Source organism: Lynx canadensis, chromosome D4, assembly GCF_007474595.2.
Source record: "Lynx canadensis isolate LIC74 chromosome D4, mLynCan4.pri.v2, whole genome shotgun sequence".
In the NCBI taxonomy this organism is placed as follows: Eukaryota; Metazoa; Chordata; class Mammalia; order Carnivora; family Felidae; genus Lynx; species Lynx canadensis.
In genome coordinates this window covers 4,395,109-4,466,819 of record NC_044315.2, presented here as the reverse complement: position 1 = coordinate 4,466,819, position 71,711 = coordinate 4,395,109, and the positions used below count along the sequence as shown (strand labels likewise).

General features: G+C 48.6%; 2 long non-coding RNA genes across 2 annotated transcripts in view; one reads left to right on the top strand and one right to left on the bottom strand.

Annotated features, from left to right (window-relative positions):
* The first annotated feature begins 38,782 nt into the window (after positions 1-38,782).
* Positions 38,783-47,147, top strand: LOC115500024. Its single transcript, XR_003964349.1, has 4 exons — positions 38,783-38,856; positions 43,003-44,220; positions 44,441-44,632; positions 46,814-47,147. It is a non-coding gene; the product is annotated as an uncharacterized LOC115500024 (long non-coding RNA).
* A 24,278-nt stretch (positions 47,148-71,425) lies between these two features.
* Positions 71,426-71,711, bottom strand: part of LOC115499739 — an 8,278-nt gene continuing 7,992 nt past the window's right edge. The window contains exon 4 of the long non-coding RNA XR_003964278.1: positions 71,426-71,711. This exon is cut by the window's right edge and continues 1,074 nt beyond it. This is a non-coding gene — a long non-coding RNA (uncharacterized LOC115499739).

Here is a 71,711-nt window from a genome sequence, read left to right as displayed (position 1 = left end):
CTCTGGGTCATTCAATCCATGTATATGAAATGTTTCTAATATATAGTACGCATTCATAGTTTACAGCATCCAGTGTATAAGGAAGTGTGATATGTGACACGAAATGCATCCGAGATTGGCAAACCACGATCATGGGCTAGCCACCTATTGTGTCAAACAGATTTGTTTTTGTTTGGACGTGGCCACATGCATTCATTTACAGATTGCCTATGGCTCCTTTTGCTACAACGGCAGAAGTGAGTAGTGACAACACCGTCCCTGTGTCCCACAAGCCTAAACTTTTTATGATCTCTCCCCTTAAGGTAAAATTTGCCCAATCCAGTAACATACAATATAGTATGTAATATATAACATACTACATAATATATAATGTGACGTACCAACATAGAATATGTCATACACACTATATGTAAATATAATATATAATATATGACAACATACATGATCATAATTTGTAAGCATTCATTATATTTGTCCAAAGTGTGGGGATAAGGTATTTGATGGTTTGTACAATTAAACCATTAAAGCATTTCACTAATTTAGAGCGTTTGTTCTGTTGGAAAATCTGCAAAATTGTCCCTTGGGGCTGGTTAGCCTACACAGAAACCGTTCTGCAAAAATAATGATTGATACAGCAATTAACAAACATGGCTTTAGTTGAGGTTTTCCTGTTTTCCAAATAAATTGCTAACAGATGTAGTAACTTCTAAGGCTGGTCCACATCAAGGACAGCGGTTCCAGTTGGGGTTGAGCGATTGATTCTCTGGGCCCTGCAGGGACTACACCCGCTGGCACAAAGTCGGTAGACTTGAGTATCGTGGCCAAGATGGAGATACAGCTTTGGGGTCTAGAGCATTCAAGAGCTAATTTCGAGGGGTTCGCCATAACCGTCTAAATGTGCGGAACAGATGTATGGAGACTTGCGTATGTGTCTCGGACCCATTCGGTCTTGCCCAGTTTGCTCTTCGGCCGCCGTTAGCGCAAAGCGGCAGGGTGAGGTCGATTGGGTGCAGGCTTTATCCCCCAAGGTGGCATAAGACGGCAGGTCACCTAGTTTGCACGGGGCCCTGCGTGCGCCACGCCTCGTTTTCTGCCCTCTGAGTACAGCAGACAGGTGTGCCCGGGCTGACATTAGGGTCACCACGTGGCCGGTTTGCTCTGCTCCGCGCGGTCGAGGCAGGGGCCCCGGTTAACACGCACTGACCCAGGTATATAAACTCGGCCGACGTGCACGCCTGTCTCTGTTGACAAAGAGGTATAGCGTAGGCTTCCTAGAGCCCAACAGTTCTCATCTGCTCCGCATGAATATTCACTGGATTCGCAGGAATTAAATTATAGAGGCACCTGTGACACCGAGGGACCTAACCGCTACGTCGGGCCCTTCTTGTCTATTTGGAACATCCACGGAGAACCTTTTGTCCGAGTAAGACAATAAACCTCTCACTGTACGTCTGCTAAACTCAGACCGTCAGGTTCCACTGGCGTGACAGTGGGCATCGCGGGCCACCTGTGAGTCCCCTCGGGACAGAGGCCCCACATCAGACGTTGGTGGTGTTTCCTTATGGTTCCTGCTCACCTGCTTATGTTCCTTGCCTCCCTCTTCCCTTATGACCTTGATTCTTTTAAGGCATTTGTTTGTATCACAGAGGGTTGGAGACTGGCTTCGGCGGACCCGGGAATCTGCCTGTGACCAGAGGGGCAGTGTTAGAAAGCTTTTGCCAACAGGGCACCCGGGTGGCTCAGTCCGTTAAGTATCTGACTTCAACCCAGGTCATGATCTCGTGGTTCATGAGTGCGAGCCCCTGTGGGGCCCTGTGCTGACAGCTCAGAGCCTGGAGGCTGCTTCGGATTCTGTGTCTCTTCCTCTCTCTGCCCCTGCCCCGCTCACACTCTGTCTCTCTCTCTCTCTGTCAAAAATAAACATTAAACACAAATCTTTAAAGAAGGCTTTCACCAGGAAGGGCTTCTCTGGGCTCCTCTGCTTTTCCACAGCACGTGCAGAAACGTCTGTGTCCGCACTACCTCGTGTCCCTTAGACAGTGGCTTCTAAAACACCTCTCCTAGGACCCTTGCCGCTGGCCCGCCACCCTCGTGGTTCCACAAGGTGGGTTGCCCGTCAGCCTCATCCCTGGTAATGCCCTCCGGGAATCTGTAAGCATGAACAGCTACTGATCTACTGATCGGACGCCCTCACTCCCTACCCGTGGCACCGTGGGCACCGGGACCCCCACGGGTCTATCTGAGGAGGGGAAGGGGGCCAGGAGAGGAAATTCCAGAGGCGGCCTGACCGCGTGGATGCTGCGGCCGCCGCCTCGTTAGTCGGGGGACAGGCCGCAACGGACGGGGGGAGAAGGATTCTCTCATTACCTGCGGACTTTTCTCTCCATTCCTAATTAATTGTGCTCCCGAGGGGGCAGCACCCGGCTCTCGCTGAGAGAAGAGATAACGATCTGCCCTCCCCGAGCCGTGTGCCCTCGCACCGTTGGCTCCGGCATCAGAGAGGTGGCGCAGGCCCGGGCACCAGCCCCACAGCGTGGTTCTGGCCCAGCCTGTCTACCTCGTGAAGCTTATAAAGCCACCGACGTTTCGAAAGCCTCCTGAGCTTTGTTGTTCTGCTGTTATCCCCTCATCCCTTGGGGGCAGTGTGTGTCATCCGCTAATTATTCTCGAACGCTTATTATGCTCATCCCGCTGTGATGTAAGGAGGAAGGGGGGGGGTGCCTCTCTGCCTGGGCGTGGCCCAGGACGCCAGCTACACGGAGTCCTGAGTGATCCAACCTGTTGGCCACTTTGTTTTCATACCCGGTGGGCTGTTTGTTTATCGACTCAGAAGATTTGGAAACTGTTCTTCCTTCTACGGGTGCTGACGGTCCCGGCTGTGTAGACGTGAGCGTCTCGTGCGTGGAGAATTCATCTCTGGTCTCCCAAAGCTGGAGCACGAACTGAGCTTTTCCAAGACGAGAGGGAGGCTGGGGTTGACAGGCAGCCTTTGTTAGGATGGTTCCTACAAGTTGGAGCCGAGTCTGTCTGGGTTCATCCGGACGGTCGTGGTTCGTGCCCGTCGTCCTACGTGCTGACTGACGATACTTCTCCCACTCTCAAGGGGGCCCCGGTTTGAATGCCACATCCTATGGTTATCCTGGCTTGCGGTCTTCAGTGGTTCCAGTAGGTGAGCGTCTACACGGTGAGACACAAGGAGAACCAAACACTGTATGTACCCATTCCAGCACTAACTGCCAGCACTAAGTTCCAGCACTAAGCTCCAGCACTAACCTTCCAGCACTAAGTTCCAGCACTAACTTCCAGCACTAAATTCCCTCCTGTGTGGAGATACTTTAGATCTTAAAGTTTCTGTGTTCAAAGGGGCAGGAGAAGGAGCTAGACCAGTGAGCCACTGGCTTCCAGCTGTCTACACAGTACAATTCAGGGCTCGAACTCATGACCCTGAGATCAAGACCTGAGCTGAGATCAAGAATTAGACACTTTGCTGACTGAGGCACGCAGGCGCCCCAGATATACTAAAAAATACCTCTATTAAAAAGAAAAAAAAGCAAGTTAGAAAATTTGCAATCTAAGCTTCTGCTAACACAGGTAGTATTGCCACCCCCAATGTACCTTTGGGAAAAGAGGTTAAGAGGTTCTCCCAAAGGTGCAAAGTGAGTGGTAAGACAGGGGTTTGAGCTCAGGTGCGTCTGCTGTGAAGCAGGGCTGTGTCCACGCGCTGGGAAGACGGGTTGCACATGTAAGCCAGCATCAGTTGAACCTTTGAGGGTCGTCACAGGAAAGCGAGCAAAGCACTCCTTCTAGTATCCAAGCATTGTGGGAAGAGACAGGGATGGAGGAGGGCCAGGGACAAGGGACCAAAAGTTGAGAGGACGGTCGGGGATAGAGGTTCAGAGGTACAGCAGATACTACCTGCTCAGGGTGTTCTCGGGCCCACGCTGCTAGGTGGGACGTGGAAGTCACTGTGGGGACCTTGGCGAGGGACCACAGGGACAGGGGAGGAGTGACCCTACACACAAAGAGTGGTGCAGGTTCCCGGCTGCAGGACCAAAGGCGCGGGTAGAGGACGAGACCACGCTCCCTGCCGAGCGTGAATGTGGCAAAGTTATGCTCTTGCGTGGAATGGAGACGGGGAAGGGGGAAGGAAAAACTGATGTCGGGAAAGTGGACACTGATGTCAAGAAGGGGAAACTGAGGAAGGGGCTACCGAGGTCAGAGAAGGGGAAACTGATGTTGAAATGGGGAAATTAATGATAGGAAGCCCTACGGCATTCACCGTATGCTTCGAAACAGGGCGCCTCAAGAGTTCTTAGCTCCGGGGGCCTCGGTCAGCCCCTCAGCGTGGGCCCCTCCAGCCAAGCGGGTCATGCCGTCTCGGGGTCCTACAAGGCTTTGCACTAATGGTCACGCCCATGGTCAGGCAGGGGCGGTAGGTCAAGGGCATTCTCTCTACATGCCTGAGCACTGCGCTAAGTAGATAACAAAGTACTGCTGAAACTCCCCGGTTAGTCTTTGGTTCATGGAGTCATGAAAGTCCCGAGATTCCCTGCAATTGGAAGAAAGCAAGGCCTTGTGCGGAAGGCAGTGGTAGCCCTAAGTGTCCTAGCTTGTGACTTCCTGTTCAGGAGCCCCACGCTCTGCTGGCAGGCAGTGTTGCCTCCAGTGAGTTGGCTTCCTCAGACTCCAAGAGCCTTTGCTTTTAGATTTAAAAAACCAAAAAACAATTGCGTTGAAATGATACTCTCGACCACATTGCAGACCTTATTTGGATTCCTCAGGAGATTGTTACACGTGGCAGGTGCCTCGAACACACCAGCGCGATGCACCCACCCTTTTCCCACACATTCCAGCCTTTCCACTGACTTTGTAAGCACAGGGGACACCAGATGAGGCAGAGAGTGGGAAAGAACCAGAACCGTGAGCCAAGAGAGCTGCTCAAGTCACCTGCTGGAGTCTGGCAGGCCCTCCACGTCCCTCCTGGGAACCAGCACTCAACAAGTGCCATGCAGCGCCATCCGCCAGCCTATGTCCCCGGAAGGCGTGGTTTTTCTACGCTACTGGAAAGGGAAGGGGGTCAGGCCTAGCAGGGGTATTGGCCTCAGGTCACTGATGAGACATTTGGGGCAGACGCTTATAATTCAGGAAAATAAAACTGGGGAAGGGAGGAGAATCAATACACCTGGTTAATCAATTTCATCAAGAATAGCAAGAAAGGGGCCCTTCGTCCTTGAGAGGTGACGTTAATCCGGAAAGCTTTCAAGGAGACTGAGGACCTGGGGGTCGGTAGCACGGGGGTTCTCGTCTAAGGACAATAGCCTCAAGTCGTCGACGAGAAAAATCAAAGGGGTGTGTTTGCAGAATGGGGGGGGGGGCAGGCAGAGTGGGGGTGCAGTGACTCACGGGTTAAACCCCAGGCATAACATGGTAGGTGGGCCGACGCCGGTTGACGGAGTGGAGGCAGCGCCCTCTGCTGATGTCGCGGGATGTTGCTGGCGGTGCAACTTTCTCCGCTAGGTCTCAAGGACACGCTTGTATTTAGGCTTTGCCTTGACCTGTGTGGGAGGTGAGGCGAGAGCAAACTCAGCCCCCCTTCACCCGGGAGGTGCACGTGGCTTTGCAGAGACTGAGCGGGTCCTGAAAGCTGGGGTTTGGGTCTCCGGAATGGTTCGTTGCCAGTTCTCACAATTCAGTGTCTTGATCCCGGAGAGAAAAACACTGCCTTCCCTGGGAATCCCCACAGCCCCACCTCTGACGCACACACACACACACACACGCCCATGCACACACAAACGCACAAGCACACGCCACAGGAAACGTGAAGCAGTGGTTCCCGGGGCTGTTACGACTGTCACGTTTTAGAGTCAGCTCACATGTGTGTGTGAGAGCTGACGGAGAGCAGACGCCGTGCGTTTTAACATCGCTGCGCAAGCGTGCAAGGCGTGTGGCTTATTGATGACCGCCGGGGGGGGGGGGCTCCCGATTTGCTCTTTGCAGGCATCTATGATTCTGGTAGCAAGGCTGATGGGATGCAATTTTCTCTGCTTAATTTCCCCAGTGTGCTTGTAATTATTGATTTGCCAAATGAGAGAATTCTCATTTCAGCACGCGGTCATGACTGCAGCGAATCCCCTCTTGGCTCTGAACCCAACGTGCACCTTCAAAGGCCCGTCAAGATTTTCGGGGTCGCGTTCCTTCGTCCCGGGGCCCCTCCCCCAGGGAGCGGCGATGTTTATTTACCCGCTTAGGGGCCTATTTCTGCGCGCGGAGCACGGGATCTATCTGAGCGCTTTCTGCAGAATTGTAATTAATCTCCACCGACGCCGCGGAGGTACCACACCGTGCACCGCGATGTTTGACCTCAGATGGTGTGATCCCCGGACACGGGATGCGTGGCTTTGCGGCCACACCACACTGCGGGCAGCGTCTGTCCCTCAGCGGTTCTCGAAGTGGGGTCCCTGGCCCGAGGGCTTTAACCTCATCTGGGGAGTTTTCGACATGCAAGTTCCCCAGCCCGCCCCACGTAGGAGTTAGAACCGCAGAGATCTAGGGGCGCCTGGGTGGCTCAGTCGGTTGAGCGTCCGACTTCGGCTCGGGTCGTGATCTCGTGGTCCGCGAGTTTGAGCCCCGCATCGGGCTCTGGGCCGACGGCTCGGAGCCTGGAGCCTGCTACGGATTCTGTGTCTCCCTCGCTCTCTGCCCCTCCCCCGTTCATGCTCTGTCTCTCTCTGTCTCAAAAATAAATAATCTCATGGGCGCCTGGGTGGCGCAGTCGGTTAAGCGTCCGACATCAGCCAGGTCACGATCTCGCGGTCCGTGAGTTCGAGCCCCGCGTCAGGCTCTGGGCTGATGGCTCAGAGCCTGGAGCCTGTTTCCGATTCTGTGTCTCCCTCTCTCTCTGCCCCTCCCCCGTTCATGCTCTGTCTCTCTCTGTCCCAAAAATAAATAAACGTTGAAAAAAAAAATTAAAAAAAAAATAAATAAATAATCTCTGCTTGTCCACGGCAGAGATCTGTGTTTGACCAGGTGGCCAGGGTTTACTTCTCGAGCTTCTCTGAACCTGGTGGTGAGGCCAGGCGCTCATGTGCTCCCTCAAAGGCCCCCTCAGCTCTCGGAGCCTCATCCCCTCCTCCCAGGCAGGCTTCCTGAGAAGCACCGGCCTGGCCGACACCTCCCTGTCAACTAATATCGCTTCCTCTCTAGTTCCTTCTTCTTGCCAGAGAGCCTCTTGGCTCTTTTTCTCAGAAAGGCGTCTGTCTAGCCGGTCAGCTCTTCAGAGCCACCCGTGTCCACTCGCCACATGGCCCGCACGTGGAAGTCCCTGAGGCTGTGGCCAGCCCCTGTGACGAGCATGCACAGCCCGACTTTTGCTTGCTGCTGTCTTCCGGCGAGGATGTCATGGGGACAGGCTTGCCCTGCTCCCTGGGAAGCATGGGCAGGTCCCGGGACTCCTCCAGCCACTCTTGCGTCCGCTTGGAGATCGGAATGTCCTCCTGAGACGAGGATAAACCCCTGCCACACCTTCCACTGACAGAAGGGAGTGAACCGTGACCGGTGGGGCCCTGTTCTGGCTCCCGCCGTCCAGGCCTGGCAGGTGCTGCCGCTAAATGAGCGGGTTACTTAACACACGAGCTGTTTCTCTTGCGGGGCCCTGTGGAGGTGACAGGGGGTGGCGGTGGGGGCTCGGGGCCCCTGCCTGGCACCTCTGACCCTCTCTCCCTGCCCCGAGCCCCCCCCCCCCCCGCCCCGCCACGGTGGCCTTGGTTCGCCCGGCCCTGCTTCTTCTGCTGCGTACCTGCCTGGCCTGATCTTGGGCTGCCGTGGCCCCTTCTCGTGGGTCCTTTTATGTAGGATGAGGAATCGCCAATATTCTAGCTTCTTCTCTGGCTGAGGGTAGGGAATTTCCCCTCACCCCACAGCTGCTACAGAGCCATCTGTCCTGACCTCCCGGGGGCTGTCAGTTGTGAGAGCTGAGGAGTGCGTGTGTGCATTTACGTGTCTGGACTTTTCTCTCTCCGGCCACCTGTCACCTGTCTGTCATCTCCCTACCATCTACCTTCTGTTACCTATCTAATCAGCTATTTATCTATCATGTGTCTCTATCTGTCTATCTATCTTATCATCTATCTATTTATTTATCTATCCATCTATCAACTATCGATCGTCTGTCTATCTCGCTATCGTCTACTTACCTATGTACTGAAAACCATGGATTTGTCCCATAGACTAGTTCCAAGTCCAGTGGAAAACCAGAGGGTTTGTTCTGGTTTTCTCCCTTTTAACTCCTTTTCTGACAAGTGGGAAACTTGGCTGCCATTATCCTTCATACATTTATGTGGCCAATTCCCCGGTATAGAACTAATCTCTCTCTGCCACATCTGCCCCCCGTGATCAGTCTCCTCACCCCACGAAAGTCACCCACGTATTAGCCGGCAAAAACACTAGCTTCAAATACAGTCCCACTCGGAGGTACAACTAGCACTTGGACATTTCAGTGGGGGAGGGGACACATCTCAGCCCGCGGCACCCACCCTCCTTCCCAACACTCTTCTTTGTCTATGCACCAGCCCCCTCCTCCAGACTCCCCCCCCCCCGATATCAGCCCCCGTGGGCAGCGTCCTCACCCTCCTGGGGTTCCGACACCCACTCCGGACCGGTCCCTGTTGGGTGCCATCCCACTCTGCATGGGGGTCTGGTTCCTGCCCGAGACCCTTCTAACCCCTAGAGCACCCGTACTTGCTCTGAGCCCCTGTGTTCCTCTCCTCCCCTCCCGCCCCCCCCCCCCCAGTGTGGCCCATACCCTGCTGACTCCACCCATTGACTTCAGGCTGGATTGTTCCAGAAGGAAAGTGAAGGCAAGGAGCAAGAAGAGGAGGGGCAAGGATTTGCGTCACAAGTTGGGGAGTCCAGAAGCAGATGCTGAAACGAGTTTGGGGTGCACGATGTTTTCCTGGAATCAGTGTCTGTGGAAGGAAGGAAGGAAGGAAGGAAGAGACAGATCGGACAGGGGGAGCTGTGGGACTGCGGTGTGGCTCCTACAGGTCCTTGGTCAGTGCGAAGGGAGCTGCGGACAGGGGCTGCCCATCTGCGCCCTGCGTCTGTCTTCACTTCCCTGCCCCGTCCGGTCACGGGATCTGCACTCCCCAGGAAGGGAGTGACCTCAGGGGACAGACCCTGAAGGACCCGCCAGCCTCCCTCCCCGCAGGGTAGCAGCAGGCCCTTCCCTGAGGGGGGTTAAGGTGGGGCACCTCCCAGTCTACAACATTTTGTGTTCATGGGTGCTTTCTATCAATTTCCCAGTCTACAACATTTTGTGTTCATGGGTGCTTTCTATCAATTTCCCGCGGCACCTTCCTGGAGACTTGAAAATGCAGCGCTTCCTTTCAGCGGGTGAAAATAACCCAAAGAAAATTCCATTTCCAGTAATGGTAGTTAACCCTCTGGCTGATTGCAGTCGTAAACCCTAGAAACAACATAAAAAGTAACTATTTGAAGGGAGGAAAAAAACCTGCAGTGGATGCAACCCTGAGACAGGACCCTATATGGCCTTTTCCCCGAGGGCACTCTCCAGTCTGCCTGGCCCAGGGTTGCAAGAACTCAACAGGCACCTGACGTCTTATCACCTTCAGGTGTCAGAGGACTGGGTGACGGGCCCTCGGAGCAGCTGGAATTGAGCGGTCGCAGAGCGACAACCCCCCAGATCTGCACACAACCCCCTCAAACCCCCTACTTATCCCAGAAATGCTGATGTGTGGGGAGGGGAGTAGGGGGGATCATCACTGAGATCGGCAGAAAGTAACATCTGGAAGCCTAAAGGAGCAATTATGTGTTTTCTCTGCTAAAGCTGAGACAGAGCTTGGGGTCTGAGTCTTACTTAGGTTGAGGGGCTTAGTGAACACCTTATGTTTTTTATTGAAACCTCAGAAAAGCCTAAAATTAGGGGCAGAATCAGAAGAGATCTGCCCTAACGAAGCATCGAACCAAATTACGCAGGGAACAAACTGGTGTAGCCACACGGCGGAACACTACTTAAGCAATTAAATAAAATAATAAACTACCAGGAGGCACAACAATATGGATACATTTCCGAAACACAAAAGAAGCCAGACACAAAAGGGGACTCACTGTGTGTTTCCCTTAACATGAAGATGGAGAACAAGCAATGTTTACGGATGAGCATAGACATCAGGACGTTGTTGCCCGAATAGGGTGAGGTGTGGGGGAGGAGGGAAAGGTGTACGTCTTCAACAGGGTGGTGGTTATGGAACTCTTTTTTAAAAACCACCCAATTTTGGAGCAATGGTAAAAGTGATTGTTAAGAATTGATTCCGAGAGAATTCCTCTTTTCCATCTACAGATCTTCGTCGATTTATAATGGGTTCGTGTCCCAATATACCCACTGTAGGTTGAAAATATCTTCAGTCAAAAATGCATTAATACACCTGACCTCCTGAACATCACGGTTTAGCCCAGCCTACTTTACATGTGCTCAGAGCACTTACGTTAGCCTACAGTTGGGCAAAATCATCGAACACAGAGCCTCTTTAAAATGAACTGGTGACTGTCTCGTGTAATTTATTGACTAGGGTACTGAGAGTGCAGAACGGAATGGTTGCAGGTGGATGGGCTGTTCACCCTGGTGACGGTGAGGCTGCCTGGGGGGTTTGGCTCGCTCCCACTGCCCAGCACCAGGAGAGGGGACCATACTGTGTATCACCAGCCTGGGAAAAAAAGATCAAAATTCGGAATATGAAACGCAGTTTCTTTTTTTAAGTTTATTTATTTTGAGAGAGAGAGAGAGTGTGGACGAGGGGCAGAGAGAGAGGGAGAGAGAGAGAGAGAGAGAGAGAGAATCCCAAGTAGGCTCCACACTGTCAGCACAGAGGCTGATACGGGGCTCGAACTCACTAACTGTGAGACCATGACTTGGGCTGAAATCAAGGGTCAGACGCTTAACCGACTGAGCCACCCAGGCACCCTTTATCTTCTGGTCTTCAGATGGAATACTTTTCATTAATTAATCTTCAAGCTCACTTTGTTCAGTCATCTTCAACCCATTATCAATCTGTTCTTTGTATTATAACATTTACGTCGTAATTGTTATCTCTAGAATTACCATTCGGTTCTTTCCGCTTTTTCCGTTTCACTCTGAAAAATATTTCCATTCATTGAATGCATTCATGTTCTTGAGCATAGTCATAAGAAGTGCTTTATAGTCCTCGTTTGTTACTTTCGACATCCGGGTCAATACGAGTGTATCTTCTTTGATTGTCTTTTTCTTTGAAACGAGGGCTGTCATGTTTTTCTGTTTCTCCTATGCCAGGTAATTTTGGATTTTATGGACATTAGGAATAATATGTTGTTGAGGCTCTGGATTCTGTGTTACCCCAAAGACTATTGATTTGTGTTCGTTTTAGTAGGAGGAGCCTGGATGAACTCAAACGCCATGCTCTGAAGTCTCGGCTCAGTTCACCAGCCTTAGCCAAGCTGCTTGCGTTCTGCCCCACACGCACGACGTTCAGGAATCTGGGGTGCTCTCTGCAGCCTCCTCTTTTCTTTCATTTCTGTGTGCCATGGTTGCTCTAAGCTCTTTTTCTTGTCTTTCAGGTCTGTAGAATTGCAGAGTTTTTGTTTTTGTTTCTGTTTCTGTTTTTCAGACTTTCATCCATTCTGTGGTGTCTGTTGGGGACCGCACTCAGGCTAGGAACTAAACCAAATGGGAACAAGCCCAGCTCTGTTCCCTTCCTCCATGTGTCCCTCTTCTTTCAGTATCTGACTGCTCAGAACATTCGTCAGTACCTTCAGGTAGCTCTTTTCATTCAGCTGGTGACTGGTCTGGCTGTTCTATAAGGAAATTACCCAACGCAATACCAAGAGAACAAATACCATGAGTAAAAAGTGGGCAGAGGACCTCATTAGACATTTTTCCAAAGAAGACATGCAGATGGCCAACAGACACATGCTCAATGTCACCGATCATGAATGAAATGTAAATCAAAACCACAGTGAGATACCACCTTATACCTGTCAGAGCGACTCAAAAAGACAAGAAATAACAAGCATTGGTGAGGTTTCGCATGAAGGGGAACCCTCATGCGCTGTAGGTGGGAATGTAAATTGGTGCAGTCACTATGGAACACAGTATGAAGGTTCTTCAATAAATTAAAAATAGAATTGGGGCACCTGGGTGGCTCGGTCGGTTAAGCGTCCGACTTCGGCTCAGGTCACGATCTCGCGGTCCGTGAGTTCCAGCCCCGCATCGGGCTCTGGGCTGATGGCTCAGAGCCTGGAGCCTGCTTCCGATTCTGTGTCTCTCTCTCTCTCTCTGCCCCTCCCCCGTTCATGCTCTGTCTCTCTCTGTCTCAAAAATAATAAAATAAACATTAAAAAAAATTTAAAAAATAAAAATAAAAATAGAATTACCATTCGATCCAGTAATTCCGCTACTGAATACTTACCCAAAGAAAAGGAAACCACTGATTTGAAAAGATTCATACACCCCTGTGTTTACTGCAGCATTATTTACACTAGTCAAGATATGGAAGCAACCTAAACGTCCACGAGCCGATGAATGGATAGAGAAGATGGGGTACATACGCACGATGGAATGTTGCTCAGCCATGATGGCGAATGAGATCTTGTCATTTGTGACATGGATGGACCTAGAGGGTGTGATGCTAAGCGGAATAAGTCAGACAGAGAAAGACAAGTGCCAAGTGAATTCACTTATGTGTGGAATCTGAAAACCAAAACAAAGAAACCAGAAACAGACTCATAAATACAGAGAACAAACTGGGGGTTGCCAGAGGGGAGGTGGGTGAAGGGTGGGCAAAATGGGGGAAGGGGAGAGGGAGACAGAGGCTCTCAGTTATGGAATGACTAAGTCACAGGGTGAAAGCTACTGCATAGGGGTAGAGTCAGTGGTATTGTAATAACGTTGTATGGTGACAGATGGTGACATGGCATATAGACTTGTCACATCACTATCTTGTACACCTGAAGCTAATGTGTAACATTATGTGTCAGCTACAGTCCAACAAAAAATAAATTGAATTGAAAAAAAAAAACGTGAAGGAAATTTTCAAGGCTGAAGGACGTGAATGGACATGTTGTCTCCTAAGAGTAGTGAATGAGAAAAGACCCCATTTGGGACACATCCTCAAGAAATCTCAGAACACCAAAGAAAAAAAACAGGAGAAGTTCCTAGAAACTCCCAGAAAGAAGAACACAAAAAGTTCCTTTTTAAAGGATGACATTTAGGTTGGCATTGGTCTTCTGACAGTGAAGCAATGCCTTCAGTGTTTTTAAGATCAACTCATTCTAAATTTAGAATTCTATTTCCAATCAAAATTGAGCCAATAGCAAGGATTCAGGAACTGTTCTCTCCAACCAAACTATCAATAAAGTATGAAACAAAAAAAAAAAAAAAAGAAAAATCACTTTAGCAAAATGAAAGAGTTGCTACGAAATAGGAAAATTAAAGATCTAACGTGGCTTCTGATGAGAACAGTGAAGGGACACCCCGGGATAACATCACATCTGGGTGATCCAGGACCAGTGCCATCACCCATTTGGGTACCATATTCCTCATCAATAAGATGGGGAGAAGTTGAAAAGACCTCTCACAGTGAGTATTCCAGAAGCCTCTGTTTTGGCTATCTATACCGTGCAATAAAAGGCCACAAAATTAGAAGCTTACAACAACATACATGTATTATCTCAAAGTGTCTGTGGGTCAGGAGTCTGGGAACAGCTTAGCTGGGTCTTCTGCTCACTGTGTCACAAGGCTGCAGTCAAGGTGCCATCCAGGGCTGCAGTCTCATCAGGGGCTCAGCTGGGGAAGGAAAATCATGAAAATGTCACATTCTTCTTTCTGGAGCGTGTCTTATAGGCAGAATCTTGTTCAGACAAAGTCTTCTCCGTTTAAAGGGGTCATAACTCTTAAGTATTGTCATGCAAATGTTTTCTTATGCCTTTATTAGAATGAGAATGCAAGCTGATGCAGCCACTCTGGAAAACAGTATGGAGGTTCCTCAAAAAACTGAAAACAGAACTACCCTACGACCCAGCAATTGCACTACTAGGCATTTATCCACGGGATACAGGTGTGCTGTTTCGAAGGGACACATGCACCCCCATGTTTATAGCAGCACTATCGACAATAGCCAAAGTATGGAAAGAGCCCAAATGTCCATCGACGGACGAACGGATAAAGAAGTGGTATATATACACAATGGAGTATCACTCGGCGATCAAAAAGAATGAAAGCTTGCCATTTGCAACTACGTGGATGGACCTGGAGGGTATTATGCTAAGTGAAATTAGTCAGTCAGAGAAAGACAAAAATCATATGGCTTCATTCATATGAGGAATTTTTTTTTTCAACGCTTTTTATTTATTTTTGGGACAGAGAGAGACAGAGCATGAACGGGGGAGGGGCAGAGAGAGAGGGAGACACAGAATCAGAAACAGGCTCCAGGCTCCGAGCCATCAGCCCAGAGCCTGACGCGGGGCTCAAACTCACGGACCGCGAGATCGTGACCTGGCTGAAGTCGGACGCTTAACCAACTGCGCCACCCAGGCGCCCCCATATGAGGAATTTAAGAGACAAAAAGATGAACATAAGGGAAGGAAACCAAAAATAATATAAAAACAGGGAGGGGGACAAAACAGAAGAGACTCATAAATATGGAGAACAAACTGAGGGTTACGGGAGGGGATGTGGGAGGGGGGATGGGCTAAATGGGTCAGGGGCATTAAGGAATCTACTCCTGAAATCATTGTTGCACTATATGCTGACTAATCTGGATGTAAACTTTAAAAAATAAAAAAAAAAGAATGGTTTATAAAGAGAAAGCCTATTGTTTACTTTTATGGCCTTTTCCCCACATGCTATACAATTTCTTTTCCTTCGCCTTTTTCCTTTCTTTTTTTGTGCCATCAATTATTTCCCTGCATTTCCCACTCAAGCGGCTTTTACAAAGCACCTTTTGTTGCTCAAACCCAGCCTTTTATCTCACTCAACAGACTAGCTGGAGAACATTTGACCAAATGCTCTCTGGAATTAGTCACCAAACGATGAAGTTACATAAAAGAGAATTGCTTTACTGCGACCTCAGGTTTTGTGATTCTGTCGTCCAGAGTTTCCATCTGGGTAAATTTTTTTTTTCAATGAATCTGCCTTTTTCTAGGTCAGTAGCCTATTGAGAACTCTGTCTTTAACACGTTGATGGGATGAAATATACATACAGACTTCAAGTTATAAAATAAACAGGTCTTGGAGATGAAAAGGACAGCATAGGAAACATAGTCAACGATACTGTATTAATGTTCTATGTGACAGATGGTGACAACACTTATCATGATGACCACTGAGCAATGCATAGAATCGTCAGATCTCTGAAACTAATATAACATGGCATGTCAACTGTACCTCAATAAAAAGAGAAATATATGTGAATATTTCAGAATTACAAAACCAGAAAGAGAGCCCTAGAGGATACACCTAGAGCCACCAGGAAAGAAACGTGTATCTATGCTTGATAGACCCGATCTGCGCCTTCTCTGTGAAAAATACGGTGTAGTTTGGAAATATATGGTTCCCCTCTAATGCTTATTGGCAAGTGCTCACCTTGTACGAGTCACAACTTACTCTCTGCCTTGTCACCTCTTGAAATAGCATTTTGAAGGACAAAACCTTAAAACGTATTCTTGTAAAAAAAATTTTTTTTAACGTTTATTTATTTTTGAGAGAGAGGGAGACAACACGAGCGGGGGGAGGGCAGAGAGAGAGAGGGAGACACAGAAGCCCTTTGGCTCCAACTCCGAGGCTCCAGGCTCCGAGCTGTCAGCACAGAGCCCGACGCGGGGCCCGAACTCACAAACCGCGAGATCATGACCTGAACCAAAGTCGGACGCTTAACCGACTGAGCCACCCAGGCGCTCCAAAACACATTCTTCATATTCTTCAAGAGACTGCCTTATGAATTCACATGGTAAAGCCACCGTTGCCACTCTTGGTGGTGTGTGAGAGGGACTGGGGAAATCCTTGAGGATGCGTTAGATGAACACAGCCCTGAGATGGTGTTCTAGTTGAGTCTAAACCATCAAAACGGGTAGCTGGGAAGGGCTGCACGGGCCCACGATCATCAGGAATGTGAGATCGGCCTGCACCCCTCTGATCGTGGGTAATGGAAGTGGACCAGGAAGGAACTAGAGAGAGACCCCCCCTTCTCCCTTTACCTCTATTTTTATTTGCAACTCTTTGTGGGAGTAAGTAAGCCTGCAAGGATTATTTCATTTTTAGTCCCTGAGAACTCATGAGTCCTCTGTGATACGGTCTAATCCTTCCAGCCGGGTAAACGCATGAGTCAACCTTAATGAAAATCTTTGTAGCCGTCTCTACTTGTTACAGATAACCCGTTCTGTGTATGCAAAACAGATCATAATTAGCGTGTATCAGGCTGGGAAAGGTAGCACAGCCCTGAGATGGGAAGGGTGTGCAGGTGTAATGATGAGTGTGGGGGAGTCTCGGTCGACAGCAGGCTCTCCATTCCATCACTCATCTGTTGAAAAAGAAGCGAGTTTCCGGCTAATCTCATCAGGAAACCCAGAGGCTCCTTGACAAGAGCCTTTTGACTGCCCCTCGAATGGACGTGCCAGCTCCCACGACCCAGCATGGCATCTCCCCTCCACCCACTTTCCCTGAAGGTCAGGCCGGCTGCGCTGGTGTGCCGTGGACGCTGGGCACGGAGCACCCGGAGGGGCCCGCCGGATGCCCTGCATTCCAGACCTCCGCCCAACCCACCTCGCAGCAGTGACCCCATCTTCTCGTGGCAGCTGAGGTCAGCACGTCCTTTCGTCACTTGCTGGCGCACGGGCAAGAGCGACCCGTAGCGTCCAGGTGTTTGCACGTGAACCAGGTATCCGTGGCCACAAGCACAGCAGAATGCTTACTCGGTTCCTCCCGTGGAAACACTGCCCGATGGAGCCAGGATTTCTCCCATAGCGGAGCCTCAGTTTATAGGACACGGGGCGTTTTTCTTCTCTTTTCATTTCTTTTTCTGCCTCCCTGTACTTATTTTGTGGTGCGATGTATCTGCGATAAAATGCACAGACCTTAAGGGGAGCCCGGGTGGCTCAGTCCGTTAAGTGGCCGACTCTGGATTCCAGCTCTGGTCACGATCTCACGGTTTATGGGATCGAGTCCCACATTGGGCTCCAGCGCTGGGCGGGAGCCTGCTTGAGATTCTTTCTCTTCCTCTCCCTCTGCCTTTCTCTGTTCCTCTCTCTCAAAATAATTTTTTTTTTAATTTTTTTTTCAACGTTTATTTATTTTTGGGACAGAGAGAGACAGAGCATGAACGGGGGAGGGGCAGACAGAGAGGGAGACACAGAATCGGAAACAGGCTCCAGGCTCCGAGCCATCAGCCCAGAGCCTGACGCGGGGCTCGAACTCACGCACCGCGAGATCGTGACCTGGCTGAAGTCGGACGCTTAACGGACTGCGCCACCCAGGCGCCCCTCAAAATAATTTTTTTTAAGTGGACAAAAGAATCAGAAAGTCCATGGCTGGGCGAGGTAAGGAAATCGGTTGGTGCCTCCCACTCCTGTCCTGCAAAGATGGATTCTGTCCCTGGGAGCGCTGATGTCATTTCTGGACGATGAAGAATCTTCTACTTGACCCTCACCTTTCTTGTATTCCTTATCTACTCTCAAAAGTGAGATTGCCCTGCAAAATTTTGAAAGGAGGAGGGAAAGGAATCGGGGTTTCTTTTTCTTTAAGCTTTTTCTTAACGTTTATGCACTTATTTTGAGAGAAAGAGAGAGATCGGGGGAGGGGCGCAGAGAGAGAGAGAGAGAGAGAATTCCAAACAGGCTCCGATGCTGTCAGCACAGATCCTGATGTGGGGCTTGAACTCACAAACCATGAGATTATGAGCTGAGCCAAAGTGAAGAGTTGGACACTTAACCGACTGAGCCACCCAGGTGCCCCCCATGGGTTTCTTTTTCTTAAGTTTGCCTCTTAATCTCCCCACCTGTCACCCTCTGATTTTTCTAACAGCTTCACTTCTGCTCTCCACACTTCTCTATCTGCCACTCCTTTCCTTCCCCAGACAAGGTGGCCCAGGAGGAGCTGGGAACCAGGACTGTCGGACTTTGTGCCGAAGGTAGGACTACATTTGAGGGAACCTTGAAGGAAGAGAGGGATGGATGATCCAGACTGGGGTCGTGGCAGGAGCAAAAATGCAAAGATGGACGTCTAAACAGGACAGCCTGACGGCACAGGTCTGGGGAGTTGGACGGGAGCTTAGCACTGGTGGAGAGACTTGGGCAAGTTATCTAATCTCTCTGACCATCAGTTCTCACATCTGTAAAATGGGGAATAATTAATGCCTAGGTTTGAGGGGAGATGTGAGGAGCATTGCTGACATATGCGGAGTGTGTATGATGTGGGTGGTGCTCATGAAATGATGCCACATGGTGACTATTATCATAATGAGACGTGGGCAGGAGCCGTGAGGAGACCAGTCCGGTGGAGGGAAATGCAAGCATGTAGAATTTGGAGGATGCAGTGGGATTCGAACCATAGAACGTCATTAACTGATGGGGCGCCTGGGTGTCCAACTCTTGGTTTCAGCTCAGGTCATGATCTCACAGTTCATGAGATTGAGCCCCAGCATTGAGGTCTGAGCTGACCATGGAGTCTGCTTAGGACTCTCTCTCTCTCTCTCTCTCTCTCTCTCTCTCTCTATCTCAAAAAAGAATATCATTGACGGATATAATTTCTTTCAAAATCCCTGTCTACTTCTCAAAGCTTTCTAGAAATGGAAGTACACGGAGGCTGTATGGAACCAGCCACCTGCCTTTTGAGGTGTTGCGATAAAAAATAAGCTAAGGAATTAAATGCAGTGCTAAACTATGTTTCTTTGTAATGAATGGGTCTCGCTCTTCCTTATTATGACTCAGGCAATGGAAGGAAAATGTGCTGAGTGAGTTCTGATCCTAATGCAGTATGACTTCCTGTTGTCATAAAGGGGTATTTATTACGGTTGTGTTGGGAGAGCACCGATGTTACCTAGAGAATGACCCTAGGGGTACGATGGGTACGAAAGTCACTTTCCAAGGGCGGTGGACTCAGCAAATATTGACTCAACAAACATTCACAAAGTATGCAGTGAATGCCAAGTTCTCTTCCTGGCGCTCTGCCCTCATTCTACACGTCTGCCTCCCGAGTGCACGACTGAATTCGTTTTCATTATTCTGTCTGCTTTCCTCCGTCACTCGGTATATATGAGCTCTTCCTACACTAACTCTTTATCATAATGGAAACATTTCCCCCTAGTTCCCCACCCCCTCCAGTTTGAGTTTGATTCTGATGTAATTGGCCTATAAGAGGCACGTAGGTTTATTTTGTTTTCAGTTGTGTACGCATCCATTAAATCATTGTCATCAACATCATGTTCGTCACATCCAAAAGTGTTCTCTTGTCCCTTATAATCCCTTTCTTTCACCCCTCACTGGGTCCTGAGCAAATGCCACTGGGAGGTGGGGGCTGCATATAGAAATGTCACATATATACCACATATTTGTCAATAGCAGCACAAAAGAAGTGTGTGGAGCAGACATATATTGGGGTATAGAAACGACCAGAGACGGTAAAGTAATTATTATAGTAAATGTTAGTTGGGTTTATAATGTTAAGAGATATAATATGTATAATAATAATACCACAAAAGGGGGCAGGAGGGAACAGAGCTATATTGTACTAACATTTCTATACATCACTGGAAATAAGCTATTATAAATCTGAAGCTGATTCTGATATGGTAAGATGTGTAAGTAAACCCTAGTCTCAAGAGAATCCTATCAGGAAACCCAGAGGCCCCTTGACAAGAAGGCATTTGACTGATCATCTCAACACACTCAGTAAAAGTATTTGGTAAAGTCCAACATCATTCCATAAAATACCCAGCCAATTAGGAATAGAACTTCCTTAGCTTGATATAGAGCCTCTATGCAGAACCCACAGAGAATATCATGCTCAACAGTGAAAGACTAGATGCCTTCCTCCTAAGGCCATAAGGAAGAAAGGTATGCCTGACCTAGCCACTTTCATTCAACACACTAGAGGATCCAGTCAGGGCATTTCGGCAGGAAAAAGAAGTTAAAATCATCTCAATTGGAAAGGAAGAAGCAAATCTATTTCTAGTCACAGATGAGATGATGTTATATATAGAAAATACTAAAAATCCCACTAAGAACTGATGAATGAGTACAGCAAGGTTAGAGGGTATATAATATTCATATATGGATCCATATACAAGATCCATATTTTTATACACTGACAATGAACAATGTGAAATAAAAGTAAGAAATAAAAAATACAAAAATCACTGTATTTTTACACGTTGGTAACGAACAACGTGAAAAATTAAGAAGACAATGTCATTTGTAGCAGCATCAAAAAAAAAGTTAGAGTTTAATTTCACAAACGCAGTGCAAAACGTATACTCCAAAAACTATAAAATATTGTTGAAAGAAATTATAGAATACTCACATAATCAGGAAAAAATCCCACGCTCATGGACCGGAAGACAACGTCCTTAAGATGGCAATACTAACCAAGTCGATCTATAGATTCAGTGCAGTTCTTATCAGAATCCCAGCTGACTTAGTTGTAGACACTGACAAGACGATTCTAAAATTCAGTCATCGGAAGGTGGAAACAACCCACGTGTGCATTGACAGAGGGATGGATGTGGGGAAATAGTTCTACTTACATAAATGGGTTAGAAAAAGGCTTAGGGCGGAAAACCACCACCACGGGGCCAGATACTGTAACGGAATCACGAGTAACTTGTTATATCACCTGCAGGAAATTACTGTCCCTCTGTCACCCATGTACTGATGTACTTTGATCACAAACTCCTCTTGCCCCCCAGACCCTTTGCTTCTTACACACACAAGTTGGTGATTACTGTCTGATTGTTTTCTCCACGTTCCCCTGTATAAGATCTTGTTTTCTTCACATTCACCACACGGGTAATGTACTGCGAGCTCAGTAAATACGGAGACAAAACACCTGTTCCGGGCTCTTGTCTCCTCCCGACATTGGCTTCTCCCGTATTCAATTCTTTGTCTGCTCTCTTGCCGGACAAGAGAGGACTGCAGACTCACAGTCTTCGACAGATGGATGAGCGAAGTGTGGTCTATCCATACCACGGGATACTCTTAAGCCAGAAATGGGACCGACACCTGTTACATTGTGGATGAACCTTGAAAACATGTGCCAGGTGAGAGAACTCCGTCACAAAAGACCATCTATCACACAGTTCCATTCGTATGAAGTGTCCAAAACAGGGAAATCACAGAGATAGAAAGCAGATTCTGTTGCTCAGGGATGGGGGTGGAGGATGAGGTGGATATGATGGCAGAAAGCGACGGTCTTTTTTCGAGGCGACAAAAATGATCTGTCTTGATAGTTGCATGTATCTGTGAATATCCTACAAACTGCCGAATTATACACTTTAACTAGGTGAATTGCGTGGCTTGTGAGTTATATCCCGATCAAGTTGTCACGTTGTGAATATCCGATTATTCATTGGCGGTAGACAGAAGTACAGTTTTTGGTTTTTTGTGCTGATCTTGTATCCTGCGACCTTCCCAAACTCACTTATTGGTTCCAGGTGATTTCGTTTCTGTTGCTTTGGGCTTTCTTTTTCTTTTTCTAGTTTTTAATGTTTTATTTATTCATTTTGAGAGAAAGAGAGAGCAAGCAGGGGAAGGGCAGAGAGAGAGAGAGAGAAAGAACCCCAAGCAGGCTCTGCACCATCAGCACAGTGCCTGACATGGGGCTCGAACCCATGAACCATGAGATCGTGACGTGAGCGGAAATCAAGAGTCAGAGGCCCAACCAACTGAGCCACCCAGACATCCCTATTGCTTTGGGTTTTCGATATAGACGATCATGTTATCTGTGAAGAAAGAAATTTTACTTCTTCCTCTCCAATCTGCCTGCCTTTCATCTCTTTTGCTTGCCTTATAGCACTGGCTGAATCCCCAGTTGGATGGGTAGGATTGGTGGAGGAAACATCCTTATCTTGTTCCGTACGTCTGGGGAAAAGAATTCAATTCGCCATTAAATACATGTAAGCTGTAGGTGTTTCATGCGTTCCCTTTATCGGGCTGAGGGCAGTTCCCTTTCATTTCTAGTTCTCTGTGAGTTTTTTTTTTTTTTTAAATCAGGAATGAATGCAAGATATTGTTTTTATTTATGTTTATTTATTTCTGAGACAGAGAGAGACAGAGCATGAGTGGGGGAGGGGCAGAGAGAGAGGGAGACACAGAATCCGAAGTAGCCTCCAGGCTCTGAGCCATCAGCACAGAGCCTGATGCGGGGCTCGAACCCACAGACCGCGAGATCGTGACCTGAGCTGAAGTCGGTCGCCCAACCGACTGAGCCACCCATGCGCCCCTGAATGTAAGGTATTTTCAAGTGCTTTTTCTGTGTCGATTGAAATCATCAATTGTTTTTATTTCTTTTTTTATTGTGTTAACGTGCACCTGCTGCAGATGCCAGGACTCTCTCTGGCCCCTCCCTCCTGGAGCTCGTGGCCACGGCGGCCCCTTGGCATGCAAAACTCAGCATAGCAGGCCTGGCCGCTGTCCTCTGAAAGGTCCGCCCGGCAAGGCTGGCCTCGGGGAGCTTGGATTTCAGGAGAATTCCCAGCACCCTAACTGCTAAGAGCTGCCCGCTGTGCCTCTACTGTGCCCAAAGAGTGTGGTTTATCCTGAACCCCTGGGTTCTTTCTGGGAGTCTGGGATTTGGGCCCAGGCGGGGCAGAGGGTTCCTGCGCCGACCTGTTCCCGGTAACAGCACCGAGCCCCGAGTCTCTAATGAGCCCGCGTGGGCTGCACCATTTCATGTGCTGTCACAACTCGTCGCTGAAGGAATTAAGTGCCTCCTGTGTGACTCTACTGAAAACAGGCCGTGGAAGCCTGAGCCTGGTCTCCTGCAGACGCTGTCCCACGTGCCACTTCCTTTGCTGATTTTCCTTCGTATCTTTCCACCATATTAGATCATCTCTGTGACCGAATGCGGAGTCCCGTGAGTTGTCCTAGCCTATCATCGAAACGGGGCGGGCGGGGGGGGGCGGCTCGGGGACCCCCAACACCCTTGGCGAGGCAAGGAAGAGAGCGGGCTGGGGGGGGGGGGGGGAGTAATTAGCACAGAGGTGGAGTCCCCGCTTACCGGGCCCCTGGTTCTGGAGCCAAGTCCCTGGGACCTGCTGAGTATAGCGCCAGAGCATACGTGGCACAGGAAGCAATGATTTTAAAAGTTTGAGAGTGCGCTTTAAATTTTAAAAATCAAAATACAGGGGCGCCCGGGTGGCTCAGTCGGTTAAGCACTGGACTTTTAGCTCAGGTCATGATCTCGCTGTTCATGGGTTCGAGCCCCACATCAGGCTCTGTGCCGACAGCTCAGAGCCTGGAGCCTGCTTCGGATTCTGTGTCTCCCTCTCTCTCTTTGCCCCTCCCCTGCTCATGCTGTGTCTTTCTCTCTCTCTCTCTCTCTCTCTCAAATCAATAGACATTGACAAATTTTTAAATAAATATGTAAATAAATAAACTTAAAATAAAAATAAAAAGACAACCTTGGGAGCTATAGTTTGATCTGAAATTTTCCATGGATCTTCTTCCTTGGTTGTCCCCTCCCACTTTGAAATACGTTTATCAGTCAGAAGTGCTTTCAGTGTCAATAAATTGTTGGAACATCACTGTTGCAAACGTCTCGTAAAATGACAGTTATGGGATTAATTTAGGAACTTTTCTTAAAGGAAATTCTGTGTCATAAATTTAATTATACACAACTTGCGTTTCAAGCAAGCCAGTAAGTACATTAGGCATTTGAGTGATATTGGCAATTTTCTCGGCCTTTGGTATCAGCATTAATTCATCTGCACAGCAAATAGCTTTTGCATACTTACTCTGTGATATGCACTGAACTTCATATTTAGAAAATAGCAAACTTCCATTTCAAAAGCAGTTTTGAAACTGCTGGTTTTTGTTAGGAGGGAACAAACATGACACCTGACAGAATCTGATATTCTTAAACCCTCAGAACTCTCTTTTGAACTGTAGGTGAAAATCTTTGCCTGCCTTTGCAAACATAAACTCTCATCTTTCATATTCCAATGCCCCCGCTTGGTAAATGACAATTAGATTAAATGAAATGCTTAGAGCCAGTATGAACTGTCCCTGAACTGTGCTAATCAAATGCCTTCTGAACTGACCAAGAGGAATGAAAAGTCGTGAAAGATGTGTCTAAGAGAGGTGATACTCCAGACGGTCCAGAGGACATTTGAGGCAAGTACAATTCTGTGGCGTTACGTCTCCGTATTCCCTGGCTGACTGCGGCAAAGGAAGTCCTTGGAAGTTCCAAGTCAGAGGTCACGGAGTCTCTGCCTGTCAATCAAGGGCTTCCCTGTGAGTCTCCAGGGAGCAGAGGTGGGCAGTAAGGGGGCACGACGGTCACGGATGATGGCGTTGCTCTTGGGCACATCCCCCTTGCTGGTATCTCCCGCCTACCACCGTAGGCAACCCTTTGGCTCTTAAATATCCAGGAGGAAAAATGCTGCTAGAAGCTGGCAGATGCCCAGACCTCGGCGTCTTCGCTTTCATTGCCGCTGGAATGTGCACTGTGTGATCTTGGCCGACTGAGTCCATTTTTCCGAGCTTCGAGTTTTGCATCTGAACAATGGCAACAGTGGTGATGACATAACCCGAGTAGAGGCTCGGATAGGCCGCGTAAGTCGATTAATAGTGTGTGCCTTTCTCTACTCTCAGCTACGAAGATCAGAGCTATTGGGACACCATCCCTTGCACGTTACTCAGAAGCCTGAATGAAGACTTAAAACCCCCTACAAGTCTGAAGTTAATGTTTAAAACTTTGGACCATCAGGCAGTGTAACAGATTAGCAGACTCTATCGTTCCTGGTTCTTTTTTTTTTTTTTTTTTTTTTTTAGTTTATTTATTTTGAGAGAGGGGCAGAGAGAGCAGGCAGGGGAGGGGCAGAGAGAGGAAGAGAGAGAATCCCAAGCAGGCTCTGAGCTGTCAGTGCCGAGTGATGCGAGGCTCAAACCCACGAAGCTGAGAGATCATGACCTGAGCCGAAGTCAAGAGTCAGACACTTAACTGACTGAGCCACCCAGGCGCCCCTGTGCTTGGTTCTTTACAGAGCTGTCTGGATAGCTTTCCAACGTGCTAATTTAATTTTGTGATCTAAATGTTCAACAAAATCGCGAGTACCGTACAAGTAACTTTTTTTTTTCCTGAGCGATTTGAGGGTAAGTTGTGGCCAGGGTGTCCACCCCCCATCCCCCCAAATACTTAAGTACATACACTGATTAACAAGGACATTGTCCTCGGCGATCACAGTGTGACCAGCAGAAGTCAGGACGTCACACTGATGCCTTACTACCATCCACTCCTTGGATCTCGTTTGTGTTTCACAGGTTGTGTCCCTCAGAGCTAAGGACGCACCCCAGGGTCACGTGCCGCGTTCAGTTAGCGTGTGCCCTCCGTCTTTTTCAGTCTGGAAGCGTTCAGACCTTGACACTTGAAGGCAGGCATTTTGTAACACGTGCCTCACCTGGGTTTGCCTGACACGTCCTCACGCACGGGTGCAGGTTATCAATTTTGCAGCAAAATAGTACAGAAGTGTGCTAGGGTCTCCCTGCGTTCCGCGGGGTGGTAAGTGACGTCAGAGTGTCCCGCTCCAGGAGATGCTGTGTGGTCCCCGGGGTTAAGGTGTTCTAGCTTTCCGCTACAACACTGCGCTGTCTTTGTAAGTGGCATTGTGTGGAAAGGCATTTTGAGACGACGTGATTATCCAATATTCCTTATCAAACTTCCATGCACCAGTTTAAGCTCCCGGTGGCACGCCTTGGCTGAATTAATTATTACTATGATGTTCGGCATTGGTATTTATTACTACCGTTAATTGTAAGGGAAGCTGTCTTTTCTCCCCATTTATTTGGGTTTTTGTCTCTTTGTTTGCATCGTACGGACTCGTGATTTCCTATTTTATTCTGAGGGCTATATAATCCTTTCATACCATTACACATCCCGATCAAATCATTCCTGACTTAGCCGGTGGAATCTCTCTGGGTGCTTGCTTCCATGTCTTTTTGCCTTGTCTCCATATTTTTTTTAAGTTTATTCATTTGCCTTGAGAGAGAGAATGGGTGGAGGGAGGGGGAGAGAGAATCCCAAGCGGGCTCCGCACTGTCAGTGCAGAGTCTGAGGCGGGGCTCGATCCCACGAACCATGAGATCGTGACCTGAGCCGAAATCAAAAATCGGACGCTTAACCGACTGAGCCAGCCAGGCACCCGGTCATGCCCCCCGTCTTTGGAAGCCCTGATCCTTGTTAGTGCAGAATGGCATTTGAACCCCAAGGATTTTCCCAGATTAAGTTCGGTCAAGTTGCCCGCTTGTTTCTCTGGATGTCGATGACCATGGGTTGTGAGTTCATACGTGATTGAGCTTCACCTGAGAAAACCCCAAGGTTACAACAGGTTCCTTGGCAACAGACGGCCTTTTTGTGGCTTCTGCTGGGAAACTACCAAGCTCGATCTGCACAGCCCCTCCTGAGCTCGAATTCCATTCCTAGGCCTGCATGGGGTGCAAGCCTGGCCTTCTCTACGGGGACGGTCCTGAAATTTGTCTCTGGATTCTTGTGTTTCTCATGTGCTCTGCTCAGACGTCAGCTCCCTCCTCCCCCTCCTTTCCCCCTCCTCGTTCTCAGGCTTGGAATTTCCCCGGGCTGTTTCCGGAGCCCAGCATGGCTGTCCCAGTGAGAGAACCCGACATCGGACCTAGAACCCCGCGGTGCAGAAGCCCCTCTGCCTTCATGAAAGTATTCGCAGCTGATACCCGCACAGCAGCCAGTGAAGTCAGATTACCCTCCTTCCTGGCTGCAGAGTCTCAAATGGGCCTCCCAGCATGCTGAGAACAAAATGCAAACACCTTAGTTTGGTGTCTGTGTGGTGTGGTCCCTGCCTGTTTCCCGGATTCTGTCGCTTACCATGAGAACACACGTACGGTCCAGAAGAACATTCTTTCTAACCCTTCCACAGACCACCCTGGTCTCCACTTCAGTTTTGCCACCGCGTAGCCCGTTTGACGTCCTCGCTGGTTTCCCCAGCACCGGCTCTGTCCCTGGCCAGTCTCTGATGACCGGAGCCTTTTGCCCTCGATCCCAGCAAACGATGCTGTTTCAGCCTGGCTTTGCAGAGAGAGCCGCCCCAACACTGTCCCCGCTCACCTGCCAGCGACCCCGTATCACAGGTTAGCGTTCATCGCCCTCAGAAATTCTTGCTGTTGTATTTAACTCTTGTCTGTTAATGTTCGCCTGTTTACTAGACTCTATCACCAGGAGACCAGACCTGCTGAACCCCAGTGCTGACACCTTGTAGCCCCCAGTAGTCGCTCCATAGTTCTTTGTTGAATAAATGGATGAAAAGAAAAGGTACGGCTCAGAGATATTGTATCAGAATCCTGACAAAGCACACTCTCTTCTCTTGGGAGCAGGCCTGAGGTGGAGGGGAGGGATGGAATCAGGGAAGCCGAGGGGAGCGGAGGCAGGGCCCTCCCCACTCGTGTTTTCAGCAGGTAGCGGGACCCCACGGTCTGGTTCGTGAATTGACCAGCCCAGCATCCAAAGAGTCCGCGGAAGAAGGTCAGCTTTCGGCTTTTTTCTCAGACCAAAGTCGACCCTTTGCTCGCTGACCAAAGTAAGGTGTCCTCCCCCCATTCTATAGGTTTTCTGTTCGTCTGGTGTTCGTGACACTGGCAAGACTTTGGACACACACACACACACACACACACGAGAGCTAAAAAGCACTTCACAAACACGCCCTCTCACTGACTCAACATAGACTTGCTTCCTCGTGGCAACATAGTAAAAGTCCCTTTCTCGGGATCTCATTCGGAAAACACTTGGGCTTACCGGACACTCGGGAAATGAAAAATTCATGGCGCTTTCTGGGGTGAAGCAAAGCTCAACTCTTATTTTCCGTTCAGCAGCACCCCTCGTGTGGCGGGCACACTGTGAATCTTGCCGTGGGCAGAGAGACTGCGGTCCAGGCTCTGTGCGGTTAACGAAACAGTAAAATACTTTCTCTCTGGCTCTTTCTTTTCCTCTCAGTCACCCATAAACTGAAAACGGAAAACATATAAACACATTGCAAAAACTCAAGCGTTTGGAAATGTCATTGCCCCGGCAGATGTGGTTAGTCTTTTGAGCATGGCCAAATGGTCCTTTCAAAACTTCATGTTAACATTACCAGTGGGTTTTTTTTTAATGTTTATTTATGAGAGAGAGAGAGAGAGAGACAGACAGACAGACAGAGAGAATGCAGGGGTGGGGCAGAGAGAAGGGGAAGACACAGAATCCGAAGCAGGCTCCAGGCTCTGAGCTGTCAGCACAGAGCCTGATGCGGGGCTTGAACCGACGAACCATGAGATTATGACCTGAGCTGAAGTCAGACGCTCAACCGACCGAGCCACCCAGGTGTCCCTTACATTACCAGTGTTAACTGTCCTTGGAGGGGGCTTCTGCTGGCTCCTTCATATTACTTAGGTCTGGAATTTCCCATGAGTTTTCTAGAACTTCCTGATTACAATCAGGCTTCCAGGAAGTATATGCCTTTCCTCCCCCTTGCAAACTATTTTCTGAAGCCTGGGGTGCCTGGCTGGCTCAATCAGTTGAGCGTCCAACTTTGGCTCAAGTCATAGTCTCACGGTTCATGGGTTTGAGTCCCGCGTCAGGCTCTGAGCTGTCAGCACAGATTCTGTGCCTCCCTCTCTCTCTCTGCCCCTCCCCTCACACTCTGTCTCTCTCTCTTTCAAAAATAAATATCAAAAAAATTTTAAACTATTTTCTGAAGTCTGACTCTCTTATATTTAATGCCTTTACCTAATTTATCGCCTTTAGGTAGAGTACAGTCTATGCCCAAAAAGCAAGATCGAACATTGCTATTAGATCATGATACGAGAGGCATCAGTAGCAACATCATCTTTTTTTTCCCTGCAATACTATCTTTTTTCAAGTAAAAATAATATGTTTCATTGCCACTTAGCAATTGAAATTTTTCATTGGGCAGAATTTGGGGAACTCGTACACCAAAGGAGAAGGTATTTAGATTTATTTGGGCTAGTGAAACGAGATCCTCTCATCTGTGTTGGCGAGTAAGAGTCTCATGATGTAACTATGAGTAAGCTATTAAAGGTGATATAGTACATGGGGCGCCTGGGTGGCGCAGTCGGCTAAGCGTCCGACTTCAGCCAGGTCACGATCTCGCGGTCCGTGAGTTCGAGCCCCGCGTCAGGCTCTGGGCTGATGGCTCAGAGCCTGGAGCCTGTTTCCGATTCTGTGTCTCCCTCTCTCTCTGCCCCTCCCCCGTTCATGCTCTGTCTCTCTCTGTCCCAAAAATAAATAAATGTTGAAAAAAAAAATTTAAAAATAAAAAAAAAAAAAGGTGATATAGTACAAAATTTGTCTGGTCTTTGTCACGGGCTCCTGGCACAGAGCTTCTGAGACCCTTGGAACTTCCTGAGTTTATGCTGACGAGGTGAATCGTGGTGGGTCTCCTATGGGTTCAGGGTGGACAGGGTTACTCTCCAGAAAGAGCAACCATGTGATTAGAGGCTTGGGACTCTGAGCCAGCCTGACTTCTGGAGACGGGAGGGAGGGAGGGCTGGAGATGAGTTTAATCACCAATAGCTAATGATGTGATTAATCGTGTCTATGTAATGAGACCCCGGTAAAAATTCTGGACGCTGAAACTCAGGGGAGTTTGTCTGATGAGTGTATTGATGCGGCAGGAGCATGGCGTCCCTTCTTTCCTGGAGATTCTGCACTTGGGACCCTCCCGGACCTCACCCTGTGGTCCTGAGTTGTGCCCTTTGTAATAAAGTGATAATTGGGAGGATAGCACTTTCCTGAGTTCTGGGCACTGTTCTTGTGACTTCCCAAACTGGATGAGGTCGTGGGAATTCCTGAATGTGTAGCTGGTTGGTCAGAAGTGTGGGTGGCCCGGCACCCCCTGAAGGTGTAGCTGAGGGTCTGAAGAGGGGGCGGTCCTTGGGAGGACGGTGCCCTTAGCTCGTGAGATCTGGGCTGACCGGGGGTGGTCAGCGCCAGAATGGATTTGCAACGCACCAGCTGACGTCGTAATAGAGGCAACATGAAACGATTTGAGGCCGGCTAAAAGGTAGACCTGGGGGCGCCTGGGTGGCGCAGTCGGTTAAGCGTCCGACTTCAGCCAGGTCACGATCTTGCGGTCCGTGAGTTCGAGCCCCGCGTCGGGCTCTGGGCTGACGGCTCAGAGCCTGGAGCCTGTTTCCGATTCTGTGTCTCCCTCTCTCTCTGCCCCTCCCCTGTTCATGCTCTGTCTCTCTCTGTCCCAAAAATAAATAAACGTTAAAAGGCAGACCTGGTGCTCTGGATAAAGCACTTAAAGGCCTTCTGAGACAGAAAGGGCGATGGGACAGGCTGAATTCGCCTACTGGTCTCATAGAAAGCACCCTTCCTCTCCTCCACGACACGTGTCTGTCTCCACCCATTAGTCTACAGTGTATGTGTCTACGGGAGTCTTAAGGGTTTTTAATTAAGGCGGTCGCCATCGGGAAGAAAAGGAGAGATCAGACGATGGAGGGAATGAGTGGTCTGCCCCCCACTCTGCTCCTGGGTCGGTGGGGCCTCAGCGGTAGGAAGGGGGTGGGGAGAGCTGGAGGAGCCACCGAGCCAGGAGACCAGGAACGGGAACAAGCGCATAGGGGACGGGTAGCAAACTCCACAGAGAGGCGGAGAACGAGCCATTCTCTCCGTGTTGTGTGGAATACGTGTTTGCTCTGGTTCCTTGAAATTTTGAACGCAGGGGCCTTCAAGAGGCATAAAGAATAGAACCTTCCTGATGGGTCCCGTAGGCAGCGACGGGTGAGACACCTCCCGTGGCTTCGGGATTGTGGATATGTCGACAAAGGGGACCGGAAGGTGCAGGGTCGGCACAGACGAAGCTGAGTGGTGACTGCGGCTGGTTGTGCCGTGGTTGGAAGCTCGAAGGAGACATCACTTGGGGAGGCCTGCAAAGAGCTGGCTGATAGGGGCTCTGCACACCTACGAGGACCTGGACACACTGCTGTCCACGCGGACGCGTGCGTATGTGGAGGCCGTGGGGCTGGTGGTGTTGGAGCATAACGCCGTTTTCGGGATGCATGACAGGGGCTGATGCCCCTGGGGACCATCACTAGATGAGGTTTAGAAGCATTTATTTGAAGTCGCAGGCACGATTGGACAGGCTCCCCACCAGGTGATGCAAGAACCTGTCGATAAGGACAAAGGAAGGCTCACAGACGGATCTGCAGGGACACGAAACGCTGGAAAAGTGACCCGATTGGTTTCAGGCCAATCTTCCCGCTGAGACCCAGAAAACCTGGACAGAAAATCTGTGGGAAGGAAGCAGAAAGCCAGTAAAAGGGCAAGGTTGCTGAGGTCACAGAACCAGAGGGAAGGGAAGCCTGGACCGAGGAGGCCAGCTTGTGGTGCCCTGTTTCCTCTGGAAGCCTTGGAAGATCCTCCGGCTGGAAGCAGCTGGGTGATGTCCGAAACCTTTCTCTGCAGTAGTGGAAAGGCATACGCTGTGCCGTGCAATATGAGCCCCACTAGCCAGCCATAGAAGGCTTTAGAGCCCTTGAATTGGGGCTAGTGCAACAGAGGGGTTGCATTTTTAATTTGATTCCACCAGTTTAGTTTTATGTCACCTATAGTTAAGTTGAAATAGCCACGTATGGCTGGTGGCTACCCTACCGCCCACCACGGATCTATAGGTTCCCGAAGTCCTAGGAAAGACGGGACGTGAATGCCGGCTAGGCACAGAGTCACAGGTCTTGCAGGGACGGATTTCCCTCTCTGGGTTCAGTTTCTTCCTCTATAAAAGGGGATAAAGAAAGCCCGCCTTATAAAACTCTTTCATATACGAGTGCCTGCACATAACAGGCGTTCAGCAAATATTAGATAGAAAAATCTACAGATAATGAGTCGGAAACAACCTACATCAGTTTTGAAAGGTGAGTTTCATTGTCTTCGAAAGCAAATACCGACGTGCACGTTATTGAATTCATCTATGCTTTTATTTGCTCTCGAAAACCCATCTGCATATTATCTTCGGAAAATAAAAACATGTTTCATAATACAGATACTCTAAAGAAATGGCTTTCTCAGGGAGCTTCACAAAATTAACTGTATTATTCAATAAATACCTCTTGGCTTTACCTTCCAATGAAATGATCTGGGGCAAAAAGATTTGTTTTCCCACCACTCGGAATCTTGTTTTTTCCTCATGTTTAATAATAAGAAAAGTTAAAGAACAGCCATTTGCACAAAGAAATAGCACGGTGTGGCACACACGGCCTTGGGATGCCACTTTCAGAGAAAGCATCGGGGCTGAAATGGACGCCATGTTTACTGATCCGTGGATGAGAAAAGATGGTCCCACTTCCCACCCACACGTTAGAAGCTTGCTTCTGATTGTGATTCACACTGGTCACCATGAGACACAAGAAGAACACAGTGTTCAACTACGTTTTATTATCAGAAAAAAATGATATCCTGTTATGATTATGGATGTTAGTGGGCCCGCAGCAAAGAAAGGAGTATCTGCTAACCTGCCGAGATCTTGCCAATAAATTTCCACGTGTTACGGTAAAGTTCTCTGCACCAGACCGTACCATCCACAATTATAAATGACATTCCTTCCCTTCTAGGAAAGAAGGGAGTGTCTGGGGAAGTCACAGGAGAGGGTGAATGTGAGGATTTTTACCACCACCGGGCCACTTCACCATCAAGGTAAAGACTTGCCATCTTGGGAGTGCCCGATAGCACACCTGTGCTTACCCTTGGGTGCCTGAGAACTGGGGGCTCAAGGCTGGTTGTTGCCAGAATTTGAGTCACAGCCAGGTTCCCCGTTTCCCAGGGAACTGACAATGGACTCCTTTTCCAATGGATAGCATTGAAGAGCAATGATCCAACATTTTGAAGGGTGTCTATCCCAAGCAAAGAGTATATAAGATTAAAAATAAGTTTGTGCCAAGTTATGAAACAATCATAAAAAATGAGAAAAATCGAGACACCTGGGTGGCTCAGTCAGTTGAGTGCCTGACTTCGGCTCAGGTCACGATCTCACAGTTTGTGGGTTCGAGCCCCACGTCAAGGCTCTGTGCTAACAGCACAGAGCCTGGAGCCTGCTTCAGATTCTGTGTCTCCCTCTCTCTCTCTGCGCCTCCCCTACTTGCTGTCTCTCTCTCAAAAATAAACATTATTTTTTTTATTTTTAATGAGAAAAATCATTAAAAATGCAATTTATAAATTCAGAAAAATTATTTTCTAATAAAAGAAAGTGTAGCTTTTGCTGTGCTCTGGGCACTGTGATACAGAGTTTTATATATAGGAACCCACTAATGTGTACGAGAACCGTATGAGGGAAGCTCTAGAATCATCCCCGTTGGCAGATGAGGGAACAGAGCCAGGCGTGGTCAGTGACTTGTCCAGGGCCCCACGACTAGTAGCAAGGTGGGAGCTGAGACTCAGAGCCTGTACCTCCATTAGCAGAACAAGCACAATTGATAAAGCACAGCTGATAAACAGGTGCACGATGCTGGATCTGGTGGTGTCCTGAGAGGACCATTTCCTTTGATGGTCCTCACGGTGAGTCCTAGCAAAGCTCCTGCAAGTCCTTTCTTTGAAATATTCTTCAAACAAGTTCATAGCAAAAGGAGAAGTTTGTCCAGGTCTGAGCTAGTAAAGCCCAAGGGTGCCTCTGCTTCCACGGACCACGCCCCCTTCCGGGGACAGCCGGCCTCGTAGTCTTGGACCCTGAGAGACGCTGCAGAAGTCCATGAACTTCACGGACAGCCCTGAACTTGGCTTCCCTCAGAGGCCCTCGGGGAGCTGTCCTTCCCAAGTCAGTCAGGAGGGCTGCCTCCGCTTCCTCCTCTTCTTCCTCTTCCTCCCCTGGAACCCCCGGGTTGTTCTTTTCCTCCAAGACACTTATTCGTGTCACTGACGGCACCTAGCTCATAGCGTCGGCGGCCGAGAGCTGAACCAAGTCACCACTGCCTTCTGACCTGCCGCACGCAGAGCAACGAGGGTGCATTTTGAGAACCAATCTGGCCCCAACACCCTGACCTTAATCTCCCTTCCCCATGTCCCCTCCTTCTAGTTTTTTAATCTTAATGGTGTTTGCATTTTTGCGAGCTGCCTTGAGTCATTATTTGAACAAGCTAGCTATAAATATTTAAAATATATTTTTTTGTTTTACGTAGGCATGGGTGTCTGATTTTTTTTCTCTTTTTCTGTTACTGAGTTATTTCCACTTAGGGCACAGACCACACGGGAACACTGCATAAAACGTTGCCATGCAGTTCTGCTAGGTAGGAATAAAAAAAAATTGTTTTTCTGGGGTGCCTGGGTGGCTCAGTCAGGTAACCCTCCAATTCTTGATTTGGCTCAGGTCATGAGCTCCTGGTTCGTGAGTTTGAGCCCCACGTTGGGCTCTGCACTGACAGAGCCTGCTTGGGAGTCTCTCTGCCCCTCCCCCACCCTCATTTTCTCACCCTTTCTGTGTCTCTCTCAAAATAAATAAATAAACTTAAAAAAGAAAAGAAAAAAGAAAACATTTCTACCCTTGGCATAACTTCTGGCTTGTGGCTCTAGAAGAAGGCTTTTTCACCTGGCCCTGACCAGTTTCTCATAGGTCAGGATGCACCCTGAGTGCCCATGCGTCCAGTGTGCTTTTTACATTCTTAAATTTGGGGGACTAATTTGAGGATAGGTGTTAACTCTTCTTTGTGTGCTTGGTTGAACTCACCTGTGAAGCCACCCGGACCAGTGCTTTTTGCTCGTTGGAAGGTTTTTGATTATTGGTTCAGCTTTTTTGTTTTTTGTTTTAATTATTTTTCTTTTTAATGTTTATTTATTTTTGAAAGAGAGAGAGAGAGAGACAGAGCATGAGTGGGGGAGGGGCAGAGAGAGAGGGAGACACCGAATCCGACACAGGCTCCAGGTTCTGAACTGTCAGCACAGAGCCCGATGTGTGGCTCAAACCCACGAACCACGAGATCATGACCTGAACTGAAGTCAGACGCTTAACCAACTGAGCCACCCGGGGCCCCGGTCCAGTCTTGTTTCTAGTAATCAGTCTGTTCAGATTTTCTGTTTCTTCCTGATTCAGTTTTGGAAAGTTGTATGTTTCTAGGGATTTATCCATTTCTTCTAGGTTGTCCAATTTGTTGGTGTATGATTGTTCATGGTATGTTCTGATGGCCTTTTGTATTTCTGCACCAATTGTAATTCCTTTTCTTTCATCTCTGATTTTATTTATTTGAGCACGTTCTCTCTTTTCTTCCTGATGACTCTAACTAAAGGTTTGTCAGTTTTGTCTTCTTAAAAAAGCCAGCTGTTAGTTTCATTGATCTTTTCTATTTTGTTTTTTAGTCTCTACTTCCTTTCTGATCTTTAGTATTTCCTTCCTTCTACCTGTTTGTTTGTTCTGCTTGTTTGTTCCTCTTTTATTAGTTCCTTTAAGCATAAAGTTAGATTGCTTAATCGAGAGTTTTCTTGTTTCTCAAGGCAGGCCTGTATTGCTATGAACTTCCCTCTTAGAGCAGCTTTTGCGGCATCTCAGAGATTTTGGACCATTGTGTTTCCATTGTCATTTCCCTCAAGGTGGTTTTTGATTTCCTATTTGATTTCTTTATTGACCGTTGGTTGCTCGACTGAATGTTGCTTAGCGTCTATGTGTCTGTGCTTCTTTCTTTGTTTTCTTCTTGTGACTGATTTCTAGTTTCATACTGTTGTGATTTCAAGTTTCATACTGGATGTGATTTCAATCCTCTTGAATTTATTGAGACTTGTTTTGTGGCCTACCAGGTGATCTATTTTGGAAAATGTTCCATGTGAACTTGAGAAGAATGTGTATTTTGCTGCTTTTGGATGGAATGTTCTAGGTGTATCTTTTAAGTCCGTCTGGTCTGTTGTGTCCTTTGAGATTGATGTTTCCTTATTGATTTTCTATGTGGATGACGTGTCCATTGATGTAAGTGGAATGTTGGAGTCCCCTGTTGTTACCGTATTGCTGTCTATTTCTCCCCTCATTTCTGTTAATATTTGCTCTATACACGCAGGTGCTCCTATGTTGAGTGCATAAATGTTTATGAATGTTATGTCCTCTTACTGGATGGACCCCTTTATCATTATGCAGTGTCCTTCTGTATCTTTTGTTACAGTCTTTGTTTTAAAGTCTCTTTTGCCTGATGTAAGTATAGGCACCCCAGCTCTACTCCCCACCTCTTACTTGAGTCTGAATATCGCTTTCCAGACCTTTTGCCACGGACAGTTGAAGAGATCTGTCAAATCCATACCACCACGGGGATGTCATTCATTGCCACAGATGCAGGAAATAACGCAACATTACACGTAAAAAGGAAAATGACAACACGAAATCCTTTGTATCTTTTTTTAATGTTTTATTTTTATTTTTGAGAGAGACAGAGAGAGGGGGGAGAGCGTGAGCAAGCGAGGTGCAGAGCGAGAGGGGGACAGAAGATCCAAAGAGGGTTCTGCACTGACAGCAGTGAGTGCAATGCAGGGCTCGAACTCACAAACCGCGAGATCACGACCTGAGACAAACCTGACCTAACCAACTGAACCACCCAGGCACCCCCAAATCTTTTGTATCTTCTAAGACCGCTCCACTAAAGAGTAACAGAGTATCTTCCAAGGCAGACAGGCCAATCTCACTTATGAATGTAAATGCAAAAATCCTGAAACTATATCTATAATCTACATGCTTCAGTGTGCAATATCTTACGCATTAGCAAATCACCCAAAAGTCGCAATGAGAAACCTTAGGAAATCTGGTAATATAATTGCCCATGTTACAGATCAAATAAGAAAAGCATGGGATTCTCAGAAGATGCAGGAAAAAAAGCATTTGGTGAAATTCTGCTTTTACTCATCGTGAAACACATTAAGAAACTAGTAAGAGAATGACGCTCCCATAGCCAGGTAACCATCATCTTCTGAAAACCTACAGCCAATGTTGCCACTAAACAGGCAAAGATTAGAGACGGTCCCTTTAAAGTCAAGGGTGACATTCAAGTCTGCTTTGTGTTGAAGGCCTGGCCAGCAGGAGACACAGGAAAGAGGCACGACAGTTGGAAAGAAGGTCCAAAGCCATTATTCGCAGATGACGTGTTGTCAACACGGAAAATGTAAAGGAAGGCAGAGACAGACATGTGACCGCAGAAGATTGGTATTTTCATAATATACGAGATTCATGCAAAACAGAAAGAAAAAGAAAACGGTCCTCGTCCGTTGTGGCTCCCATAACAGAATACCACAGGCTGGGTGGGTCATCGACAGAAAACATCCGTTTCTCACATTCTGGAGGCTGGAAATCCAAAGCCAAGGTGCCCGTGGATTTGGCATCTGGTGAGAGCTTCCTTCCTGGTTGATGGACAGCCGTCTTCTCTGCGTCTTCATGTAGTAGAGAGAGCGAGGGAGATCTCTGGGTCCTCGTTCATAAGGGCACTAATGCCATCAGGATGGCCCCCTCCTCGCGACATAATCACCACCAAAGACCTCCACCTCCTAATGCCACCACATTACGAGATAAGTTTCAACATATGAACGGGGGAGGGGGTGGAAGACAAACATTCAGTCTATAGCAACACTGCAATTTAAAAAAACGGGGGTGGAGCGGCGCCCGGGTGGCTCAGTCGGTTAAGTGTCCGACTTCGGCTCGGGTCATCATCTCGTGGTTGGTGGGTTCGAGCCCTGCGTCGGGCTCTGTGTTGACGGCTCGGAGCCTGGAGCCTGCTTTGGATTCTGTGTCTCCCTCTCTCCCTGCCCCTCGCCCACTTGTTCTCTGTCTCTCTCTCTTAAAAATAAAGATTAAAAAAAATTTTTTTTAATATTAAAACACATACGATTGCAGGATCATAAACTGGTCGTGGACACGTAATCACGAGGTAAAGGTATAAAAACATGAGTCTGGTAAGTCCCCACACATGTCAGGAGAAAGGGAGCTCCTGGGGACGGAGGAGCACGGGCTGGGAGGGGTCTGGCCTGCACAAGTGGGGGTCACCTAAGGAAGGAAATAACCCGGCTAAGTGTGCAAACTTACAGTGCTGAGTAAATTAGACACATCCCGTGTCCTTTCGCTTGATTTACTTTCTGTAGAGGAAAAGAGAGAAAGAGACAGACTGAGGGAAGCAGGGAGGGGAGGAAGGTGGGGAAGGGAAGGAGGGAGGGAGGCAGACCTCTCGGGCGGGGGGTGGGGGGGGGGACAGGGAGGGAGGCCTTGCACGGGCTCTATTTCTCTGTAAGAAGAAACGACACAAGGCAGAAAACAAAGCAGGCTGGGGTGTGCGGTCTGTCCGAAGGCCCGTTGAGACTGGCTCTTCCGGGAGCCAAAGTCTGCAACCCGAATCCCTGAGCCCATCCCGACGGCAGGGCTTTTCAGACGGAGTCACCCAGGAGCCTGGTGCAGGGCTTGTCCGAGCAGCGACGCTGGTTCCCGGAGGCCCTGACTCAGCAGGCCCAGGCTGGGCCCAGGGAGGTGCGCTTCTAAGAAGTTTGCACAGAGCGCTCAGGCTGCCGTCCCGGGGAGCACGCTGTAAGAACCACGGCTCTCAGTTACCCCGAAGAAGGCTGGCCTCTGGGGCCAGAGGGACAAGGGACAGTTCCAGTTGTGTCCTCTGAGCCTTCGGAATTGTTTTGGAATCCAGGTAGTTCAGCGTTGTGCAGACTAGAGAGTCGAGATGCACCTACGCTCCCTTCCCCTTTCGGGCTGGGACGGAATAAGAGGGAGGAAGGGGAGGGGGAGGCGGCCAGAAGGCAGGCGCGCAGGTGTGGGACCCTGGGGTCCCTCCGAGCGATGCGAGCTTGCCCAGGCAGGAGAAGGGGAATCCGGGATTGCAGGCTCAGACCTGACCTCACTTCTGCGGCTTCGCCGTGATCGCCCTTGGCCGAGACCTCAGAAGCTCGCATGTGTGAAGTGCACAGCTTTCCTTAAGCCTCCCAGTGTTTACTAGGATAAGCTAGCGTGTTGTGTCTTTCCCTCTTGTTTCTGCCTCTCTGCCAAGTTCTGGCTCGATGCTCTTTCTCAAGAAGTACCGAGATGGTCCCCAGGCTTGGTGGAGCACAGCACCCAACAAGGAAAGAAAGACTTAAAAAAAAAAAGAAAAGAAAAGGAAGAAAGAACTTGAGCCAATCTCCCAACCAGCTAGCCCCTCGTCAAAGTGCCTGGCTATTAGGAAATGTGGGGGTTTTGTTTATGTTCTTTTGACTTCCATTTGATGGCTGCCCCACGGGTGCAGAATTTAACTGTAGCCAATTCAGTGGCATCTCCATGTCCTCTGTCCTGATGGAGTTTCGTGTCTTCGTGACACTGAGTACACGACCGAGGTCCGCCCTGTGAGCCCCCGGGGTGGGGCACAGGTGCTGGGTCTGTTCCCACCTCCCCGCCGGGTGCCCCTTGAAGGGCCGTGGGTCTTGCCACGCCCGGGGTGGGCGGGCACTTTGGGATGTTTGGAAATGCCCAGCGGAGCTCACTTCTGGGTATCAGAACCGACGCCTGACCCAGCTGAGCCTGGCCAGGGGGCTCGTTCACGGGGACACCGTCTGGCACACAGGGGCGTCGGCAGTCACAGACCCAAGTAGACAGGAAAGCAATTCACTGCCACCACGCGCATGGAACAGGCTGTCCCTTCCAAGGTTCTGCTCCCCTGTTCCCAGGGCGGGCGATGTCATCCGGAGCCCCATGGGCTCTCCCTCCCTTCTCCACACTCTGCCACGGCCCCTGCACACAGGCACGTACGTGTGGGGCTCTCGGGGTGATGCACAGGGAAGCGATCCGTAGTCTCCCCGAGGCTGTGACAATGACATCCCCTGAGCTCAAGCTCGGGCTCGAGCACACCTGTGCACTCACACACACGTGATGCCGGGCACAGAGTCTTGCACGCGGTGCTCCTGGTTCACTGCGCGTTGAGCCCGTGTGGTGACTAGAAATCGGCCAACGGGGACCAGTTGTCCCTGTGGTGCCCTGTTCCAGACCAGCGGCCAGGGGCCCGTGTCATGACTGCACACGACCAGACATGAAGAAGAGGTCGTGCTCTCTGACGAGGGGACCCTCCCGTTTCAGCAAACCAGCCAGGGGGCCGCGGGTCCCCACCAGTGCGGCCAAGTGGACCCAGAGGCCACACAACCTACGACACCAGTGGTGGACCTGCTATGCTGTTTGCAAAAACAAAAACTCATAGCAGCTCCTGACCTGTCTGCATAAAGATGGCTTTAGTCACGCACCAAGGAAGCTCCTTCTCTAAGCAAGGCCTCTTGGTCACAAGGGAGAGAGAGCCACGAAGGGAAGACAAGTTAACCAGGCAAAGGACGCGGAGACCAAGGGGTAGAGGCCAGGGCGGGGAAAGAAAACACGGTCAGGGTAGCTTGATCTGCCACCGATGGGTTCTGACGCACCTGATCCCCAGCCCACGGCCCCCTTGTGAGAGTTAATTTTACATGTCAACGTGGCTGGGTCGTGGGGCTCGGATGGGGTCAAGCACAACCCGGGACATTTCTGAGAGGACTTTTTTGGATGAGAAGAACATCTAAATTGGTGGAATTTGAGTAGAGCAGATTTCCCTCCAAAGTGTGGGTGGGCCCCATCTAAGCAGGTGAAGGCCTGAAGAGAACAAAGACGAACATCCCCGGAGCAAGAGGGAACATTCTGCCAGCAGACTCCCACTGCAGCTTTGGTCCTTTCCGGGTCTCCTCCCTACCAGTTTGGGACTCGCCAGCCTTCATATTCATGTCAGCCAACTTCTGAAGATAAATCTCTTTCCCTCTATGGACATATGTCCTACTGGCTCTGTTTCTTGAGGGGACACCTGTCCACCCCCCACCCTGCAGGGCCCGCATCACGCTCAGCCTCAGCCTCAGCCTGCCCTGCTCCTGGCCACCTGGGAGCAGAGCTGGGGGACGGCTAACGGGACGATCGAGGTTGGAAAGGAGGAAAAAACGTAAGGTAAGCGGCTCTTCGAGGCTCCTGCCGATCCCCATGTGTGTTTGTTCATCTTTCTGGGGGGAGGCTTCCTGTTTTGCACTGAATTTTCAGAAGATTCACCTGTGACCTAAAGAAGGTTAACAACAAAGGTGAAGAACACACATAAGGGAAAGCTTGTGCGCAGGACAAGCTATTGGACTAGTCAAGGAGAATAAGGAGGCAGGGAGCCCGGGGTGCACATGGGAGAAACCATCCCACGTTCAGAGAGGTGGAATCCTGACTTCATTTCCTTCTCTCAGCAGGTGTAGGAACATCTCGTCCCTTGTTTAGAAACTCAGATCCTTAATCAAGACCATAGCGGCATTTCTTTTTTGATTTTCTTCAAGTGTATTTATTTTTTTGGGGGGGGAGAGACAGAGACAGCGTGAGTGAGGGAGGGGCAGAGAGAGAGGGAGAGAGAATCCCAAGCAGGCTCCCCGCTGCCGACGCGGAGCCCGACACAGGGCTCGAACCCACAGAACTGTGAGATCGTGACCTGAGCAGAAACCAAGAGTCGGGTGCTTAACTGACTGAGCCCCCCAGGCGCCCCATAGCTGCATTCCTAAAAGGCCTCCTGGCAACCCCTCATCTCCCTCCACATCTGCAGTCTGCAGACTTCAGGAAGCCAGGATCCACGGTTTCCTAAAACTGAACTGTTCGGTTTACGCCGAGGCATCCAGAAGTGAAGAGAGATGCCTTTCTCTTTCCCCTCTCCACCCAAACGGGATCAAACCTCCTTATTTTGTCAGTATCACACCTTGGAGCCCATCTGTTATTTGAGTTAATGTTTGGTTGACAAGGCAATACCCACATAAGAGAGATTTATCCGCCCCCCCCCCCCCCCCCCGTCTACGACTGTTATCCGGGGCTGTTACGCAGACGGTGAGAATCATCTACAGAGCAATCAGCAAGACGGTTACTTGATTAAAGTCTCCAGTGAGAAAACGGAATTTAGAGTTTCTTAAGTGTCAGATTTGTACCATCGCAGAGTCTGGTCTAAAACACCAAAGTGTAATTTCCATGCTGTGCCGGGCGCTCCGTAAACATTTCGCTGAACTAATGACAGCAGTCAGTGCCCTGTCGGGACCAGGCCAAGGAACAGAATGGCAATGGTGCCCACAGAATGGTCACGATCCTCTCTCCCCAGAGCTGCACTGGCCAGAAGGATGGAACGGTTTTCTGGAAGTTTCGACGGCCGTGTCTAACCGCAACCACAGCAGCGTTTGCCACGCACGGTGCTACCCGTTGCACGTAAACACCAGTCTGCATTCGCTTTTCCTGCAGAATCTTCCCTAGAATCCCCGGAAGCTAGCTCCGTGATGGTGCAGAGGAGGGCCTGAGCTCAGAGCCAGTGGGCAGATGCCCAGGCCCCAGTGGGACAGAGCCCCGAGAGGACTGGACGCGAGCAGCGCACGCCCAACGGAGCGCCCCTCGGCTCGTGTCCACCACCGATCTGCGTGGGAGCACAGAGGAGAAAGATCCGAAGTGTGGGGCGCGCACGGGCTCCCCACAGGTGCTGGGAGAACAAGTCAGAACCGACAGCCCGGCCTCGGTTCCTTCCCCGGGAGGGGCAGCTGCTCCAGAGGCCGCAGTGTACGGGTTGGGGGTGTAAGGCATTGCCTGACTGTTGCCAGCTTTCAGGTTAATTCCACCCGGGGGCGGGGCGGGGGGACAGCTCCCTCTAAGACACCCCTTACGGCCGTTGCCTTCCACACCAGAGTTTGGACGGCGTTTTCTTAGCTCCTTTCCTGTCTGAAATTGTTCTTTGTTAACAAGGGGGCCCCTTTGTTGAGTTTTAATAGTTAAATTAACATCTTTCGTCACTCTCTGGCAGCGTTTCCAGAATGTTCCGTCAGCTACGTTTCACTCCCAAGGCGAGAATGACACGATGGGCTCGGGCGTGTGCAGATGGTGCTGTTGATACTCTGTCGGGGAGGCAGCCGGGCAGCTCTGGCCAGAGCAGACCACATCAAAGCCGCCTTTGTGACTTGCCGTTCAGATCTGCAGGTCCTTGCCCCACACTGCGACCGCGTCACCTCCGGCGCAAGCGCCACGAGAGCTCCAAGGCGGACGAGCTGGGAGCACGTTCCCACGTCTCGGGTTTATCCTGGAGAGCCTTGCTGTGAAGACAGCCCCCGTCTCGTGGACAGCGGGCTTCGGCGGGTCCTTCGGGGATCTGTGATCGAGGAGACCGGGGGGGCGGGGCTTACCGACACGGCTGCCCGACGGTTTCTCAAGCTGTGATGCTGTCGCAGTTCCCGTGCTGTCACCTGCACCCACAGCCACGGTCGGCGTCCGCCTCCAGCCCCGAGCTCGGCCGTGACACACAGGTGGTCCGAGGTCCCTGTTCAGATCAGCTGTCCAGGGCTGTTTCCTGTGGGTCCTGACCATCAGGGCACCTTCTTCTTCTCCAGCGAAGCCAGCGCTGGCCGCCAGGATGGTGACAGCGAACCACCACTCCGTTCTCATGTGTCAGGCCTTGGCTTCAGTCCTTGACTCAAACTGAGTCTTGACGACCGCCGTATGAGGTTTAGGGATTTTGCTGTCCCTCCCACTTTATGGAGGAGAAACAGAGGCGAGAGAGGTCACACAGCGTCCTTGTGTTCACAAGACTAAGCAACGGTAGAATGGCAAGGTGATGCCAGCTCTGATAAACCCAAACCTGGCACCTGCCTTTCTGGTGCCCGTGCCTCTGCCACGCCTCCCCGGGGTGGCGCTGGAGATCGACCTGAGACCGGGAAGTTCTCGCAAGCACCTTGCGGACTGACCGCGTGCTGGAGAGCCTGTTGACTCCTCGGTTCAACCTTCAGCGGTTCCTTCCTGGCTGCATCTTGAATGAGATAGATATTGGAGGCAACACAGTGAGCGTAAGCCAAGATACTTTGGACTCAGCCTCAGCTTGGACCCTGGCTTTGTCGCTCATGAGCTGTGTGACCTCAGTGAGTGTCCTCACTGGTAAAATGGGCACTACACCCATAGGGTCGTCATGAGGAATAATTGAGAAAAAGCCCCTAAAACACCCCGGTGCGCAAAAATGGTGGCTAGACCTTTGGTAAGTGGCTCTGTCCTAAAAAGTGAATTAATCTTGGGCTTAAGATCATATTTTCACTAATAATTCTTTAACACTCAAAAAAGAATGTTTAAAGGACTACAACGTGCTTGTGACAACCCCATAGTTGTGAGAACTTTTGCAGCACCTCACAGCAAGGTATGGAAGGAAACCCATTTCAGGCCTCCTCCGCTCAAATTTTGCTTCGATTTGGTTTTGGCAGGTGCCGCCCAGGGACACGCGCGGTGCTCCCACCCTCTGAGACAACAGTCGGGGGAGAACAGGGGACCAAGGAGCTCATGACACCCTCCTGCTCTGAGACGGTGTCCTACACTCACCCTTTCCACTTTACAGCCACCCGGGCAGTTGTCCGAGCCGACAAAGAGCCCCTCACTTTGTCAGAGGAGAAAATCAGGTGGGTCAGCCAAACTCAAGGGGCACATACTCTTCTGCAGCAATTTCCCTCGTCAGTGTTTGCCCTCTGTCCCTCCCCTGTGCAAAGGAGCACGGAGGAACCGAGCATAGGAGCCATGACCACTTTTTCCTGCTTCTGTCGAAACCCATGGGTGGCTGCCTTTCTCGTGTTTCTGAGATTGTATTCCCCAAAATAGTAACCATATGGGATTTTACAATATCCCAGATGACATGTTCCGTGCCTGATGAGACTATGTTTTATAGCACCTGTCAGGGAGGAATGTAAATAGGCCAGGCCAGGGGAGGGGGGACCCTGGAGACAGCAGAGCTCTAAGTGGGGAGGAGGAGCAGAACTTGGGTCAACAACAGAGGGCATTCAGAAGACCGCAGTTAGCAGCCAGGCTCCAATGTCATCAATGGAGGACGTTTGTAAGATCACAACTGGTGGCAGCCAAGGCTTCAGGAGGTAAGACATTCGGCAGATGGTGGGGTCCAAGACCCAGGAATAGGGAAGGCACAGTGATCCAGGCAGGCCAGTGGCAACCTTGGACCTTGGACCTTTGTCCTTTGACAAGGACAAAGCAGGGCCCACAAGTTGGTGGATTGTGGTGCAAAGGTGGGTGCTTTATTATAGAGACAAGGTTTAAGTCTAGGCCCTAAAATAGGCCCAAGGTCATAAGAGACTAACAACAAATTGATATATCCACTTACCAACCATGCATCCGGCGACTCAGCCATCCACGGAGCCAGCCAGCCAGCGAGCCAGCACCCAGCCAGCCAGCAGCGACCCAGCTAGCCAGCCCAGCCAGCCAGCCAGCCAGCGGGCCACCCAGCCACCCAGCCCCCAGCCAGCCACCACCGAGCCCGCCAGCCAGCCAGCCAGCAGCGACCCAGGGAGCGAGCCAGCCAGCCAGCCAGCCAGCGGGCCACCCAGCCAGCCAGCCCCCAGCCAGCCAGCACCGAGCCCGCCAGCCGGCCAGCCAGCCAGCGGGCCACCCAGCCAGCCAGCACCGAGCCCGCCAGCCGGCCAGCCAGCCAGCCAGCAGCGGCCCAGCGAGCGAGCCAGCCAGCCAGCCAGCCAGCACCGAGCCCGCCAGCCAGCCAGCCAGCAGCGACCCAGCGAGCGAGCCAGCCAGCCAGCCAGCCAGCCAGCGGGCCACCCAGCCAGCCAGCCCCCAGCCAGCCACCACCGAGCCCGCCAGCCGGCCAGCCAGCCAGCGGGCCACCCAGCCAGCCAGCACCGAGCCCGCCAGCCGGCCAGCCAGCCAGCCAGCAGCGGCCCAGCGAGCGGGCCACCCAGCCAGCCAGCCCCCAGCCAGCCAGCACCGAGCCCGCCAGCCAGCCAGCCAGCAGCGACCCAGCGAGCGAGCCAGCCAGCCAGCCAGCCAGCCAGCGGGCCACCCAGCCAGCCAGCCCCCAGCCAGCCACCACCGAGCCCGCCAGCCGGCCAGCCAGCCAGCGGGCCACCCAGCCAGCCAGCACCGAGCCCGCCAGCCAGCCAGCCATCCAGCCAGCAGCTACCCGGCGAGCGAGCCAGCCAGCCAGCCAGCCAGCCAGCGGTCCACCCATCCATCCATCCCCCATCCATCCATCACCTATTCCTCCATCCTTCCATCCATCCATCCCTCTATCCACCCATTATCTATCATCACTCATCTTTCCATCTATTCATCCACCCATTCATCCGTCACATTCTTTTTCATCATTTGGCATAGTACTGGGAATGGAAGAAAAAGAGAAAAAATAAAATTCAATTTCTCTTTCATGGAGTTACAGTCCGGTAGAAGGGCAATGCTGAGTCATCTGAACCAAGGAAATACCCCCTCCTACGGTGGCTCCCACCTCTTGGCTCCCCATGGGAGCTGTAGGGTCTCTTAGAGTCTAAGTCCTGTCCACTATACTTCAGCAATCACAGAGAAGAAGGCTAGGAGGGTAGGAGCCAACCACTCTCCCTAGTAGAGTGTGGGATCTATGTGATGAGTGTCTTCACTTTTGCTGTCCATTAAAAAAGAAGCACCAGCGTATTGGTTTTCTATTGCAACAAAAAGGAAAATTACTACAAATTTAGCAGCTTAAAGCAATAAACGGTATCTCACGGTTTCCATGAGACAGGATGAAATTTCCTGCCCCATGAGATTCACAGAGCTAATGATAGTATTTCCTATGTATCGATCTTGAATAGATGTTATCTCTGACTGACCCGAGACACCGAGGTGGAAGCGAGGAAGGAAGGAAGATGTGGAGAGACTGCCCCCCTTGCTGATAAGCAGTCTTGCAAAGAAGGCCGGGTGGGTGACCCGTGGCCCCGTGGGGCACGTCGGGCAGTCGGGGATCGAGGGGAGCCGACCATCTTGTCAGGGTGTCGGGATTCTGGAGCCACCAGCCCTGTTACAACCAGTACGGTCGACGCCAATGTTGTCCTTTCTCAACCATTAAAGCTAACTCCCTCCTTAAAAAAAAATTTAAATAAAAGGGGGTCGCCTGGGTGGCTCAGTCGGTTAAGCGTCCGACTTCGGCTCTGGTCACGATCTCACGGTTCGTGAGTTTGAGCCCCCCATCGGGCTCTGTGCTGACGGCTCGGAGCCTGGAGCCTGCTTGGGATTCTGTGTCTCCCTCTCTCTCTGCCCCTCCCCCTCAGAGAGAAAACTCTCTCTCTCAAAAATAAATAAACGTTAAAAAAAATAAAAAAAAACTAGCTCCCTCTTCCCTTTGGTATATGGATAATTACGACCGTTGTGAGAAGTAATTTGGCAATGAAACATAACATAAAGTGCCAACGGTGGTAAACAATATTTTCACGGAATGTGTTCTTTCTCAAAGAACACAAGTATTTAGAGACCACAGGCAGTGTCCTGTGACCTGGGTCTTCGTGTCCTCTCCACGTGTGTAAATTCATGAAATGCGGGTTCGTTTCACCTGCAAAACTTACAGATCTTCTCTGTGCCAGGCTTTTTGAACCCTCTGAAGAACGCGATCCTTTTCTAAATTACAGGAGAACATAGTTTTGAAGGCAAGTTAATACACTAGAGCTTCCTGCCTGCTTTGGTGTGACCTTGCCCCTCTTCAGCCGGGGCCTTCCGTTATCTGGGGACGTGTAGACATTTCTGCATGGAGAGGAAAGAGAAAGGCAGTATTGCTCGGCACAGGGCCGTCCCTCACTAGTGGGCGGGAGAGGAGGGCTCTCCTGGCGGGGGGCGGGGGGGGGGGGGGGAGGAGAGTGAGAGGGGTTTGAAGGGAAGGCCAAGGCCAGCCAAGGTGAGGAAGATACAGGCCCAACGTGGAGTGAAGGGGAGAAGGAGGCACAGCAGACTTGCCCCTGCTTTGATGTGGGACTTTGCAGGAACCTTCCTCCCAGAGGTATTCCCTCCACCTCCGAGGGGCAGCCAGCCACGGCCAGTCCACGCGGCAGAAAGCGAGCTTCACGTGGGCGCTCGGCCAGGCGCCCCTTCTGTGGAATCAGGGGACAGGGCTTGGCCGAAGATCCCGGGTGGAGGCACACAGGGACCTCAGAGCAGGGGGCTGAGGCGCGGCTGGGCCGGCACACAGACCTGAGGGTTCTGCACCCCCAGGGGGCCGAGGCGGGGGCCTTCAGGAGGGACCCTGAGCCTCATTTGTGCTGCAGCTGCAGCAGAGCCAGAGATCGGGGAGAAACCGCGGGGTGAGCAGGTGATCCCCGGACCAGCAACCATGCCACGTGGCCTGGGAGCGCACAGCCAGGCACCCTGGGTAGACGGAGCGAGCTCCAGAAAGAGCTGGGCCAAGCCCCGAGGAGCGGGTCAGACGGAGCCAGCCGTGACTGGTGGGCTTGCTGGGGAGCCCAAGTTCCCCGTGACCACTGATTATGGGACCAACCAGGCAAGAAAGACAGTCACATTTGTTTGCTGAACGTGCGCACCACGGCATGTCATTTTGAGGGGGGTGTGTGCGTCACGGAGAAGGGCAGGGAGGAGGCGAGCGTCCAGCCCTCGGCAGCGATCCTGGACCCGGCTGATGGACCACAGTGCTGATGGACGGTAATTCAGTGCTTAATCAGAGCCAGGACTTAAAGTCAGGTTTCCTGATTTCCCAGCATCTCCTATTCAGATGGCCCAGGCACTGGGCAGGAGGATTAGGACTCCGATGTCACCTTCTCTGTCTCCCCCACCGGCTTGCTTGCTGAGTGAAGCCTATCCGGCTTCCTTTACCTGCAGGGATGAAAGTCAGAGGGAAACATAGTGTCAGACTTACGACTCCAAAGAATTCTCCAGCTCTTGGGAGTCCAGTCCCTCCGGTCCCTTTTGTAGCAGAAACCTTGTGTATGAAAAGAAACCTCCCAGAATGCAAGTCTGAATCAGCCTCGCCTCTGAGGTCGAGTTCTGGGCCACGGAGAGCCCTACCCGGCTCCTTGGACCAGCGTCTCTTGCCAATCAGGCATTGCTGTGAACAACGAGCTCATAAATGATCCTTGTGCGCACCATTAATTACCCAGTGGGCGATTTTGGGCAAATGCGGGGATCTGACGTGTCCTCAATGGGAAGCAAGTGTTGGAACTTGCCCCCAAGACCTGGAGCCTGAGCGGCAAGTGAGCGGGGGGAGGACGGCAGTGGATTTTTCCAGCCACGCTGCCAGGGACGGCCGGGTGCATCCCTCACGTGGCTGCTGTGCTCTGTGGAACCCTGTCCCGGCCTGCCCAGACACAGTGTCCTCCCGCTGGGGGCAGATTGCCAGGGGGGCGGCTCGTGAATCTGCTGCACCCCAGCTGGGACTTCCCCAGCCCCCCCCGCCCCCAGAAAGGCACAGAGCCCCATTCCGTGTGGCAGTCGGGAGTAGCCCTCGCTGTCTTTTCTCTAAGAGAATAAGCACAGTAATACCACCGTGCATGTTTCACGTCATTATTCCTGGGGGCCCAGTGAACCCTGACAACATTGGTGAAAGGGTCCCTCCTTGGGCCACGCTGTCCCCGGGGAGCTAGGCTCTCACGCCCTTTACCGTCGAGTCACCGAAGTGCCCTATTAAGGGGTGCAGAGCCCTCACATTTTCAAAGGCAGAATATTTCCCCCCAAGAATCACTTTCCGGGACTACAATATGTCTACACACTCCCGAAACATGACGATTTGTTTGTCAGCGAATAATCGCTGTGTCTTCACATCGCCTCCCTCTCCCTCAAATTTCCTCTTCTAAGAGCCACGGCAGTCATGCCGGGTTAGGGTCTAATGACCTCAGCTTAACTCAGTTACCTCTGTAAGGACCTTATCTTTGTGATGTCCCAAGCGGCAGGATTTCCTTCACTTTGTGGCCGAATAACACGCCATTCTATATTTATACACATCTGCTTTATGCACTTGCCCGCTGACAGGCACCTGGGGCGTTTCCATAGCTGGGTTACGGTGCAAAATGCTGCGGGCCCCCGGGAGCGGACCTCTGTGGGCATAACGCTACGCGAAATACATCAGACGGAGAATGACGAATACTGCATGTCACGTCTCATGCACAGGATCTAAAAAAGCCAAACTCGTAGAAATGGAGGGCAGAATGATGGTTACCAGGAGCTGGGGGTGGGGGAAGTGGGGAGACGGGTAAAAGGGCACCAGCTCCCACTTGGAAGGTGAACGAACACCTTCTGAGGATCGAACGCACAGCATTGTGATTCCAGCTAACAATACTGCATTCTATGCTTCCAAGTTGCTAAGAGAGTAGACCTTAAACGTTCTCAGCACAAAAAAGGAACGGTAATTACGCGATGTGATGAAGGTTAGTGCTGTGATGGTAATCGTACCGCGATACATAAATGTATTCAATTTGCATGTTGTGTATCTTAAATTTTCACAATGTCCTATGTCAGTTATATCTCAATAAAGCTGGAAAAAAAAAAAACAAAACCCAAGAGCTCTCTCCAAATACAACCACATTCTGAGGTCAGGACTCCAACATATGAATCTGGGGGGACACATCTCAGCCCATAACAGTTTTCTTACTGGGTGCAGCCAGTCCTCAGGACACACGCCCTGTAATCCATGCCAGACAGACACCTGCCGGAATAACGGAAGAGTCTGGAATTCTATCTTCTGTGGGGAGATTGGAATTTAAAGGGGCAGGATCCAGGTGAAGTTTCTGGTTCTAAGGGTGACATAGACTAAGCAGTCTCCTTAGAGTTTATTTTCATACATTTCTGTTTAGTAACATTTTTCCTTTCTTTGGAAAAAAAAAAACCCATCATCCACTTCCTTTTAGAGTTAGCCACATGTCACGCCACATGTCCCCCAACCCAGTGTCCCTTTCCACACCTTCCTCCTCCTTGGAGGTGACCAAGATCCCTACAGCCTTTGCATTCGGTTTGAACCACACGATTAGCCTTTTCTCTGCTCTTGAATGATGGCTGTCTTCATCTATTCAGGCAGTTCTAACAGAATAACACAGACTGGGTAGCTTATAAACAACGGACATTTACGTCTTTCTGTTCTGGGGGCTGGGAAGTCCAAGATCAAGGTGCCGGCAGATTCGGTGTGTGGGGAGACCTGGCTTCTGGGCTCACGGACAGCTCTCTGCTTTCTCCTCTCGGAGTCCTTCCGTGGCGGAAGGGGTGAGGGGGGGTCTCTGGGGTGCCTTTCTCGAGGGCCATCATCCCCTGAGACCACCTGTCAGGGCCCCGTCTTTTAAAAAGATTTTTTTTTTTTCAACGTTTTTTTTTTTATTTATTTTGGGGACAGAGAGAGACAGAGCATGAACGGGGGAGGGGCAGAGAGAGGGGGAGACACAGCATCGGAAACAGGCTCCAGGCTCCGAGCCGTCAGCCCAGAGCCCGACGCGGGGCTCGAACTCCCGGACCGCGAGATCGTGACCTGAGCCGAAGTCGGACGCTTAACCGACTGCGCCACCCAGGCGCCCCAAGGGCCCCGTCTTTTAATACCTTCACCTTGGAGGTTAGGTTTCGGCGTGTGAATTTTGGAGGGACACAAATGTTCAGTCTAGAGCAGTTGTCAGTCTTGTTCTGTGTGCAAAGCAGGTGTGACTAATATACAAATGGTCTCATTTTCATGTGCCGCTGACAACGTAGTCCTCTCGCTTCAAGACTTGTCCTTTGCCCTTCGTGACACCATTAGCTGCCTGTGTTTGTGTCTGCTACTCCCAGCAGGCGATTTGGGCAAACGAATAGTCGGTGTTCAGTAAATGTTTGTGGCCGTTCTCATGTTTGCAGGATCCGTTGTGCACGCTCTGTTTTTGCCACTCGAGGGACAGAAGAGTCTGCACACCACATGGATCCACCCGCCTCCCACCTCTCCTGTCTGGCATCTGCAAATGTCCCAAGGTCAAGAGGGGAGATGCCCGCCAGAGACCTCGTGTTCTGGGAGGCCCTGACGGTCACTCACGCACTCGCATCTATTAACCAACACTGGGCTCCTGGGTCTGGAGTCGGTACTTCTGAGTTACAGTCATTTTCTGCAACGTGTTACCGAGTCACGAGAGGTCATACTTCCTAAAATGATCATTTTGTCTCATCTGTTAGGTAAGGGATATGGCTCTGAATGCTGAAGCCAATCCCCCCTACCTTGGACACTATGGCCCGCGTCATCTCTCCCCTTCCTTCTACAGGGCGGTTTCCCAAAGCGGCTTTCGGGTAACAAACAGGAGAACAAATCCAGCCTTAAATGACGGTTCTACCGCAAACACTTTCGTCGCTGCGGCCAAATGCTCTTGGCCCCCCGCCAGGATATATTTTCTTTCCACATCTTTCTATCTTGCAGCTACTCATCAAAGCCACCGTCATCTCTGGCCTCAACTACCGCAGCAGCCCTGCCTCGCTCGCAAAGCTCGTTCCACCTCCAGGAGCCGTGGGCAGTGTCGGCGGAGTAAACATTCGCCCTCCCCACCCGTCACTGCCACCACCTGGCGTGCAGCCCAGGCTCCTTCCCGGGGCCAGCAAGTCTGTCCTCGAGGTGGCCCCAGCCCCCTCTCTGGTCTCAGACCGGGACAGAGGTCCCAGCTCTGCCACCTGCCCCGCCGGCTTCACCCCGGTCCCAGCAGCCTCTGCCGTGGGCACCCGTCGGCATGGAGCTCACCCTGCCCCCTCTCTACCCCTTCACATTCACTCTGCGTGACCAGCTTGTGATCAAGCATCAGGTCTCTGATGGAAGGTGCTTTCCCCAGAGAGGCCCCCGCCTTCCCCGTAGCCACCCCACTCACCACTCCAGCGGTATTTACTTGCTACTTACTGCTTACTTGCTAACTGCCTCTCTTACCACCACCAGATCGTGAGCTCCTAACAGTACTCCTGTGTAACAGGCATTTTCAGAACGAATAAAGGGTCTTTGTTTTGATCTTTATGGCAAGCGTAAAGAAAAGTTGCACGGGCACACACGAACATGTCTCTGTGGGTTAAACAAACTACCTTCCCCGTCCAGTCCCTCCTCTCCTCTCCTCTTCTTCTCTTCAAAGGGAAGGACGGGGCGCCTGGGTGGTTCAGTCGGTTGAGCATCTGACTCTTGATTTCTGCTCAGATTATGACCTCAGGATCATGGGACTGAGCTCCGTCTCGAGCTCCACGCTGAGTGGGGTGGGCTTAAGATTCTCTCCTCTCTCTCTCTCTCTCTCTCTCTCTCTCTCTCAAAAATTTAATTCAAAGAGAAGGATTTTAGGAACACTGGAGGTAACTTACTAAGCTCTCACATCTTTACGGTAACTCGAGAACCACCGTTGTCTCTCAGCGGTATCGTGTGCGCTGTGGCGGACGGAACGTTCCCGCATTCTCCCCGTGCTCTGCTCATGAAGAACTTTGCTCTCAGGCTCACCGCTAAGTCCCTGTAATAAAAATGATTATTTATCCCACGGCAGGCAGCTCTTTTAAACAGAGCTGCTTCGCCCTCTTTGAAAAATGCCAGACATGAGAACCATGGCTTCTGGTTCAAGGTCAAGGACAACGGCTGGTCGGCTAGCACTGGGGGAGGCTTCGTGGGTATGTGTGAGTCAAACAAATACTTCTAGCTATTTCTCTGTCTGGTCTCTCCAGTCTCTGCCCTTGGCACTGACTAGGGGGTCAAATACAATATGGCAGCAAGACAGAAGACGGAAGACGGAATGTCAGAGGCAGGGTGATATTTTCTATTTGTCGATGAACTCGATACAGGAAAATAACGGGTGTGATCACTTGTCCCGGGTTATGGTAAACACAGGAAACCAGCCTTCTCCTCAGGCCGGTGGCTTATTCAAATTCATGCATCCTTTTGACAAAAATTCACTAAGCACCAACAATGTGTACTCTGTAGGTGCCACTCGCCTCTGTTGGCCCCCGTGTGCAGACTCCAATGAAGAGCCATGCTCGTTAGGTGCTGAGTTAGTTTTTCAAAACTGCTGTCATCCTGAGTGTGACAGACGGAGAGAAGTCCCCCAGTCCCTGTCCACTGTTTCTTTGGCAGTAGACTCCCAGCTTCCGGTTGAAAACCATGAGTTGTCTTGAATAAAGACCCCACTTCTCACCGCGTTCAGTGCGGCCGTGTGGCCAGGCCCCGGGCAGTAAGAGCAGAGCAGCGTGTCAGGTGGGGCCTCCAGAGACTTCTCTATAAAGAGCGTGGGCCCTCCCCCGTGTCCTTCTCTTCCTTGCTGAATGTGGCACAGATGTGGCGGCTAGAGCTCCAGCAGCCATTTTGACCCTGCGGTGGAAGCCGTGCGCAGAAGGTGACGGAAAAACAAGGGGTTTCGACAGATTTTTGCGAGCTAGGAACGCAGAGAATAGTTTGGTAACTGATTTAGAAAGGGAAACCCATTTTCAACCTACGGTGCCTGGACAGGACAATGCCAATAGGCAGAAAATCACTTTCTGGGCAGAGTCTGAACGGCTCAGGGGTCTGATGTACCGCGTGTGGGGCCGGGCTGGGTCCACAGATCGGATGGCTAGCGTCTGTGTGGGGAGCATTTAGACCCCGGCGTGCTCTTCCTCACCCTCCACACCCTCCTACCGCTACCTCCCAGGATGAGACAGCAGTGTTGCTCTGGACAAAGAAGCAGGAAGGACACGGGGCATGGGGAATCGAGGCAGGAAAGCGTGGAGATCGGGGAAGCGTCTGAGAAACAGCGGGGCCTGAGACCTGTTTCTCTGCCAGAGCGTGTTCAGCAGAGTGCGTCAGGCAGGTCAGCGAGGCTGTGAGAGACATGTTCTAGGTTCGTAGAAATAAATAAATGGGTAATAAAAAAAGTGATCCTCGGGCTCCTGGGTGTCTCAGTCGGTTAAGCATCCAACTTCCAGCCCCAAGTCAGGCTCTGTGCTGACAGCTCGGAGCCCGGAGTCTGCTTCGGATTCTGTGTCTCCCTCTCTCTCTGTCCCCGTCCCCCACCCCCACTTGCGTTCTGTCTCTCTCTGTCTCTCTCTCAAAAATAAATAATAAAACATTTAAAAAAATGTTTTAAATGATCCCATACGTGCGTGCAGACAGTGGCCGAGGAGGACTGAGGTGGCTACCCCAAAATCAGACAAAATAGATTTTGAAATAAGAAATACTAGAAAACCAAAAAAAAAAAAAAAAAAAGTAAGAAGTAAAAACATCAGAAATATATAACAATTATTAAGTATAAATGCATCTAACAATAGGGTCCCAAAATGCAAGACACAGGAATTGATAGAATTGAGAGGAGAAAATAGCCAATTCAACAATTAGAGTTGAAGATTCCAATAAAATCAGGAAAGACAAAGGGGCGCCTGGGTGGCTCAGTCGGTTAAGCTCCGACTTCGGCTCAGGTCATGATCTCACAGTTCACGAGTTCGAGCCCTTCATGGGGCTCTGTGCTGACAGCTGGGAGCGTGGAGCCTGCTTCGGATTCTGTGTCTGTCTGTCTGTCTCCCTCTCTCTCTCTGCCCCTCCCCTGCTCACGTGCTGTCTCCCTCTGTCTCTCAAAAATTGATAAATGTCAACAAAAATTTTTAAATCAGGAAGGACACAGAAAGCTTGAACGACACTATCAACCGACTGACCTAATGGACGTCTGTGAAACACCCCTCCCCTCAAAGCAGCAGGATACGCATTCCTCTCAAGACCACGGGAACCTCCTGTGGGAGGGTCCCCCTGCCAGGTCAAAAAGCAAGTTGTGTTGGTTTCCTGTGGCTGTTGTAAGAGGTTGCCACGAATGCCAGAGCCTAAAACACCAGAGGTTTATTCTGTTCTGGGGGCCCGAGGTCTGAAGTCGGTATTCTGGAGGCCATGCTTCCTCCAGAGGCTCTAGGGGAGAATCTGTCCGCACGACTTCCATTTTCCCGTGGCCACTGGATGCCTCAGCCGGGGGCCTGCCTTGCTTGGGTGTCTGTGTCCATTCACATCACCTCTTCTTCTGTGTCCTCGTTTCACAAGGACTCGTGTGACTGCGTTGTCCAGGATACCCTCAGATGCTTAATTTAATCACATGCACCGAGACTCTGTTTCCATTTATAGATTCCACAGATTAGGACCTGGGTATCTTTAGGGGGACCAGTAGCTCACCACGCAACTATCACTAATTTTTAAAGACTCAGAACCACATAAAGGATGTTTTATGACCAAAATAGAATTAAATTGGCAATCAGCCAGAAAAATGAATGCGGAAAAGGGTTTAATATTTGGAAGTTATACTATATCTTTTAAATGATTCACGGATCAAAGGAGAAGTCACAAACCAAATTAAAAATATCTCGAACTGAATGAAAATGAAAGCACAACATATGGAAATTGGCAATCATGCAGATTAACTCAGGTATCGATGAAAACAATAAAAGATCAATACAGAAAATCAATAAAACAAATGTTTTATTGAAAAGATCAACAAAATAATAAGCCCTTAGGTAGACTGAGTAAGAAAACAAGAGAGAAGATACCAATTCCCAAATCAAGATTTGTAAAAGTAATGTCACCCCCGACTCTAAAGACATTTAACAGATTCTGGATTTAGACTATAAGCAATTGTGTGTAAACAAACCCCCAAACCAGAATGAAATGGACAGATTACTAAAAAGACATAGTCAACACTGATTCAAGAAGAAAGAGATGATCTAAACGGACCCATATCAAGTAAGGAAATTTGATTGGCCAAGTGGTGTATAACCTTGTAAGGATACAGGTTGGGTTAGCATCTGAAAATCAATTAATGCAAACTACCATACTAACAGATAAAGGGTGAATACATACGATCATTCCAGTGGACACAAAGCATTTAACGAAATCAAATACTCTTTCGTGGTAAAAATTCTCAACTCACTCGGACACACAAGAAATTGTCGGCACCTCACAGAGGGTGTCTTTAAAAATCCTACAGCTGACACGAGACTGTAAGATTAAATTGTGAATGAGCTCAACATGTAACCATGGCAATAAAGTGGGGGAAATATTAACAGTATACATATTGGGTGGAAAGGTGTCAAATTATCATTATTGGCAGAAAACATTAAAGTTTATATAGAAGCCCTAGGAAATGTCACTAGATCTAGAAGTAATAAGTAAGTTTGCCAAGGTTTCAGGATATAAAATCAATATACAAAATCAGTTGCACTTCTGTACAATAAAATATTGAAGAATACACTCAACAAACGAAGCACAAGACAAGCGCACTGAAAACGACAGAACTTTGCTGAGAGAAAATAAAGTCTTATGTCAAGTTCGTCGGTTGAAAGACTCGCGGTAAGAGTTCTGTTCTTCTTGAATCGATCTATTGATTCAATGCAATCTCTACCAAAGTACCAGCAGGCTTATTTTTTTCCATAGAAATTGGCATTCTCGTTCTAAAGTGTACACGAATATGCAAAGAATCTTGAATAAATACAATAATATTAAAAAAGAACAAAGTTCTTTGTGGGCGCCTGAGTGGCTCAGTCAGTTGAGCACTCAACTCTTGATTCCAGGATCACAGGATCGAGCCCGGAATCAGGCTCTGTGCTGCGCATAGATTCTCTTTCTCTCTCCCTCTGCCCCTCTCCCTCCCTCTGTCTCTCTCTCAAATGAATTAACCAATTAATAAAAAAGAACACAGAGTGGGAGGACTTACATTACCTGATTTCAAAACTTACTTAAAGCTACAGTAATCAAGATAGTGTGGTATTGGAGCCAGAGCAGACATATCATAGATCAGTGGAATGAGATAGAGTGTCCAGAAACAGATCCACACAATATGTGGTCTGTTGACTTTCAACACAAGTACCATGGGAATTCGGTGAGGGAAAGGATGGTCTTTTCTACAAATTGTGCAAAAATAATTAAATGTCCATATGCAAAAGATTTAAGTTGGACCTTTACTTCATACCACACACAATTGGCTGAATATAAAGAGCTAAAACTACAACATCGACAGAGAAAAGCACAAAAAAAATCTTCGTGATCTCAGACTAGGCAAAAAGCTGGTAGCAGGATTCAAAACAGGAAAAAAAATGTAATTGGAATTCCAATTGAAGTTTCCTCTTCAAGACACTCTATGAAGAAAATGAAAAGACAAGCCAGGGACAGGAAGAAAATAGGTGTGACTCATGCATTGATAAAGGACTTGTATTCAGAATTTATAAAGAAGTCTTAGAGCCAGACATAAGAGAAAAAACAACCCAATGAAAGCATGGGCACAGGAGTTGAGTAGATGCTTCGCCAAAGATAATATGTGCCAGTAAGCACGTGGAAAATGCATCACATCACTAATCACTACAGACGTGCACGTTAACCCTACAGCAAGATTTCCCCAGCTACCTACCAGGATGGTCAGGATTGAAGAATTTCCACTACGTCAACGTGGAGAGACTGGAACCCTCAGAGGGCGATGGTGGGAATGTGACGTGGTGCAGCCACTTTGCAAACCATGTTGTCAGCTTCTTTAAAGGTTGGACACACTCCCCAGTGCACTCGGCCATCGCTCTCCTGGATCTGGACACAAGAGAAATGAAAGCCTATGTCCACACAAAGATTTGGACCAGCATTTCAGAGCAGCATTATTCAAATAGCCCCAACCTGGAAAAATCTAAATGCCCATTAGCTGGTCAGGGGATAATGTGGTATTCAATGGGATACCATCCAAAAAAAAAAAAAATGAACCAACCACTGAAACGTACAACAATATGGGTGAATCTCAAAGACATTAGGCTAAAATGAAAAAAGCCAGATACAAAAGATGACATATTATGTGATCCCATTTATGCGAAATTTCTAAAAAAGGCAAAATACTGAGGCATAAAGGAGGTCGGTGGTTGCCCAAGGCTGGGGTTTGGAGGAACAGCAGTCTGCAAAAAGCAATGAAGAAAATTCTTAGAGTAATGGAAGTTTTCAAAAAATGGATTGTGGTGATGGTTGCACAATTGAACAAATATACTAAAACACATCCAATTTACAGAAGTGTTTCATTGAATGGAAATTATACCTCAACAAGATTGCTATAAAATATAAATTGAGGGGCGCCTGGGTGGCTCAGTCCATTGAGTGTCTGACCTCGGCTCAGCTCATGATCTCACGGTCCATGAGTTCGAGCCCCGCGTCGGGCTCTGTGCTGACAGCTCAGAGCCTGGAGCCTGCTTCGGATTCTGTGTCTCCCTCTCTCTCTGACCCTCCCCCGTTCATTCTCTGTCTCTCTCTGTCTCGAAAATAAATAAACATTAACAAAAAATTGAAAACAAAAATTAAAAATCCTACTGCTAATTAGGGTATGCAGTCCTCATGCATGCCACATGCTTTGACTGGCACTCACCACATTGTACTGTGAGTGTGTGTGTACGTGTGTGTCTGTCTGCAGCAGGAGGAATGTCAACTCCTTGTCTTCCTCGGGCAGTTCCATGCTACCTCGGGCTCTACGGGTGCCTGTCGATTCTAGATTTCCTCCTTCATTGAGACTGCCCATCCTTCTTCACTACCTTGGTAGCTCAAATGCCTTTAATTAGAGATCATTAATTATATCAGGTTTACTGAGGTAAACCTTACATATAGTAATACTAATCAATGTAAAGTGTACTATTTAATGATTTGGGACAATTGTACACAACGTGTAACACATGACCGCAATTACGATGTAGCACACCAGCACGCCCCTTTATAGCCAATCTCCTCTCCCATCCTCTGGCCCCTAGCACAAACTCTGATCTGCTTTGTATTGCTATAATGTTTCTCTAGAATTCCATATAAACGGACCCATGCAGTAGGTGTTGTCTCGTGTCTGACTTCTTTCACACCAATTAATTATTCTGAGATTCACGCATGCTGTCGTGTGTAACCACGCCCCTTCTTTTCCATTGCATGAGTATGCCACAGTGTGTTTACCATTCCTTGGTTGATGGAAACTTGGGTTGCATCTAGTTTTGCGTTATGATGAATAAAGCTGACACGGACTTTCGTATTTAAGTCTTTGTGTGAACTTATGTTTTCATTTATCTGAGGGAAATACCTAGGAATACAATTACTAGGTCGTATATGTGTGGCTAACTTTACAAGGAACTGCCAAACTCTTTTCCAAAGTTGTTATATCATCCTCCACTGCCACCAGCAACGTCTGAGGGTGGATTGCACTTGACCCCTACCATCTCCGACACTTTGTATTGCCAGTCTTTCTAGCCATTTCAGTGGTTGTGTATCTCATATTTTTAATTCACTGTTCCTAATAACTAATGATATTGAGTAACTTTCATTTTTTTAATTTGCTATTTGCCTATCTTTTTTTGATGGCATGTCTCTTGGGAAAATACCTAAGAGTGCAACTTACAGGTCATAGAAGTGTATCCTTAACTATAACCTATGCCTCTTGTTTGTTTGTCTTTTTATTTTTGAATTGAAACCGTCTTTATATATTTTGGATACAAATCCTCCGTCAGAGCTCTGTGTTGTAAATATTTACTCCCAGGCTGTGGCATGCTTTCATTATCTTAACTCTGTCTTTTGAAAAGCAATGGTTTTTAATTTTGGAGTCCAGTTTTCCAACTTTTTTAGTTTTATGGATCATTCTTTTGCTACCCTATCGTCGATCCCAAGGTCGTGAAGATTTTCTTCTCATTTTGTAGTTTTAACTATTAAATTTAGGTCTATGATCCATTTTGAGTTAATTTTTATATATGATGAAAGTGTTCAGGTTCATTTGTGTGTGGGAGGGTATCCACTTGTTATAACGGCATTTTCTGAAAATGTTATTATTTTCCGATTAAATTGCATTTTGTAATGTTGAAGAAACGCAGACCCCATGGGTCTATTTCTGGACTCTCTCTTCTATTCCACACACTTCTGTGTATGTCCTTTATGCCAGTTCCCCACTGTCTTGATTACTGTGGTAAGTCTTGAAATCAGGTAATGGAAGTCATCCAATTTCTTCTTTTTCAAAATTGTTTTGGCTATTCTAGACCTTTCCATTTCTACACAAACTTCAGGATCGGGATAACCATTACCACAAAAGAGTTTTCTGAGATTTTGGTAAGGATTCCACTGAATCTGTACAATTTGGGAAAAGTGACACCATAATAATGTTGAATCTTCCAACCAATTGACATGATATCTCTCTGCTCTATTTAGATTTTTTTTTTTATTTTAGAGAGAGATGGACTTGGGAAGACAGAGAAAGAGAGAAAGAGAATCTTAAGCAGGCTACACGCTCAGCACAGAGCCTGACATGGGGCTTGATCCCAAGACCCTGGGATCATGGCCTGAGCCAAAATCAAGAGTTGAATGCTCAACCAACTGAGCCGCCCAGGTGCCCTTATTTAGATTTTTTAAAAATCTTTCTCAGCAACGTTTTGTAGCTTTCAGGGTGCACATCTTGCACACTTTTGTCAGAGTCATTTTTATTTCATATCTTGATGTCACCGTAAATATAATTATTATTCTAGCACAATTTCCCATCATTCATTGGTAATAAAATGAAAAACAGTTGGTTTTTTAAATTAAGTTCTTTGTTTAGAGATCATTGTAGATATATGTGCAGCTGTAAGAAATAAAACAGGGATTCTTTCTACCCTTCACCCAGTTTTCTTCAATGGTGACATCTTGCAAAACTGTAGTTACGATACTACAACCAGGATATTGACAGAGATACAACTCACCAATTTGACTGAGATCTCCTCAGTTTTACTTGTACTCGCTTGTTTGTGTGTGTGTGTGTGTGCACATGCATGTGTGTACATGCGTGAGTGTGCACATGTGCATGCACGTGCATGTCCTTGCCGTTTTATCACATGTGTAGGTTTGTGTAACCCTCACCGCACTCAAAGGACAAAGCAATTTTATCAGCACAAGGATTCCTTTGTGTTGCCCTTTTCTTAAAAAGGTTTTATTTTTAAGCGATCTCTACCCCCAACGTGGGACTTGAACTCACCATCCCGAGACCATCAGTTACATGCTCCACCCACTGAGCCAACCAGGCGCCCCTTTTGTGTTACTCTTTTATAACCACAACTACCTCCCCTCCCCAACCCTCACACCCAACAACCAGTATCAGTTCTCCATCTCCATAATCTTATTTCAAGAATATTATTTAAATGAAGTTATTTAGTATATAACTTGGGGGGGTTGGCTTTTTAATTATTTTTTAAATTTTATTTATCTATTTTTTTGAGAGAGAGTGTGTAAGTGTGAGCAGAGGAGGGGCAGAGGTAAATTTTGTCAAAAGATTTTTCCACGTCAATTGATATGGTCATATGATTTTTCTTCTCTAGCAGGTCACCATGGTGGATTACAGTGACTGCTTTTTAAATATGAACCAGGCTTGCATATCTAGAATAAATCCCACTTGGTTATGGTGTGTAATTCTTAAATATTGATCAATTCTGTCTGCTAATACTTGTCAAGAATCTTTGCATCTCTGTCCATGAGGAATACTGGCTTGCGACTTTTCTTTTTCTGAACTGTCTTTGTCTACACTTGGTATCAGCCTCATAGAATGAGGTGGAAAATGCTTCCTTTTGTGTTTCCTGGAAAAGAACGTGTAGAATTGGTTTATACAATGTTTACTAGAATTCTCCAGTTAAACCAGCTGGGCCTGAAGTTTCCTTGTTTCAAGACATTTTAAATTATAAACTCAATTCCCTTCATAGTTACAAAACCAAATTACCTGTTTCATATTGGATGAATTGTGGTAGTTTGCACTATTCAGGGAATTGGTCCATTTCATGTAAGTTGTCAATTTTTTTTTTTTAATTTTTGTTAACGTTTATCTATTTTTGAGGCAGAGAGAGACAGAGCATGAACGGGGGAGGGTCAGAGAGAGAGGGAGACACAGAATCTGAAACAGGTTGCAGGCTCTGAGCTGTCAGCCCAGAGCCCGACGCGGGGCTCAAACTCACGGACCGCGAGATTATGACCTGAGCCGAAGTCAGACGCCCAACCGACTGAGCCACCCAGGCACCCCTGTAAGTTGTCAATTTTAACATACGAGTTGTTAACAACGTTCCCTTGCCCTTCTGAAGTCAGCAGGATTTTAATGGACTGAATGTCTGTGTCCAACATATGAATGCCCAAAATTCCTATGTTGAAATCTTTGCTCACCATGGGATGGCATAAGGAGGGGAGATTTTGGGGAGGTGATTATGTCATGAGGGTGGAGCCCTCATGAACAGGAGTGGTGTCCTTAAAGAGACCCCAGATGGCCACCTTGCCCCTTCTGCCCCGCGAGGACACAGTAAGCATTCAGTTCTGACGCTGAATCTGCCGGCACATCATGTTGGTGGTGTTATTCTTCATACATCCTTGCTGATTTTTTCCTGGGTAGTTCTATCGGTGTCTGAGAAGGGGACGTTGAAGTCTCCTAGCATAACTTAGGATTTTCAAATCTGCTGTTTTTGCACTATATATTTGGAGGCTATGTTGTTTGGCGAGTGTACATATAGGATCGCTATGTCTTCCCAGTGGATTGGGCCTTTAATTATCATGCAATATTCCTCTTTTATATATCCCTCTTCATCTCTAGTGATTTCCTGTGCCCTGAAATCTACTTAATTTGGTATTTGTATAATCACCCATGGCTTTTAAAAAATGATTCCATGGTATATCATGTTCCATCCTTTTATTTCAGTTTACCAGTGTTGAATTTGAGATGAGTGTCTCGGGTTTAGAGAGGGCTTGGGGTTTTTTATTCACTCAGTTAGTTCCTGACCTTTTCTGAGGTATGTTTAGCCCATTTACCTTAAAGGAAAATGGTTATATACTAGGGATTAGCTCTGCCATTGTATAGTTTGTTTCCTGTTTATTTCTTCTCTTTTTTCTTTTCATGCCTTCTTCTAGATTACTTAAAATTTTTTAGGATTTCACATTGATTTATTTATAGTGTATTTGAGTGTATTTGGGGTATAGTTTTCTTATTCCCTTGTATAGTTTCCTCCGGGCATTAAAATATACATATGCAACTCATTGCGATCTGCTGGTTTCATCATTTTACCACTTTGGGTGAAGTATGGATATTTTACCTTCATTTAAGCCTTTTTGACTTCCCTGCACTTAAGTTTGATTGTTTAGAATATCGGATGATTTTTGTTTTGATCATTGAATGTAATTTCTAAAACTCATGAGGAGGAGAGCCTATTTTATGTAGCCATTTTTTCTCCTATTTCTGTTTTCTTTCTTCCTTCCTGATCTTCCAATATTCCTTCTTTTATCCTTTCCTTTCTGTTTCAAGAATGCTCCTTAGCCATTTTTAAGGGTGGGCTCCTGATTGATCCCCCTTGCTGGTGCTTCTGGACTCACCTGGCATTACGGTTGGGAATCCCACTCTATCCGGAAGACGAATGGGTCTGCCTCGTGTTATGGCTTGAGGGTTGGGGAACACCAGGCCCGGGGCACTTGGTTTTGTTGGGTGAAGAAGGGGGTCAGGAAACAGCCCGCTGTTGTATTGTTCCTCCAGTCCCAGGGTTCCAAGCCAACATGACTTCTTTTTACCATATTTCAAAGTTCTCTTGGTTTCCCTTTCTGTTATTTACAAGGTCCTGATTGTTCTCAGTGGGCAGAAGCAGAGAGAAAGGAGCTTATCCCTTCTGGTCTGGACTGGAGACCAAGCTGGATAATTAATTTGTGTATACATTGTCCTCGCGTCCTATAATCTTACTAAACTCACTTATTCTGAGGCTCTTTTTTTCTACATTTCTTAAGACGTTCTACAAACACAGTCATGTTCTTTCTAAATAAAGACAGCTATACTGCTCCTTTTCTCAATCGTATGTGTTCAATTTCTTTCTCTTCCCATAGTTCACTGGCCAGAAGAGCCAGTGAGGGTTTTAAGTGGTGACAACAGACGTCCTTATCTTTGTCACCATGCATTATCCTGTTTTTTAGATTTCTAGATTAATTTTGTTAGGTTTCTTAAGAGCATTTTTCATCTGCGATCATGAGGGAATTTGGTCTTTGGTTTTCTTTTCTCATAACGTCTTTGTCTGGTTTTGTTATAGGGTAATGCTGACCTCCTAAAATGCGTTGGGAAATGTCCCCTAATCTTCCATTTTCTGGAAGCGTTTATGTAGAATTAACATTGTTATTTTCTCAAACGTTTGGTGGAATTCACTAATGAAGCCATCCGGGGCTGGCACTTGCTTTGCCCGAAATTTTAACTACGAATTCAATTTTTGGTTCTTTCCTAGATGTAGCACTATTCCAGTTATCTGTTTCTTCTAAAGTGAGCTTCAGTAGTCTTTCGGGGACTTTTTCCATTTAATTTAAATGGTCACATTTATTAGTAGAAGTTTTCCATAATACTTCTTTATTGTATATTTTCTGACTGTAGAATCTGTAACGATGTCCTCTCTTTGGTTCCTGATGTTGGTAATTTATGACTTCAGTATCTTTTTTTCTTGGTCTGTCTGGCTAGAAGTTGGTTCATGTTTTCTATTGCCAAGTGCGTTTTCTACATTGATTGGCATGATCATATCATTTTTCTTTTTTATCTGTTGATATGGTGAATTACATGATTTTCAAATGTCAAATCCACCTAGCATTTCTGTTTTAATGGCTCACTGATGACAGCTCCCCCACTTTGTAAACACCACCAAGAGATTTGGACCATTTCACATCAATAGCAGCTTTAATGTGGGGTCTCCAAACCCCTTCCACAGTTGTGCAAACAGACGGAATCTCTCTAATAAGTTGAAAATTAACAGTGGCCATAATTTTCAAGATTAAACCAAAATTACGGCACTGTTCAGCAGAGATGAGGGGTCAAAATAAAGGGAAGAATTTTCCTCGAGATTGTGACTTTCCTCCCGTGTCCTGCTATGCACAACGGCCACTCACATGAGGGTGGAAGGAAGCAGGGCCACCGACTTGGGGACTGATTCAAGCAGCTCTTATAAGCATAGGGCTTAATGAAAGACAATGGCTTTAGATCCCTGAGAAGAGTCAAGATTAACATATTTGAGTTCTCTAACTGGCGACAAGGAAGAACTCCATCAAACATCAATTATCTACATTTCAAAAATCTGTTTACATCTTGGGAAGAGCTCACACAGGCGCATTGAATGGCCTGAGTGCGTTGAATGGTAAATAGGAGAAAGGATGTTGCAATTCCACAATCTGGAGAAAAACAATCATCTTGGCTCCTGGGCCTTGTATGAAGTATTTCTTTATAGATGAATAGATTCATTGAAATAGAAGAATCTTCTGTGAATCACTTAATCCTGATTCTAGAAAGAGGCATTGTTTGCATGAACAACTTTAAGCATTCATGCTAAGTGTCTACTCCGGCACTGAACACACAGGCTGTCACCTTCAAAAATTGAATTGATTTGAACCCTTCCTCAATTGAATTGGTCCTGCTTTTCATTCTTCCGGGGGAGGAGAAACCAATAAGGAAGAGTTACATACTTTTCTTTAGCATTGCTAGCTAGGAAATCACCTGAACTTCCCCCTGTGCTAACCCGCATCCCTCTGAATCTGCTGGTCGCGCTATGCTAGTAAATGCTTAACAACCAAGTGCATCGAAAACAATTTGTGTCGTTGTCTACTGATTTCCGTGGTGTAAATACCCACCCTGTGGATTACGAGAGCTGCAACCCTGATTTCACGGAGTATGGACGCGGAGAGCCATATGGAGTAGTACACCACGAGGGGCTCCTGGATGGCTCCGGGATGGGTTGAGCGACTGACTTTTGATTTTTGCCTAGGTCATGATCTCACGGTTCGTGAGGTTGAGCCCCGTGTCGGGCTCTGCACTGACAGTGTGGAGCTTGCTTGGGATTCTCTCTCTCCCTCTCTCTCTGTACCTCCCCTGATTGCATGCTCTCTCTCCCTCTCAGAAATAAACAAATAAACGTGAAAAAAAATGGATTCCTTTCCATCTACTTTTTCTCCCCCCCTCCCCCACCACCCCGATGATCACAGCAACCCTGTCTTGCCCTCTGCATTTTAACATGTATGTATTTCTGCACACCTGTTTGGGGAAGCTTACCTGCCTAACGGTGATTTAATGAGACCACTAGGAAAGTAACTGTGCATTTCTGTTAAGTATAATTTGGAAAGGACCTTGATCCAGAGGCGTTTCGGTGACAAGACGTAGTGAGACCAGGATGAGAAGGGCTTTTGTGCGGTTTGCAAAATCTCCTGGGGCACACGCTCTTTAAGCCCCAGGGATCACTTTTGTGACTTGGCCAAATTCCCATTTGCTTTTTGATTCCTTTTCACAGATGGGAACTCTCCCTTTGCCCCCGGAGACCCCTCCATCATCACCCTCTGCCGTCTCTCTCTGCGCCAAGACTGACGGGCACGTACCACGTCGAGTGGCTTCCTGATGGGCTCTGCCTCGTCTGCAGGGGCAAGCAGGAGGGGAGGGGACATGGATGTCCCCCCCCGCGCATCCCCTGGCTCCCCAGGACCCCCAGCGGCCACAAGGAGACTTCGTAATGATTTTATGTTCCTATGTTTGCAAATCCCATGTGGTGATTTGCAGCAAACCCTTCATAACGGTGTATTTTCGTGAAGAATCACAGGAGGCTTAGGAGGCTGAACTTTAGTTTAAAACCCCTTTTGGCAGGGAGAAGGAAGCAGAAATACAGAAAACTAATGGTGACTTCTCTGATGATGAGGGGAAAGCAGTTAGAATCCATTGGATAAGAACCAGAGGACCATCCAACTGGGTACATGCAGTGGCTTTTCTAAAGGGCGCCCTTTAAGAAGTGGGCAGGGTGGGGCGCCTTGGTGGCTCGGTCGGTTGAGCCTCCAACTTCGGGCTCAGGTCATGATCTCATGGTTCATGAGTTTGAGCCCCGTGTCAGGCTCTGTGCTGACAGTGCAGAGCCTACTTCAGATCCTCTGTCCCTCTCTCTCCAACTTGTGCTCTCTCAAAAATAAATAAAACATTAAAAAAAAAAGTAGGCAGGGAGTAGGCAGCATAATCAGTACCTGGGGGGGCAGAACCTAAAATCGGTGCTGTCCCTCTGCACGAAGGGAGAGCGACCTCTGTGTTGGGCGGGGTTTCGATTCTCCAATCTCCTCCAAGGCCATTCGGCCGCAAAGTCTGAGAAGCAGAAGCATCACCTAAGGCATCTTCACAGAGCAACTCACCCCCCAGATGAGGAAACTACGCATTGCTAACACATTCTGAAGATCTGGGGACACATTCGTTGTGTCACCATTAAATGTTGTCTACATGTAAAACTGTAATTTCTTTTGTGCGTTGTTTAACCATTGTTTGAAGACGTCTGTGCCCTGCGAAATGTTTGTCATTCCAATATTTAATTAAATTTCAGTTCACGGTTCAAAGCATTCCTTGATTTGACTCGTCTTTTTGCAGAAATGATCAACCCCACTTTTGCTTTTTAACTCAGTTACAACTATGCAAATGTTTTGATTAAATGATAAACGAAACAGTTTTGCCAGAAGCAGCTATTTCCACAGGAGGCGACGCCGCTGAATTAGCCAAGCACAATGGAATGATGCCAATTTCTGGCAGATGTAGGGAATCTAACGGAAGCGTCCAAATGTGACTATTATCCAGCAATCCAAAAAGAAGGAGAAAAAGAACACCCGCCCCCCCCCCCCAAAAAAAATCCCAAGAACTAAGAAAAAGTTTGTAGACATGGTCACAGGAAGTCCTGGCCTATTTGTTTTATTTCGCTCATTTCCCACCTAAATGGTCTGGCACAGAGGCAGCCTCAGTTTGCACCTCCCCAAACTGGGCTTCCAGATTTGTTCTTTTCCCAGTGGAATTTACTTTCCTATAGAAACAGTGTTAAATTTGGCGGTTGGTATCTCAGGCCAGCCGGTAAGACCTTTTGGCATCCAGGGGCACCTGGGTGGCTCAGTCAGTTGAGTGTCTGCCTCTCGATTTTGGCTCAGGTCATGATCTCGTGGTTCATGGGTTTGAGGCCCGCGTGGGGCTCTGTGCTGACAGCGTGGAGCCTGCTTAGGATTCTCTCTCTCTCTCTCTCTCTCTCTCTCTCTCTTTCCCTGCCCCTCCCCTACTCACGTGCTCACGTGCTCTCTTTCTCGGTCTCTCTCAAAAAATAAACATTAAAACAAGTTTTTTAAAAAGAAAGAAATTTTGCAACCCATATGTAGTTAAAACACTTCGCGTTTGCAATGAAACGTATAGAAAACAAAAATGCAGCAACATTGGCAGTTCAGACAGGAAAACGATAGAAACGAGGAAAATAATGAAAAATGTAAAACATCCACCATGCCGTAAGTAAATTATACCTCGGATATTTGAACATGGAAGTTATTTCCATTTTTAATGGTAAACAGTGCTAACAATTGATACAGCCCTGTATCTACTTTTGTACTCTTTTCAATTGTTTTTAAATGTTCATTTGTTATTGAAAGACAGAGAGAGACAGAGCGTGAGCAGGGGAGGGGCAGAGAGAGAGGGAGACACAGCATCAGAAGCAGGTTCCCAGGGTCCGAGCTGCCAGCCCAGAGCCCGACGCGGGGCTCGAACTCACAAACCGCGAGACCATGACCTGAGCCGAAGTCGGACGCTTAACCGACTGAGCCACCCAGGCGCCCCAACTTTTGTACTTTTTTCAAATTATTTTCCTTTTGATTTTGTAATTAAACATGTATGCAGACAACACAGGAAATCCTGATGACACATTCCTCTCAAAGCAATTGCACGGCAAAAAAAAAAAAAAAAAATCGCAAAGTCAAAGGACAAATGACCAACAAGGAAATACATTTGACAAATAAGAAGTAATATCCACAGCATCCAAAAACCCCTAAAAATTAATAAGAAAAACATTTTTCAATCTCAATGCGAAATAGTCAAAGGATATGAGTAGACCATCTTGAGAAGAGGAAATATTAGTGATCCATAAACATAGGTAATACCCAGAGAAAGGAAAACTCAAATAATAGTCAGATACTAGTTTCATCTGATACCTGTGTTCAAAAATAAGAGAGGGACGCCTGGGTGGCTCAGTTAAGTGTCTGACTCTTGATTTCAGCTCAGGTCATGATCTCCGAACAGAGATCTTTCTGTCTCTCCCCCACTCATGCTGTCTCTGTCTCTCTCAAGATAAATAAATAAACTAAAAAAAAAAAAAAAAAAGAAGAGAAAGCGATGTCCCCCCCACCCCCCCAAGGCTAGCATGGATTAGGGGAGAGAGCTTCCCCACTTTGTTCATGGGAACAGGAATGACTACAACCATTTCGGGAGGCCATCTGGCAGGACCTACTGAAACTCTACGGTATCGATACCCATTTTAATATCAGTATCCATGAAAGTATTAAAATACACCTACCCTTTGGCTGAGCAGTCTCCCTTCCCGGAAACCATACTATAAAAGGAGGCTGTCTCTGGCCACACTTTTTGCCAACAAAGAAGTAGGATAAAAGGCAATTTGAGGACAAATGTATTCAGTACGAGTCCAGTTTTGTAAAGCATACAATGGTTTTGTAAAACATCACCTCGAATATGTAAGAACATGGTGAAAAGTGTGGCCGTTGGCCTGGGGGGGGGGGGGGAGCTTAACTCGAAGAACCCAAGCCTCGATGACGCTGATTATGACGATTTTATTGTGCACAAAGATCACTTTGTGATTGAATTCTTCTAAGGAGCTGATTAGTGTGGATGTGCACGGTGTGCAGGTTACAGGGCCTGGAGGCTTCACGGTCACCCCCAAAGGGGCACATGTGGACAGATGTGCAGGGAGACCACTGACTGCCTGTTTGCAGAAGGGCCGTGGAGTGTGGGCTGGCACCGCCTCCCTGGCTAGGAGACCTGTTGTCCTACATTCAGGGCCCTGTTCCTGTCCCTCTTCTCCCAGAGTCCCCTGGGAGTCGTCCCTGCTGGGTCCTTTCCAGGGTTTAAGGCTCTGCAAAGGCCACGAGAGGCTCCAGGGGACCCTCCCTCCAGGGGCTGCGGGCACACCAGGTAGGGAGCTGATGCCTCCGTGTCTCTCCTCATCACCCCCTGTCCTGTTTCCCCGACCCGCTCATGACCGCTCTACCGGGATCTGCTGTCGTATCCAGGGCTGGGCCCAGCCCCGACAGGATGAAGACGGAGTCTGGGCACCCAAGTCCTCACCCTACTCAAAATCCGAAAGCCTGGAAGCTGGGGGGGAGGGCCCACGTTCCTCCATCACGGGCGGACACGGCAGGTGCAGGAAGCAGCAGGGACTGGGCACGGTGAACACGGTCGTTGCAGTGAAGACAGGAGTTTGCTTCTTTTTTGTCTGTTTATTATTTTTGCATTTTTATTTACGTTTTCTTTATTTTTATCTCATTGCAATGCCAGTACAGGTAACCTACATTGTGATATTCGTTTCCGGTGTACTGACAGTGATGGAACACTTTCTTTCTTTTTTTTTTTTTTTAACATTTATTTGTTATTAAGAGACAGAGCGTCAACAGGGGAGGGGCGGAGAGAGAGCGAGACACAGAATCGGAAGCGGTCTCCAGGCTCTGAGCTGTCAGCACAGAGCTCCATGCGGGGCTCGAACTCACGGACCTCGAGATCATGAGCTGAGCCGAGGTCAGACACTCAACAGACTGAGCCACCCAGGCGCCCCCGATGGAACACTTTCATATGTGGCCCCGTGTTCATCTCACGCGCTCTCCTTAATCCCCATCATGCATTTCCCCACCCGTCCCCCCACCTCAGTTTGTTCTCTGCAGTGAAGAGTCTGTTTCTTGGTTCGTTCCTCTCTTCTTTCTGCCCCCTGCCCCCCACCTGCTTCGCTCATTTGTAAGGAGTCAGCTTCTTGCTCTCTTTCTCATCCCCCCTTGGC